The following is a 72,089-nucleotide window of genomic DNA, read 5'->3' on the forward strand; positions in this document are numbered from 1 at the left end:
CAAGTGCAAGTTCAAATCTTTGGCACTTCAAATGGGAATTGAAGCATTCAGCAGTACGTAGTAAATTTTAAATTTCATTCCTCATGTTTCTTTTCTTTTCTTTTTTGAAAAAAATTGGGAAATATGCCAAAAACAATAATCAAGATTCTATATGTTGACTTCTTTGTTCGTACAGAAGCACTTGGCAAATTTTTACATATCAGACAAAAATACGGGTACAAGATTTCTTGTGAGAGCTGGAGAAAGCACAAGAGTTACACCCTATGTTAAATCCAAAACAGTAGAAATTAACAAGGACGAAGGGCAGATATCTCCTGATTTTCTCAACTGGTTAGAGGAGAATAACCTCTCTAGCAACAGCCTGAAGTTACGCATTAAAGAAGGGTAGTTTATTTTTCTCTTTATTTGTCTCCATAAGCAAAATCATTCCACCATTACCAAAGTACGGATATATAGGAACAAAATAAATAATAAACTTGCAAATATCTGTCATTAAAGAATGATCTATTTACTCATCATTTTTAAGTGTTTTTGGTTTAGGTTTAAGTTATGAATATTTCCTTTTTTCCGCAAAAAAGAAAAAAAAATATATATTCATAACTTCAATCTAAACCTAAAACCAAATTTGTTGCTGTATTCTCCTTTTAAGTTGTGTTATTTTGTAATATCCAGGTTTATCAAAGAAGGGGATACTGCAAGTGTGATTGGTATTATAAAACAGCAGCATTCGTACAACATTATTGATCCCCCAGGAGGTGCCATAACTACAGGTTGCCAATGGAAAAGATGCATGTTCCCATTACTTGTTGAAGGTCTAGTCATAATAGGAAATGAGAGTAGCGATGACCTTGTCTATGTTGTTTAGTGTATGCCGTCACCATATATATATTTTTTTTACCTTTGGTTAATTACTGATGCCCACCTGAAATTCTAATTTTGCATATAATCCCGGAAACTCAAAAACTTACCAAAAATAATTGTGAATTGTTGTCCTCTGTGGAAAGAAGAGAAGTTTCAGGTTATAAGTTCAAAAGCAGAAAAAAGTTGAGGTGGCTCCCCAATTGTGCATGGCTATATTGTTATTGCATTTTCCTCATTAACTGTAACTGTAAATAGGTGGATTGTGTGGTGATGGTAATTCAGGAAGTGGGGGAATATTAATGCCTCACTTCTTTTCTATAATTGTGGAAGACAACTTTATGAAATGCACTGGTGTTTGTAATAATGTAAATTAAATATTTGATAAAGTGTGTTCTTTCTATGTTGGATGAAAACCTCTTGAAGCAATGGTTGGCATCATGTTTTTTTTTTTGAAATCCTAATAGAAGCTATTACGTGTTGGCATCATGTTTTTACTGATATAGACAGATTTGTTTGTCCCTTGCATTCTCTCTACCAGTCTTGTCGGTGCAATTATGGGGGGGAATGATGTCGAACGATTTCTCAGCAACAAAGTCAAAGACGAGTATGAATAGCTGGATAACGAATGGTACAATCAAGTTTCATACAAGCTAAATAAATAACAACTGGTACAATCAAGTTTCATACAAGCTATGTCAAGTGACGAACTCTACAGTATACACAGTGATAAGAAACGAAAATTTTCTTTTTAAGGATGAAATAGCATCTTCATTTGATAAATTAATTAAAAAAAATGAATAAATGAAATCTATGAGTATGACCATAACAAAAAAGCATGTCAGAAAATCCAATCCCTCGCAAACATAAGCTGCTTCATCAATTTCTTGTAGACGGAGAAAAACAGCCCAAAAGCTAGAAAGTTGGAAATGTACAAAATTTTATTAATACACCACGATACTGGAGGTTTCATCATTGTAATTACTTCTATTTTCATATATAATTGTTTGACATATTATTTTATTTTCCGGAAGATACAAAAAATTGTTGGAATTCAATTCACGAGACATCATTTACCAATTTGAATAGAAAGATTAAATCTGATACCATTTCAACATGAATGATAATATTAATATACCTAGCATGTATGAGTAGTATAGCAATAGTTGGTAACTTAGAGTGATTTACTTACCTTTGAAAAAAATGAAGTGTCATTGCGATACGTATCCCTTTGCGGGGTGCGTACCGGCTCGACAGGCATCTGCATTGGGGTGGCTTTTGCAGCATCCTTCTTTTTCTTAAGGTTTTCAAATTGCATGGTATAACCTCCTGCTGGTGTTGAGTTTACATCTTCCCATTCACCAAATTTGGGCACTGCATTAGGTCTTTTGTTGGGCTACACACAGAGAATCTCAACTTAGAATATTAATTTCGACTTCAATAGAGGGGAATTTTTGGACAATTGATTTAGAAAATTATTAAAAATTTCAAGAAAAATAAAAAGGTCAAGTTTAACTTTTTATTTTAGATGGATAAATTTGTAAATCTAGCATCAAGGGATATTCTCAAATTTCTATCAAGTCCAAAAGTACTCTGTTTTTCAAAATAGCAAGACACCAATTTCTTTTCAAATAATTACACAAGTGAATTCAATGTTAATCTACTACACTTACCCCTGGACTTTGGTGCGATCTTGCAGGGGAAGGCTCGTAGCTAGATCCTCCATAATTGTTATAATTCGGCTTCTGATAATTATAGTTTTGATGATGCTCGGGTTGTGGCTTAGGTTGGCTAGGTTTCGGTGCCACTGCTTGGGGAGGTGCTCTGTTCTGGGGAGGAGCTCTGTTTGATGGACCACCGAAATTCACATGTTGCATTTGTTGAGGGTCGTTAGGGTTTATGATTTTTTTCGGGCCGGCATTTTTATCATTGCGTACATTTTCGAAGTACATTGTGTACCCTACATTTTGGTTCTCCCATGTACCGAATTGCGGTACACTTGGCCGTTTCTGTCAAAGAAAATTCAATAATAAAACTCAGAACATTAGCAATTATACATAATGTGAAATGTAGTTTAAAAGGTTATCCCTTTATAATTATGCAAAACTGTCTAGTCTGCAACATATGCTGCAAAATTTTATACAGACATTTCCATTCAATAGGAACTGGTGGCATAAAAGCTGCTTACGTAGAAAAAAATAATACAAAATTAAACCAACAAAAAGCAGAGCAGTTGTAACCACACAAAAAGGGAAGAAACAAAGCAGAGCAGCTAGACCTAGGAAGTTTATTTTATTTTTTTGTATAGTCTCATTTCGTTTTCTGGTTTTTACTTGTCCTTCTTTTTCGCTTTCTATTTTGATAAGATGGAGAAACATTGTTTTCATTATTTAAAAGAACTCATGAATTGTCATTGTAATTGTCAACAACTAAATTTAATTACTATACATGCAAAAGGAAAAGGTTATACGTTAGAAAATAATGGTACACAAATAAATTACGATTTCTGGAAGGTATACCTGCAATTTTAAATGGTTGAGCGCATATGGATTGTTAAACCTGAAACAACTATTTTATCTAGTTTGAAAACTGGAAATCTCTACTCATAACCAACTAAGAGCTTATATATATATATATCTTAGTTAAATTATTGATTACTAAAGTAATTAGTGGAGCGCAACTACTCGTTTTAATTGGTGTACCTACTACCAGCTTTAATTTGGTTACCACAATTATTTTCTGGGAAATACGAGACATAAATTCTTAAAGTTATTGTACTAATATAGAAAATTGAGAATAATGGTTTTCCCCTCTTCGTACTTTTCAACACTTTCCCCTCATATTTTGGTTTGTAGAACAGAACCCGCGTGAAAATGAACTCGATCTAGCAAAATTAAGAAGAAAAAACAACTTGATTGGGCACAAATCAACTATTTCACTCCAATGCAATCCAAACTAATTCTTCAATTTAGAAGATTAAACCAGCAAGCATCAGATGCGAAGGACTAGGCTATATTTTACACATTTCTCAAGATACAAACAAATGTAGGTCTTTGAGCATATATAATTTCCCCTTAAGGAAAAGAGAATTTGCAATTTCGCAAGGAAGAAGAAGAAGAAGAAGCAGCAGCACGAGAGAGAAAGGGCTATTCAAAAACTAATATTGTTTAGGAACTAAATAGCTTCCCATTTAACGAAGCTCTTAAATTACATTCTGGCAACAAATTCCGCATTAGGAGAATTCAATGAATAAATTGTTCCGAGAGATTCTTCTCGTATGATTGAAGAAAGAACAACCAAAAACAGATAAAATAGTAATTAAATGTAATAAATTAGAAATGAGCTTACAGCCATGGCGCGCGTTGGAAGAAAAAAAAGAAGGAAGATTCTGATGAGATTTGGATCTCTTGCGACTTTCTACTAAAATTCCCTTTCCGATTGATTATACATGCACTGCAATTACATTAATAAAAGCAAAAGCAAGCGTATCTTTATATATATAACAGCTCAAAGCCTCAAACAAACAAACAAGCGAGCGCGTCAGTTAGACCGGTTCCTGCGGCGGCTTAAATTAATTACTTCTAGGGACCGCAATGTAATTGGGAAATTGTGGGGCCCACATGTCAGCGAGCGATTCATGTTAGGAGATTGAGAAGTGGTCGTTGTAAGATATACAGCTCGATTAGTGCATGAATGAGACCAAGTTGGCATGTTTTGTCGCTCAGTTTGACCAAGTCACAAATTCAACGTCTCCTCTCTCTCTCTCTCTCTCTCTCTCTCTCTCTCTCTCTCTCTAAAATACAACTCGGTCGATGCCGCTTATTCTTCCACATTTTTCAAACGGAAATGATTGGCATCTACCAAACAACCACCGAATCACTATCTCCTCATGTACCACGTCCACGTCAGATAATTCCAACGGACCAATTTTAATTGGGGCTAATATTAGATTCTTAATGTTTATAATTCACCAATTTTGAAGAATTTTTTCTCTTTATTTTTGATATATTTATTCTAATAAATTTTATGAATTATTAAATTAACATAGATTAGACATAAAATGATACAAAACTATCAACAAAAAAACAAATGATGATTAGACGTGCACGTAATCTGACTGTTTACCTCAAACACTAGCAACCTTTTGCAACAAAATATCATGTATGCAACACAAATTCAAATCATTATTAAAAATAAGTTGTTTGATCTACAGTTTCTTAACGGCTTTGATGAGTAACAAAGATTATAGTTTAACAAAGAATGTTGATTCTAGAATGTAACTATATAATAACAATATATTATATTTTGTTTAGAAATATGAAGTATTTATGTCTTGTAATTATTAACAATTCAACTACGGAGGAGTCAGACTTACCAATAATGACAATCAAATATGAATGAAGTCAATCATATAAAAAATTTATGCTGCGAAATATAATTTAATTTTACTGTATACATATAACATTTTACTCTAATCTATATAGAAAATTGTGTATAAGTACAATTTTTTCTTAAACCTTTTTTGAAGAAAATAAATAAGGATTAATTGACTCTCATTCTTTGAACTTCCATGATTCAGCTGCATCAGGTGCCATGCTTTAGTTATCTAATAATTTGTGTGCATTATTGAAGATAAGAAGCATATACATGTTAGGAATCAGTGTAACTCAATTTATTAGGTTAGCCTACATTCCTACAACGACAAGGTCGCCAAGTACGTGTTATTATTACATTGTAGTGAAATAAATAATAATTGACGCGCCAAACAACTATCACAACCTCGTCTTTAATTTGCTTGAATTATTCGGCTTCCCAGCTTAATTTTCTATTATGGACTTTGACCAATGCAATGATTGAAGTTTGTATATGAAGTTAATTAGAAAAAAAAAAATAGGTTATAGTCTATATATATTAATCTTCTATTAAATAAAAGTATAATTTACAATTAGGAATATATATATCGATCGAGTTTGCTTGTAAGGATAGTACAAAAAGAGTGCGAATTTGAATATATATATATATATATATAGTGAAAAAAAAAACATTTCGGACTATTCGAAATAATTAATGTAAATGTTCCTTCAATTATATATATATATATATATATATATATATAATTGAGATTACTCCTGCATGTCCTTAAAAAGAAGAGGCGGTGATTGGAGAATTCAGATCCAGTGAAGTAACTCAATCTTTGATCATCTTAATTTTAAGTTGGGTATGATCGAATCATTTGACTTTCGAATAATTAAATTAAATTCAACCAGATCATCTTCAGATCTGTTATTTGAATCTGGTTAAGTATATCATCTTGTCGCTTCTACTTTAATTAAGTGTAATATTAGTAATAATTACTACTACCTATATATATTATATATATATATATATATATAATTAATTCAATGCCCCCTAAAGTAGACCACAAATATATGCTCTTAATTACATCTTTTATTTAATAACAACGCAAATTAAGTTGGTTTGCTACTTACAAATATAAATATAAAGAGAAGGGTTTAATTATTACAGTTGGTAATTAAGACAGTTACCATTACAAACGAAATGATCGAAGAACATAATTATATTCTCATCTGACTCTTAAAACCAAAATTATATTATATTATACAAAACAAGATTTCAAAATCGTGTATATATAGCAGATGGATCAAATTGAGACACATGAATCAAATTCATAATAAAATTAAGCTGATCCCTCTATAAATCAGATCTAGAGTGCAGACAGTAGTCTAACGAACATTAGGCAGTGGGCCGGAATACAAAATAATTACGTAGAAATTAAGAACAAATTAATACAGACACCAACCAAATGTTTAAATATACAAATAACTTTACAACCACCACTTGCATGTTCAAATTCAAATGAAAAATTTATTGTGAATATTAAAACAGCTGAATGATCATTTGATCTTTAACTTTACTTTAAATATATATATATATACACACACACAAATAACTCAATTAGACTTCATTAACATCACTTGATATATCCACACTGTTTAAATAAATTCATTTAATAAACATTTTTCTCTACGAGGTTAAATGTACAATCAGCATTTTAACCCCAGCAGTTGAATATATACAATCTCTCCGTTTTCAAATTCAAAGTTTCAAACGTGAAGAGACTTAAATTGCGCCAATCATGCTTTGGATATATCTGTTCCCGGAAAATTTAGGGTCGTATTTTTTTTTTTTTATTTGAAACCATTGATTTAAAGTAAAACATACCCAAATTGACCCGCACATGTCGTAAGAGATAATTTTGATGTCAACTGATCCATTCGTTTTAGATCAAAAGTTCCAGTTTTTCAAAAAAAAAAAAAAATTACCTTTTGTTACGGAAATGATGTGTTGGAATTTAATTTCAAGTCATGCATGTGACTTAGGCGCAAAAGGACGTGTTTGTTTGTCACAGGATGGGATGAGATTTGATGGGGATGAGAACCCACAAGTATGGATACACTCGAGATTAATTATGGAAATGTACTGAAATTAGTATTCGGTTGTACTGTGAAATTAGTTGTGGAAAATCTTTAAAAAATTAAAAAAAGATATATGTATTTTTATTTAAATAAGAAAATATTATAACAAATATAATTAGTCTTTATCTTCTTCTTTTTTTTATCTATTTTTCACTTAATTTATACAAAAAATAATTCACAATTATAAGTTTTTTTTTATAAACTAGTTTACCTTTTTTATTTATTTGGAGCACATAAAATCCAAGATAAAAACAATTGGGGTCCAGTTTTGTGTGGCTCACATAGTCACATGCTGTCTACGGACTTTTGAATCAAAAAAAAAAAAGACACAGTTACATACTCACATGCAAAGACAGTGTTATTCGATCTATGAGCTAAACTTATTAGTCCCACAATCAAAACTCAATTTAAATCCGCATCTTTATATATACATAGTAATGATGTGTTAGAATATGAAGAGAAACAGAGGTACTAATTCAGACTTCCACATGAAGTGAGAGAAGATTTGGGAAAAAAAATATTGAGTCTGTAAAAAAAAATAGAAAATTGATCACATTTCCAATCTAAATCCCACAAAATTGTGGCATGCCGAACAAGCCTCATTGTAATTGGATGTCTTGGATTCTTTCTAGAAAGCCTAGACGGCGATTATCTCGTTTATTTTTCATGCTCAAAGGTAGGTAGGTAGTTGATAATACACATATGTATTATATTTATATTATGAATGAGGTTGCGGTAAAATTTAATGAATGATTATAACACGCACATGTATTATATTATATTATATTATATTATATTTATATTTATATTTATATTATGAGTGAGGTTACGGTACTATTACTATATATATGCGTGTGTAGCGTAGATGAGTATGTACTATAATTGATATATTTATTTTCAAAGTTTAAATAGTCATTCACAGTACGCTCTGCATATAAAACAGTGGAAAACAGATCTCGAATTGTAAGCCATACACACAAACTGTGGTCCATCAAAGCGCCACCAAGGTTTAAAGTCTTCGCGTGGTTAATGATCATGAATAGAATTTTGACTATAGACAACCTAATTAAGAAAGTTATGTATATAATTAACAGATGTGTTATGTGCAAAAGTGCTCTGGAAACTGTGAAACATTTGTTTGGAGAATGCCCGGCAGCAGTGACACTATACATGCGGGTCAGCTAACTACGTGTACTGGTTCAGCAAGAATGCTGGTACGGGGCAAATCCACAGCCAAGGAGAAATCAATATGGCTCATAACACAGTTCGTACTATAGCGTAAAAGATGTGTGATAATTTTTCGAGAGAAAGAATGCACAACGGAAGATCTAATAGATACCCTGAAGGAAGGGAAGTAACATATCAGTAAAGTCTCTTTCAAAAAAACATATCAGTAAAGCGGCACAGCACATAAATATATTATGCATACCGATACTGTTGGCGATTTTTGTTTTTTTTTTCTTGTTTTTAGCTTGTAGCACAGTACTGGCATTGACTGGTACTGTCCCTATTTACATCTTCTTTTAAAACTTTCAAACTGACTCAAGGCTATTTGAGTTAAATTGTTTTTCTAGCTTTCTGGCATTTAAATCACTCATGTAATTGCTACTGTTATTAATGAAAGGAGGGCTTGACCCTTGTTTCTTTTTAAAAAAAAAAAAAGTTTAAATAGTCGATTTGAACTGTTCGACATTTGATATTTTTGTTAGGTTATCAGATACGAATATGGGTAAAAGCTATTCCACACTCAGTATTTTATAGAATAATTTGATAAATATTAATTTATAGATGATATTTTTTTATTTATACATATATTTTTTAGTTATTTACTATAAATTTAATTTATTCAACATTTTATATTGTGTTCAATTATTTATTTATGACAAAAATGAATTAATACAACATTTTGCTATATTTGATTAATAATTTATAATTTTTAAATTAAAAGAATAAAAAATATATGTTATATTTATGATATTTTTAAATTTATTCAGTACTAACGCTTCCGCCTAAAGATGTCTGCACTTCAGAACTATAATATTTAAATTACTTTGTTATTTTATTTTAGATTTAGGGATTCTGAATTGCTTGTGTTTTTAAATTGCAAAACACGTCATGAATTATTAAGACTATCATTTGGTATCAGAGCCATCCTAAATTCATATAAGATGCAATAATTTTTTTTTTTACGAAATTGATTTTCAATAGTTCGTATAAAAGCTATACTTTATATATAAATATTTTTTTATAATTTTGGATGAAAATTTTAAAGGAGAATTTTTATTCCCTATTATGTATGCACATATATATGTTAATCAATTGATTCTTATTGGAGATGCAATATGTTGGAGACCTTTAACCAAGAGGCATCATGTCATGGATCACATGGGAGCTCCTTTTTTGATATGTTGAATCTAATACGCCTTAGTTTGTATGAAAATCTGGTCCAAACTAAATCATAACCAAGCGTTTTGGCAACATGAGCTTGATCACATGGTTAGTAAGTAGTAAGGACATAACTTCTATACAAACATTGTATTGAATCTTAAATAGTATATGTTATATGGATCACATGGAATTTCATGTGTACAAAAAACAATATGTATATATGTTACATAAATTATAATATGTTACTAAACCAAGACCACATAGTACCTGTTCGGCAGCTGGGATTAGGCCTCCTTTAGACTCCTTATGCTCTTAAAGCTGCCGAACAGGTGTTCCTTTATGGAGATTAGTGGCCTCCTTAACTAAGGCGACCTCCATGTCTCCTTAAGAACTTCATCTCCTTTGCATCTCCTTAACAGCTAAAATACGAACTTTTCAGACAATATTAGCCTCAAAAAGTGACCTCCTTGGATACTGTTCTTTTCTTTTCATTTTTTTATTGTGTTTCTTCTCTCTCAATAGCACGATTCCCTAGATGCGGCAAAGAAAGAAAACCATTATCTCCGACGAAGATTAACGACAATATAATAACCGGAACTCTTATCCAATAGCCCTACGACATTCGCACCGAAATGCTCTTTCCATAGACACCTGTCAAGATACTTCTCTTTCCTTGCTTCCTCTCTGAAATGGTCTCTCCTTTTGCATTTATTTATCGTTGTTCTTTGGCTACGAAATTATCATCTCTGTCTCAATCCCGCCCCAGAGCTTCACCTCTTCCTTTCTCTGTGCTTGCTTGAGTGATTTGAGTGGCTGATTTGCTGGTGACGAAGAGGGAGACAGAGACACACAAAGACACAGAGCTTCACTGCTTTTTGTTTGTGCACAGTGCCTTTTGGTCAAGGATTGATTTGTTCCATAAAAAAGCAATGGTTGAATGCTCTGCTGTATTATGGGTTGTTATTGGTTTATTACGCTCAATTCTATGTTTGCTTGCAATATGTAGGAGTAAAATATCTTTTGTTGTATGTAAAGAACGAGTTGAAGAAAAGATAAGAAGGATAAAAGCAGTATCAGATGTTGGATCGAATTGGAATGAATTATTGTTATATATATACTCATAAAATGAATTATACTTGTATTCATTCTCTTCATCAGATAAAAAATGAGTTTAGTTTGGTTAATGCAAAAGCATGTCAGAGCTATTATATCACTACTACACGTTTAAAATATATATATATTATTGAGGGTAGTTTGGTCTTTATGTTTAGTTTCATATTAAATAATATATTTTACTCATTTAATCCTACATTCTTAATCCATCTATATTGCCGAACATGAATTCCTTAGTGAAGCTTAATTTCTTAAGCCTCTGCCTCTTCATCCTAGCTGCCGAACACCCCCATAATGTGCTTGTAGGCCAATTGTTAGGCAAATATTATTATATTGGGCCGTGGTCATGTCATGGGCTGTATGCATGACCCAACAAACCGATCAACTTTTTTCGCTCGTTTAGCTAGACTAGAATAATGTTTTGGTTCATCCAAGAAGAATAAAGACTGATGCAACTAAAACCTTGATCAACATTCAACCAACATTTTCAATTTCACCATGGAATCAAAATGTATATCAATTAATCTGTATTATTATCATTAAAAAAAAAACCTTAGAAGATTCAGCAATTCCTTTCGATCGAGAGGAGCAGCCCATAATTTGTATTAATCACTAATGCTGCTTACAGAGTGAATGTAAGCTGGAAGAAAAGTGATCCCCAGGCCCCAGCAGTGCCGGGGACACATGGGTAACAGCAAATTATTTTGTCCCATGTTCAGTTTCCTCTGCATTAAATTAATTTCTAAGTGATTATTCCTTTTTAAGGAATTATTTTCCAAGTTTGACTTGATTTGATACAACAAGGCAAGAAAGGAAATTATTTAAGACTGGATCAGAGCTTTAATATGAAGAGATGTGTATAAGTACAGATTTGTACTCAAGTGCCTTAAGATACAACATTGCTAATTTAGGTGTCAAGGGGTTTGTTAACTGCACACACCGATCAGTAAAGGAAACTACTGGAAGATAAAGGATCACATTGGTTTACTAATTTTTTTAATTAGTATACTTAACAAGCATTTACTATTTAGTATTTTATAATGCATGGCCCTTCGTACAATAAAGAGAAAGAAGTATGAAGAGGGTACTTTCTCTTTTCTCCCATGTCGCCTAAACCAAAACGATAGTTTCTCTTATCCGGTGCAGATTGAGAAATTTTTTTAAAAGCAGAAAAATTGAAGATATTAGAACCCTCCTAAAAAATATTAGTTATGACAAGAAGAATGAATGTTGCTATTCATTGCGCCCGACAACACAGCATTTCTGCTGTAGATGTCTAAATTGAAACTTCAAACAGCTAAGAAGCAAGTTGAAGTTAATGATGCACACAGAGATGGAATCCAGAACAGACGAATGAGATAGATAGATTAGATTAGATTAGATTATAATTTTATGAATAGATGAGACTGACAGCTCAAAGCATGGAGTGCAGGGGTGGGGCAAGCTCACGGGCATTTCCTTATCTACATAAATAAGGCTCAATAATAACACTTATTATTTCACCCTTTTACTACAAGTCTAGTTTTAATTCTGAGCGTCTCTGCACGCAATTAGTTTTACTTGATCTCTTTCTGGCACAACCTTCAATACCTTAATGTTCGCCTACGGGCTTCAAATAAAAAAAAAAAAAGGTACCTTATTGCAAAATTTACAAAAACTAGTGTCTCGGACTCGGTTAAATAGACTAGTACATTGTTATTAAAAAGAGAGAAACTATCCGTTGTACAACAGTCAGATTAATTAGCTACATTAATTATCCTTTAAACACAAAAGACATTAACACCAACGCACACATTTAAGGACAACTTCTACCAGAACCAGTACTAACCATAGAAGGGAGCTAACAGATGAGATTGGAGTTCCAGTAGTATCACAAGCAGTCTAAGCCATTCAATCGGCCTCGAGATTCACACGGTGGATTTATATTATTAACCGTCCCATGAATCTAAACCGGACAGACAAATTTCAATGCTGATCGAATGATAAAATACAAAATACAGACCAAATTGCCCATCAAAACCGCTTTGCACTCTAAATTATGATGGCAATGTGAATGATAAAATACATGAGACCTATAGGCTGTACCAGTAATTTAACATTGGTATATCACACTGCAAACCAGTAGAAAAATTATTCACTTGTAATTATAATTGGTAGATACTCAAACATATTTCATACTAGATCACTAACAGTGACCAGTTGTGCAGACTAATCATTTTTCCCATTCATTCTTGTCATTACTTATGACCAAAATAGTCATACGAGGTAGCTTCCATAAATAGATGAACAGATTTGTTGTACATAAATAACAGCACAAATAAGTAGCATTGCTAATGCGAATAAAATTATCAAATTATTATAACAAAACAATATAATGGTCGGTTTACACTCTGCATAAACATTACTCAACCAGAAAACAACATAGTAGCATTACTTATCAAAACATTACCTGTACCACTTCCAGGAGTTCACATCTCTGCAGTATTGGACCATTACCTAAAGAGCCTTAAAACCCTAATTTGCATCAAGATTTGTGCTTCCATAAATCACATGGCACGTGAACACTGAGATCCATCAGGTAACACTCAAATACTGCAGGTGATCTGGAATGCTGCTTCCAGTCAATACAAGCTGCTATATATCAGTTACTAACCATAACTGCTCCATACAAAAATCCAACACTAATTTACTTGAATAAACTATAGACTAATACAGTAAAGCATTTAAATGCAGACTATAACAAACATATACTATGTCAGATGAATTATATTATCGGGCAGTATGCACAATGAGCAGAAAATGTTGAAAAATTGAACAAAATGGATCGTCAGAAGTTAGTAACACCAACTAAAGTTAAGGTTAGTGAACTATTGGTCAAAATTTCTACCAAATGAACCAGGCAGGTAAGTCATAGCCTGTGAAATGGTAGGTTTTTTAAAACACAATCTTTTTCAGAGCAGCTTATCAAAGATGCTACAATAAGACACCCTAAATTTTTTTACATCCAATTAAGAAAAGTTTTCTAGAATGCAAGTAATACATATGCCGAAAATGGGAACAATATATGTCCTGTACAAAGTTAGAATTGACAAAAAAACTTAAAAGGAGCTAATTACACAATGACCGACTCCCATCACTCAGTTTATTGCCCAACTTATTCCCATTTTAGTCCGTGCAACCCATCATTTTTTTCTCCCATCTAATGCCGTGAGAACATAAAACACTAAATTCAATTCCACCCAAGGAACCACGTGAAACTCAAGGAAGTATAAAATTGTAGTGCTTTCAGACCTTAGGGCATGAAACGGGGAGATAATAAAGAGGTCATTTAACTGGAAAATTTAAAAGTCGCATACAAAGGTAACAAAGAAGACGTCAATTAATAAAGAAGCATGCATACATGCATGCACCAAAACAAATATTACAGTTGCTCTCTTTGGCCATGCTAACGAACATTTACGCCATCGGCTAGTAGTTTTGAATAATCTGTGCATGCATGCACCAAACCATATCATATTACAGTTCCTCATTTGGCCACGGTAATGAGCGCTAACGGCTAGTAATTTTGAATAATTCCAAAATTATAAATGCTCCGTTACTCAATTTGTAATGGCTTACACCACATGCATGCATGCGGAAAAAGTTGGTAACTAACATGCTTGTGTTCGAACATAATAAATAAAAATCAATACCTGTAACTTTATACCACATGCACAATCAGGATATCTAACATCCAAAGGACTTGATATGAATAACCTATAAGCACGTTACACAATTTTGTGTACGTAACTAACATGAAATCCATCAAGATTTGCATGAGCCACTTAAAACACGTGATTTATTTCAATCTAAGATAGTAAACAATGTTAGTCTTAGACAAACAGCTGACTTCAAAACTATACAAATCCACTTGCATGAACTAAATCATGTGATGTATTTAGAAAAGGATATTGTATAACCAATCCATTATAGATATATCTAGCTAATAAGATTCAGCTCCTCTTGTGTAACCAATCACTTAGAATGTACTCAAATCGCATCATTCACTAACAATATAGATCACATAGACCCATCCAATCAGCAATATTGCAGAAAATTTTACTAAAAAATACTAGCTCTTTTACTCTTCCTTTTTATAACACCTATCATCAAATTAGATAGATGTTTATACAAGGGACAGAGAAGAAGACTCAGTTGCGATTCGCATCTTTCTCGTCAATTTAATCTCCTTCATCGTCCCATTTGCATTAACAACCAACCTCATATTTTTTTTACCAATAGCCTAATAATCAACAACACAGAGATAGAAGTAAAGAGAGAAGAAAAGGCAAGAAAAGAACCACATTTTTTGAAAATTTTCCATCAGAGCCTCAGAGCAGTAAGATCACCATTCTCCTCTTGTTCTTCTGGCAGCAAATTGAGATCAAATGATATGGGGACACTACGATAACCTGAATCAACCCCTCCTGATCCATCTTCAACAACAGAATCCGATGACCCGCAGTCACTCCTTCCATCATCCGGCCTCACAGTTGGCACCAGAGGAGAAGTCTTTACAGGGTTAAGGGGTTCCATTCGCCTCGGCCCACTGTAAGACTCAAGAGTAGAGCTCAGGCTACTGCATGCAGGCCGGCTCGGTATAGCATTAGCAAATGAACCAGGGCTGATGACAAGACCCGGATCCACCATAGCCGTGACCGGGAAGTTGGTGCGAGCCTTGGGACCCCGCAAGGCCCGTGCCGCAGCATCATAGGCACGAGCAGCCTCTTCCGCCGAGTCGAAGGTGCCGAGCCAGACACGAGCCTTCCGAGCTGGGTCCCTTATTTCAGCAGCATACCGGCCCCATGGTCTCTTGCGAACGCCACGGTATCGGGTCTCCATGGATGGTGCTTGGACGGCGGCCGCCGGTGTCTTCCCCTTCCTCATAACCAAATCGGGATCCGATAAAGACAAAAAAAAGAGGTCGGAGAGAACCGAATCGGATCGGATTGAGGTGGAATAGGTGGCGGCGGCACGGGGTATCTAAAGGGGGCAGCGATGGATCGGAGAGGTTGCTCCTTTGTTGAGGGAAATCACTTGAAGATTTGTTTTCATCCCTTTTGATGACAACTTTTTTTCTCTGATGCGTGAGACGATTTTCTCTCTGTTTTGGATTTCGTGAAGGCCTTGGAAATGGAATTGGGGAAGGGAAGGAAGCAAGCGTTGCGTTTCTGGCTTTCTGCCCCCCTTCCTTTCTTCCTTTCCTCGTTTGCCTACCTCTTTTCTTTTTTATTATTTTCTTTTCTTTTCTTTTCTTTTTATTTTATCAGCGGTAAGTCGGTAACTGTGTTTTCATTATTTATTTACATATATTTTTTAAATTTTAGAAAGGTCCGGTACAGCAATTAAAAGAGGTTGGCAAAACCAAATATCTCTACGATCAGAATGCAACCTCATATTTATTATTTATTCAAAATATATTGATGGGTAATAATTGTTCTTCACGAGATTTTTAAATATTTTTGCAGAGGGACACGAATCCATGCTGTCATAAACTTAAACTTAACTCTGCCCTCAATTTTCCTCAAGTTTCTAAGCAAGTCCCTCAAATTTGATCGGCAACAATACATCATCAACCCTCCCTTTTTTTAATATATATAAATATAATTTAAGATAAGCTTTGTTAGTTGTCAGTTGTCAGCTTGTTATTGTGTATTGAACTATTGATCTAGGAATGGGAATGCTTCATCAAGTGAAGAAAGAAACGTTCACATATCACATGTGAAAGAAAATACGCGTCATGTATTTATTGTGCAAGAAGAGCTGCATTATATATTATATATTTATTTATATGAGATGCAAATTTTGTCATTGGCCCACTATGTTTAGGTTATGCTTTAGGGAATTTTGGAGGTGACAGATAATGATGTGCTCCAAAAACAAATATATAACAAAAAGTGAACGGATTGCTTATTTTTAAAGGAATTTTAATAGAGCGAAAACAAAGAGAATCAAGAATACAAATGTAATGTTATTTCTTATTTGTGCGTCGTCTTCAATATGTTCCATATGTGGAACATGGTTCTTTTCTTCTCTTTTTATTATTAATAAACAAATTTTCAAAACGTCGGCATCTTATATCACACCAGCAACTATTTTTTATGAATTCCATAACAAAAAAAAATATATTCCATTAAAATAATTGAACATTTTGGGTGCATCAAATACAACAAATAATATTTTTTTGTACTTTCTCTCCATTTTCTTTTCTCTTAGCGTGTGAAAAAAAAATAGCAAACCTCTCCTTTTCCTGTGTGTTGGGTAAAAGAGAAGCTCTCTGCATCCATTCGCCCGGAAAGGATTAAGCATTTTTAACATTCCTTAAACTCTTAATTCACATTATTTTTTTCAAACAGTTGCTCCTTTTAATAATATTAAGACATCTTTTTTAAACATAATCTTAATCCAGGAACTTCTTCTATAGCATCTCCACTTCCTTAAGACCTCTTTAAGTATCAAAAGATTTATTTTCTTGAATAGTTACATTCCAACTGCTAATCTCCTTGAGTTCAATTCCAGTGAAGTAACTCAAAGATTGGGTTTTAAATCTGGACCATCCGATTCGAATTCGCATTAATCTATTCAAAGAAGAGTGCATGCATCCCGAGAAATGAGTTCAAATCGCAAAGCAATCTCGAGCGAAGGATTCGAATTGAACAGTCCCAATTCAAAACCCAAAGATTGAGTTACTTTAGGGGATCCTGACCCGATCTCCTTAAGGTCATTTGCATTTCTTTTTAATTTTCTATTATGTTTCCCATGACCATGAGTCCTTCTGGGGAGAGGGAACACATCCCCAGGCATGCAAAAGAAAAAAAAAATTACTCTCTTCAGCACAGATTAACAATTCTCCAACAAACAATGTCCGAATTTAACACCACACAGACATTCTTGTCGATATGTTTTTTCCATTTGCACACTTTTAATAAGTATATATGTTTATAGACTTATAATTGAGTCAAAAATTCAATTCCGTTCGACATGTCTTTGTATGAAAATACACTTGTAAATCAAATTTTATATTATTTTACAATTGCTTAACAATTTTTAAATTGATAGAAAATTATTTGATCTAGGAATTCTACCCATTTAAAAAATAGTACAAAATTCTAAAAATGTAAAATTTAGCTCGTATGTATATTTTTCATTCAGAGATCTCATATTGAATGGATCAGATCAACAGTTTGAACTTTCAAAACGAATATATAGATCTATAGTACAATACGGACCAATTCGCGTTATGCATAGTACAATAACCTCTCACTCTAAATGTAACATAATAGAGAAGAGAAGAGGAGACACTGGTTTGGGTGCGTTTGGATGAGGCAAAGAATAGTGCTAACCCGGGTTAGTTACTATTCTGAACTACTATTTTACATTTGGATGTGTTTGGTTTAGCAAAAAGAGACTATTCTTTGTTTGTTTTTTGTGGGTTAGCATGCTATTCTACTAACTCAACTAAAAGTTAAGTCAGCTCACTATCTCAAATTTGGGTTAGCTCACTATTCTCACTAATTCAAGCCTTCATAAGGAGAAGATAATATATTCGGTAAGTGTGCATCAATGTAACAGGCAGCTGTGCATGAGCGTATCAAACTAGTGTGCATTGACGTAGTAAACTAGTACATATTGATGATAACGTTAAATTATATAGCGAAAATCATTAATTTTAAGTACGAAAAATGACGAAAAAGTGTATGCAAAGTAAAAAAAATTTCGAATTATTTACCGCAAACGTGTTTTTATGCTATTTTGGCAGGTTTTGGAGAAAGTTGTGTATTTATGCCAAAAAGGGAGCAAAAATATCATATTCAGACTATTTCTGAAGGTAACGTCAAAATATGATATCACATGGAGCATGCAACCTCAAACTCAATTACGATATCCTGCGAATTAATCATAATTAGCGTCATCGATTCAAACTCAATTATAAATCTAAGAACCTAGACTAGTGGATATATTATCCTTGTGGATTGACACCCAATACTACTACACGATGGGATCACGCGCTTGTGATCCGAACGAAAATAGAACTAGAGTATAAAAGGTATATTATACTTAAAGTAGTGTTACTATTTTGGTGCATTAATTGTGTGGAATTCATGGCAACTGACAACTAATTTATTTACAATTAATCTTTTTAATCAAAATAACTTAATTTGCAGCTTGAAGAAATACAACAAAATATGCAAATGAAAATTTAAACTTTAAAACAGACATAATTTTTGATAGAAAACTCTGATCTCAGTATGGGACTCCAATTTAGAAAACTCATAAAGACATACAAAAGAAACGTTGATTCATGTTAAAAGAACATTATCGGATGCCTTAAAAGTGGAGTTGAATTATTTTTTTTGAATTACTAACAACACTAATATTATAACAATACATTTTTAAAACAAATGATATTATATTTATTAACAACACTAATACAAAACAGAAATAAAAATAAAAATAATTATTTTCACTCAAACTATTTATTTTAGGATTTCACTGAATCTATTTATTTGATGATTTCACTAAAAGTATTTCTGGTCTAGCTAGAGCCTAGACTAGAGGTGGACCGAACTAAATTTTCGTTCACTCTTAACCAGGACCAAAAATTTGATTCGGTCCTTGATATAATTGAAGAAAAGAAAAACAATAAAAAAAAAATTTCTGACAATTTAATTTTTATTTTCTAAAAATAAATAAATTTCTAATCGTACCAAGGAATTTGAAATAGTTTAGGCTAACAAGAGAATAAAGAATGGCTCGTATAGAAATATAGAATCGTAGCACAGTGTACATGGCTGGTGAATGTTCTGTTCCTCTTTTTCTTTGTTTTTCTTTCTCGATGTGTGAACACACAGAGAAAAGCTCCTCTGTTTTCTCGGGTGATGTGCAAGAAGTAAGAAGCAATGAAGCATCTCTCTCTCTCTCTGTTTCTCAAATCAAATCTCAATCACTTTATAAAGTTGGACTTACTATTGGATCGAAATTTAGACCAAGTTTTCAGTCAAAAAGAAAAGCCCAATCTCTTCATCCGATTGATTTTCCGAAGAGGATATATTTTTTCTGTTATGTTATTTTGTTTAAAAATAATATTATAAATTTCAAATCCTTCGATTCGACGGCAGGTCCACTGGACTTTGGTGCTTGAATTAACTTGTTTTTCATTGTTATTGAAAATATTGAATTGAATCTTCATCTTTTCTACAACAGTTGAAAAATCAAGGCATAATTAGCTTATAAAGCAAAATTCATTAATTATAGATTGAGGCAGGGATAAGCATAGTATATACCAACGAAACGATATCCAGACATTTTATCAGAATCAAAAATACTTAAAACTATACTTTTTCGACAGACAGACACGACTCGCTCGTCCCAACTAAATAACTCAGGTTTGTCTCCAACTTAAATTAATTTATTGAATTAAGTATTTTATACATATTTTCTTTATTTCATTTATTTCATTTATATAATTTTATATTATAAATTTATGTTAATTTTTTAATCCCTTTTGATAAATTATCGGAGAATATTCTAATATTTATCAGTCTTAATCAATTTATGGAGAAAAAAATCAAACAACAAAAAGTCTTAATTTCAACTCAGGTTTAAACTTTTAATAGATATTAAATTTTGAACATAACACTTCTTCTGATAACAATATTTTAATAATTAAGCTAGATGTAAATTCATAATTCGTAAGAAGAGATAAAAATAAAATATTTTCCTTTAGAATTTAAGATCATGGAAACCCAGAGAAGAGATTTGTGTTGTTTAAGGTATCAGCTTAAAACTCCATCAGAAATTAGTCAAAAAGTTGGTCTGAATTGGTCAGAGGTGAAAGATATACATTATTCAATATGTTGACCAGTCAAATGAAGGATGTTACTGGTAATTAAGGGTAAACTTTTTTTTTGTTTTTTGTTTTTTGAAAAAAGGCCGAAAGCCCGTTTCGTTACTTCTAGGCCCAATCTCCATTACTTCTAGGCTCAACCCAAATACAGCTTTTTTCTCTTCTTTTGTAAAGCCCGTTGGCAAGATAATCCTGGTCCCTGGCCTTCTCTAGTGGGATAATTTAAAATTTTCAATTTCAATTGGAATCATTCGTTATATTTTATAGCAGCTTCGGAATGTTTGAATGTCAGTCCTAATTGATTTGAATTTTAATCGGATAGTCAGATTTTAAATTCAAAATTGAGTAGAAGTAGGGTGTTCTTAAGCTCACCAAATCTTTTGATGAGCTTACCTCTAAATCTGTTGGATTGAATTTACATGACGAATTCAAACTTTTGAAATTGGTCAATTTATATATATATATGCTGTGTGCTTTTCTGATAGCGCAATTAAATTACGTATGAAGATTGATTATTAAGAGCTAGCTATATATCTATCTTTATTGGTAATTAGCAATTAATCAGCCAAATGCCACTCATGCACCATCATGCATGCCACGTGTCTGGCTGATCAGTGATCCCTACCATTTAGTCATTCCAGTTCAATTTTATTTTCTCTAATTTCCCTCTCTGCAGCTTTTCTTATAGCAAATTGCTATTGCTATCGATCGGCTATCGCTATTCATACGCCCATACCATATGCTGTTTCCAACAAATAGGTAGCGCCACAGATATCCAATTGTTTTTCCTCTCTTTTACTAGTTCTTGAGGAAAGTTTCTCTTTAATCAATGGAAATTAATGTGTCTCTTGATCTCTTTCTTTCATAATTAGCGACCTTTAGGCTTTAGGATATGGCATGGACTTGGTGTATGACCTTTGGTTAACAGTCTGAGCATGGGACTGGGATGCGAAGAATCGTAGATGAATGTCGCTTTAGCACAGTAATGGCCAAATTAAGTGCGCCTTATCATTAATTCCCTGTTTTGCCAACTGGATGCTTCATTCCTAAACAAAGCAAAAAATAATTGTAAAGCTGTTGCTTTTTGAACAAATAATTGTTTTGGAAATAGGTTTTATTACATAATAACAGTCTTGTGACATATATCAACAGTTCAACCTTCAAATTCAAAGTGCTATACTACTAATAGATAATTACGATCATTGATCACGAGTTAATTTACGAGTCACAAGTCAACTCTAGTAACTCGCGAGTTGAGTTCCAATCAGCAAGCCAGCTCTGCTCACTAACTCAATTCGAGTCAACTCGGCTCACTATCTTTCCAAGTTGAATATGAGTTACCCATAACTCAAACTAACTCGGCTCGTTAACCGCCCTAAATGTGAATAAATGTCAATCGCAAATAAAATTTTATGTTAAAAATAGATGGCAATTTTAAGTACTAATGATATTTTACTCTAAATTATATAAAAAATCACACATAAAATATTAAAAAAATGAAGGTCAATCAACTCCTCATTCATTATGCATGCCTCTACTTCTGTTATAATGTAATGGGTTATTACAGTGTAGATTTGAACGAAACAATTCCTAAAAGACCCTCGTTCCACACCCATCCACATTCCACACACACAAATGAGATTGGAAATTTGGAAACCGTAGTCAAAATGACTCGAACAAGACAGCAAAGGACAAGAGGCAGCTAACGATCGATCGGTACTTTTGAAGGACAACCATCAAGTAATTAAAATTTATTATTATTATACTATTGATATGTACTCTTAATTGCTGTTTTACGCAAAATGAAGAATCCACCATGCACACGCAGCCACGCAGGCGCAATGACAGCGTCTGGTCCTCTCTATATAACAATTTATACAGTATATTCTTTTACTGTTCCGATGATTCTGTGGCGTATCCAAGTACATGTGGAATCTTGTTGAAAAACAAACAAAACCAAGGAAGGGAATTAGAGACGAAGCTATCGATAGTACATGTACATGTGGCGAGTCGGGAGACAGCAAGAGCCCCTGTTGCCTGACAATGCGGGCTCCATGCCGGCGGCGGTGGAGCAGCGCCCCCCTCGGCCAAACGACGAAGATGAACTACAGTGGTTTAGGTCGTGCCTCCAGTGGATGTTCATGGACCAATCAGACCGTAGCCACGCAATGATCTCGTGGGTCCTCTTCATTCTGTTAGGGATCGTGGTGCCAGCTGTGTCCCATTTCGTGCTTTCATTCCGGCCTCAGCGCCGCCCCTACAATGCGGCTGTTCAGGTCTCTCTTTCGGCTGCCTCCGCTGCCTCCTTTCTTTGCCTCTCTACTGTTCTTCGCCGGTATGCATTGCGCGCTACATTTCTTGATTTCTTTTCTTTTTTTACAAGTAGAAGCCGTATCTATTGAGGAATCAAATAGTAAACTTCCACTTCCACTTTTGCATTGCATTATTTTTTCCTTTTTTAAACTGTTATCCAAACTGGGTAACAAATTCTGAAATTATATGCTATATATAGTAAATCAGAATCTTATTTTGTCTATTACCTCCCTCAGGTATGGCCTGCGTCGGTTCCTCTTCCTCGACAAGCTACGGCATGAGAGTGAGAGGGTGCGGTTGGGTTACACGCACCAGCTCACGCATTCCTTTCGCGTCCTCTCATTTTTCGTCTTCCCTTGCTTCTTTGCCGAGACTGCATACAAGATCTGGTGGTATTGTGCCAGTGCTGACAAGGTGCCCTGGCTTGGCAATCCCATTGTGAGCGACATTGTTGCATGCTTTGCCGAGCTTATGTCATGGCTTTATCGAACATCCATTTTCTTATTGACTTGTGTGCTGTTTCAGCTCATCTGCTATCTCCAGAACTTGCGGCTACAGGTTATTGGAATTTAATTTTTTGGACTCCATCCATTAGTTAAGTATGCTGAGGAATTGATTTGTATGTAAAATTGGAAATTAACAAACAGTAGTTAACTGGGAATCTGGGATTAAACTGAATCAATTCTGATTTGAGGTACACTGGTACTGCTATCCTTTGAATCCAATAAGTGCGCCAAATACTGTAAAGTGTTGAACCTGTTAGTTTCATAGCAGCATGTAATCTTCAATCTCCTTCCTAATTTGGTACCATACAACTTCAATCTTTTTTCATTACGAGTACCTAAGCTATGTAAATTTGAGCAGAGTACCTAAGCTTTGTACATTCAATTTGAAGCATATCAGTATAGAATTGACCAAGGTCGATAATTACCATGGCCAGGATTTTGTGGCAGTGTTTGATGAGCAGAATGTAGTCGAACTGATGTTGAAAGAGCACCTTGACATAAAGAAGCAACTTAAAATTATTAGTCACCGTTTCACGGGATTTATTGTGGCATGTGCCCTGATTGTTACAGCAAGTCAGTTCAGCTCTGTTCTTCTCACCACACGGAAGGACTCAGCCGACAGTTTGTTCAACACTGGTGAACTTGCTGTAAGACTCTCTCTCTGAAATTCAAATCTAGGACAACTCTCTCTCTCTCTCTCTGTGTGTTAAATACATGCGTCTTTGAATACATCTACATGAATGTTAAGCTTCCTGGTTACACCATTGAAAGAAAAGGATGTAATGGTCCCTGACATGCAGTAGTTTGTACTGTAACCGTGCCTAATTTGAAAACTGGAAAACAAGAGAGTGTTGGTGCAATACTTGTTTTTTTTTTTTTATATCACATAATGGAGCAGTTAAATTGGGACTATGTTTTGTCCCTTTTGTGCTCCTTTGCTGTTTAAATTAGGTGTCAGGGATCAAGGCATAATTGATGGCATGAGTAAGTTTCAGCGAAGGTCCTGAAAGAAAGGCCAGGTATTAGCAATATATCGGATGAATGACTAAATCTGATTGTTTTTCGGTCTCAATGACAGATGTGCTCAATTATGCTGGTGTCTGGGCTTTTAATAATCATTCGTGGTGCTGTGAAGATTACACACCAGGCTCTGGCACTAACCAGCCATGCTGCCAAGTGGCATGCTTGTGCTACGATGGAAGAAATTGACACGGTTGACTCATCTGGTGCAACAAAACCCAATTCAGTATACTCAATGAATTTCAGCGATGAGTCAAGTGAGGAAGATTTATCTGGAGATTCTGATGATGAAGTACTGGAGGACACCAAGTTTATCACCATCCATGCAAATACCGTTTCATTTCAGAAGAGACAAGCACTAGGTAAGGATTTCTACACTTATGAGATTGATCAGCCAAGTTTTAATTTTCAATCTTAATTGCACATTAAAGTGTAAAGTGCAAATTGAGGGTTTGATGCCTAGTTGGGGGAAATTGTTGGGTGTTAAACTCCACAAATTGATTCTTTCTCTAATTATAAAGTCATGCTGGTGTTGTCTTCATGATGTCAGGATTAGTATGTACCAGTTGGTATTTTGGAACGAGACTAATTAATTACTTATTTATTTACAGTGACTTATTTGGAGAATAATAGAGCAGGAATTACAGTATTTGGATTCATGCTTGAAAGATCTTATCTTCATACTGTCTTCATGCTTGAATGGACCTTGTTCCTTTGGCTACTTGGCAAAACCATTGGTTTTTAAATCCCAATGAATCCAATTTTTAACGGATTTAGTTGATGTATTATAGTTTTTTTTTTTTTTTTGCTTCCGGTTTGTATAATATGAGGGAAATGATGCGGTTATTGTTGGTCATCTTTCCCTTTTTCTTTCTCTGTGTGGCTGTCCGAGTTCTTGCAAAAATTAGCTCAATTTTTGCCGCTGCAATTTGAGCGCATGATGCATACTTTTTGCAATGACTCTCTATTATTCACATAGAATCTTCAGGTGAGAATTGTTTGTTAGATCTGGATTTTCTGAAAAAGGAAATATATTGATTATACTTTTTTATCGCTGGTATGATGGTATCTCATTTAAACAGAACAAAAACTATTTTTTCTTGGAATTTTGTTAGATAGCTACTGCATTTTACAAAAACAAGCTTCAATCTTTGTTAGGTACTCATTATAATACCTTTCAAATCTTTGTTGGGGAAAGGAAGGAACACACTATACAAAAACAAGCTTCAATTTTTGTTAGAGAAAGAAAGGAACACGCTATACAAACTTTTCAAATTCGTATCTCTCAAATTAAGGTATAGATTTCACTGTAGCGAGAGGAACCAATATTGTTGCCTTTCTTTCTCTTCTTTTATCTTCCTCTCCACGCTAGTGTTGTGGAACACAGCTTAAGAGTATGTTTCATAAGAAGGGTGAAGAGGAGGGGTGATTTGATTTGATTGAACTCTGTTTACTTATTTTATAATTAATATTTTGAAGAACAGTGAACTTTATAACGGCCTGTTTGGTTTTTACCCATTCCCAACATGTCCTAAACAAAATTTTGAAATTATGTAACCTTCGAATCAGAAAGCATAGAAAGTAAGATATTTATGTTATCTCTTCCCATCTCTTTTCCTCTTCATTTTGTGAAAGCACAACCTAGAGAAATTACCATCACCTCATTTACCTTTTATCTCTGCCCCACATTTAATCTCATGCGATTCGGAATTTGGAATCCGTTGTGAAATGGCTTGAACAAGAGAGCAAAGGTCAAGAGCCACGTAACGTAACGTAACGATCGGTGAGGTTTACTTTGAAATTAAGTTGCTGTTACCCTTGTCTCAAGTGCACAACGACATCACCAAGTGAAATATATTGGTTTTAATACTAATGGTAAGTAGGTACTCTTAAGTCTTAATTGTCATTTTACGCAATTAATATATCCATCCAGACCAGGTGCCGTGACACTGCATGTGATTCATGACCGAACACGTATAAGGGCTAAGGCTACAACCTGTATTATAATTTTGCAATTGCACAAGTGGACAATTCACAATTGGATATCTGGAATTAAAGACAAAAAAAATAAAAAATCTGTGCGCATGTCGACAAAATGTACGATACCAAACATCTCGAGTCTCGACACATCAACTTATCGATTTATTACTTTTCTCATTGGGAGCTAGGGCGATCTCCCGATGACTGACACAGTAATTCACAAGTAGAGTATACTAATTAAGACGTCGAGAAGGCGACTATTTATTAAAAATACATGACTTTGCTAAGCGGTAACACGATGTATATATAGAGTCCAACACCGGGCAAGTGTTGGAAAGTCGGAAGGAGAAGTGTTCTAAGCTTGGAATGGAACCTAATTACATATATACCCCTCATTATTTCTCTGTTACCTCAGGTATGGCCTACGTCGGTTCCTCTTCCTCGACAAGCTACGTCATGAGAGTGAGAGGGTGCGGTTGGGTTACACTCACCAGCTCATTTTTCGTCTTCCCTTGCTTCTTTGCTGAGACTGCATACAAGATATGGTGGTACTGCGCCAGTGCTGAAAGTTGACCTGGCTTGGCAATCCCATTGTGAGCGACATTGTTGTATGCTTTGCTGAGCTTGCATCATGGCTTTATAGAACATCCATTTTCCTTCTGACTTGTGTGCTGTTTCGGCTTATCTGCTATCTCCAGAACCTGCGGCTACAGGTTATTGGGCTTTAATTTTTTTGGACTACATTCATTATAATTCCTAAATTTTGCAAATTTACTATTGGTTGTTGGTGTTTATTCATTCACATACGTACAATTGGATAGTATGCCAACTTTCCAAGGAATTGATTTGTATGTAAAATTGGAAATCAACAAACACAAGTTACCGGGATTAAACTGAATCATTTCTGATTTGAGGTACACTGGCACTGCTATCCCTTGTTAAATCCAAGAAGTGCACTAAATAGTGTAAACTGCTATCCTGCTAGTTTCATAGCAGCATGTAATCTTGAACCCCCAAAAGCTATGTACATTTGACCAAGAGTACCTAAGCGATGTACATTCAATTTGAAGCATATCAGTATAGAACTGACCAAAGGTCAATAATTACCATGGCCAGGATTTTGTGGCAGTGTTTGACGAGCAGATTGTAGTTGAAGCAGTGTTGAAAGAGCACCTTGACATAAGGAAGCAGCTCAAAATTGTTAGTCACCGGTTCAGGGGGTTTATTGTGGCAACTGCCCTGATTGTCACAGCAAGTCAGTTCAGCTCTGTCCTTCTCATATTGCGGAAGGACTCAGCTGACAGTTTGTTCAACACTGGTGAACTCGCTGTAAGTCTCTCTCTCTCTCTCTCTCTCTGTTAAACGCATGCGTCTTTGCATACATCTACATGAATGTTAAGCTTCCTTCGTTACACCATTGAAAGAAAAGAATGTCATGGTCCCTGGCATGCAGTAGTTTGCACTGTACCCATACTTAATTTGAAAACTGGAAAACAAAAGAGTGTTGGTGCAATACCTTTTTTATTTTAATATCACATACTGGAGCAGTTAAATTGGGACTATTTTTTGCCTCTTTTGGGCTCCTTTGCTGTATAAATTAGTTTGAACAAAGGTCCTGAAAGAAAGGCCAGGTATTAGCAATATATCTATCAGATGAATGACTAAATCTGATTGTCTTTCGGTCTCAATGACAGATGTGCTCAATTATGCTGGTGTTTGGGCTTTTAATGATCATCCGTGGTGCTGTGAAGATCACACACCAGGCTCTGGCACTAACCAGCCATGCTGCCAAGCGGCATGCTTGTGCCACAATGGAAGAAACTGACATGACTGACTCATCTAAAGCTTCCCCCACAACAAACTCCGATTCTGTTTACCCGGTGAGTTTCAGCGATGAGTCAAGTGAGGCAGATTCAACTGGAGATTCTGATGATGAAGTACTGGAAGACACTAAGTTTATCACCATCCACGCAAATAACATTTCATTTCAGAAAAGACAAGCTCTAGGTAAGGATTTCATTTTCCTACACTAAGAAATAGATTCACAAATTGAGTCTTTCTGTAATTGTAATACCATGCTGGTGCTGTCTTCATGAGGTCAGTACCAGTATGTACCAGTTGGTATTTTGCGATGTAACTAATTAATTACTTGTGTTGTTGACCTTTTTGTATATTTATTTACAGTGACTTATTTGGAGAATAATAGAGCAGGAATTACGGTATTTGGATTCATGCTTGATCGATCTTATCTTCATACTGTCTTCATGCTTGAATGGACCTTGTTGACCTTGTACCATTTTTAAAGGGATTTATTTGATGTATTATAGTTTTTCTCTTCTTTCTTTTTCCTTTTTAGTTGCTATGGGGCTTTCATTTTTTGTTTCCGGTTTGTATAATATGAGGGAAATGATGCGGTGATTTTTTTGTCCTCTTTCCCTTTTTTTTTCCTTTTTTTTTTGTGTGTGGCTGACCTAGTTGTTACAGCAATTAGCTCAATTTTTGCCAATGCACTTTGAAGGCGTGATGCATACTTTTTGCAAGAACTCTCTATTTTTCACATAGCATTTTAGGTGAGAATTGTTTGTTAGATCTGAATTCTCTGAATATTTTATTCTTTATCGCTGAACAGGACAAAAGCTATTTTTCCTTGGATTTAATTAGATAGCTACTTTATTTTACAAAAACTAGCTTCAAGTTATAGTGGTATAATAATAAGTTGCATTCTGAAAAGCTAACTTTTCTTTTGGTCAAATAAATTTATTTATCCCAATGGGCATGTCAACTTTATTTTAAAATCATGGATACGACTGCAAACGGAATTTTATATTATCAGATCTCGCATGGACTTGTTTCTTAAGATTTAAGAGCAAAGACTTCCCACTCCCACGTCAGCTGCCAGTGCCACTACAAGCATTAATAAATGAAGAGGTTTTAAATGCTTTTATTTGTTGTGTCTCTATTATTTTTTTTTATTTTCAAAATATTAATAACTCAAAAATTTAAAATATAAATGTTAAAATAAAATTGTTAGATATGATCTATGATTTTCACTACGTGCGCATAAACAATTATTACATTTCAAATTTGCTTTATGTGAATTAATAAATTGAAAAATAAACATCTATAAATTATCTGCATCAATACATTTTTATAAGTTCTTGATAACAAACACAACAAAGTTGTAATATTATAATTTTTTTCACGTGCATAGATAAAATGATGTAGATATATCTAACGGTTTTATTTTGATTTTTTATGTTTTAAATTTTGAATAATTAATTTTTTTTTTAAAATAAAGATATAATTGAGGAAAAAAATAAAAATATTCGAACTCTTCCCTTGATAATATAAACCAGAAAATTAAATGGTTTTTTTTTCCAAGAAGATATTAATTACTAAAAACAGTCTATCCTTATCCGATTATTGTCAACTTGATTTATTGAAACTGACCACCACTTTATATGACAGCTCACAGCTAGCTATTCAATGTTTATGTTATGTTAATCAGTTAATGCTCCCCCCTAAAGCTTTCTAATTTATTTTTCAGCAAAGAACAATGCTGGTGATATTATACCAGCAGCATGTGTCAAATTTAAAATTTTCAAAGTATTTGGTCGGCATCAGGAGACAGGAATACATGCCATCTACGAGCAAGTGGTGTGGTGCCAGTGCCAGTGCCAGTGCCAGACCATTTTAGTTTCATACTGACAACAATCTCTCATTTTTTTTTTCTTTCACACCGACAACAAAATAGAGAGAGTATATTTTTTTTATTTCACATATAAGCTGTCAAATAAAGAGCAAAATAAGATAAATTTAAAATAATAGCATAACAAGTTAAAACTATTTCTATATACATATTAATTTATTCTATACTTATTTCGTCAGTAAGACTCACTTTATTTTCCAAATAATAACATAACAACTTTATTTATAACATGATTTACACCGTTTAATGGGATGCAAAATACGAAAAGTAGATGCAATGAGTAATTTTATCCTCTTAAATATAAGAAGCAACCAAATCAAATTTACAAGTTAAGTCTCCGTCACTCCAATTATGAAATGATCTTTGGCAAGTGGCAACACATCTCCGATGATGCATTAACCTCTCTAATTAAATACCAAAATTCTAAAATAAAATAATAAATATTAACTGCAAATTTCTACTAATTTAAAGTTGGAAATAATTCATGAATGAAAAAGACGAGTAGTTGGGGCCTTGGGGGTTCAAAGTGAGGTCAATTATTTACTATTTACATTTGAAATATTATAATATAATAAAGGGAAAATTTCTAGTATGCCCATGCAAATTTTCAAAATAAGTCAATTTCTCCATGAAAACACTATAATATCTAATATCTTCATCAAAACTTAACATTGATTCTTATATCCCATTTTCTTTATTTAACATATGATTTAGTTATTTTATAAATTATATTGATAATTATACCCTTTCTCTTCATTTTTTTTCCTTTGGCCATTCTAACAGGGGCGGACGCAGGATTTCTACCGGATGGGGGACAAAAATCAGATTCAAATAGCTTATCAAATTTAAACCCATTAGCTAATCAGATACAATATAAAAAACAATCAACATAATAATTTAGCTACCATAGATTTTGACAATGTAAATTCCAGAATTAATGTATTAAGTCGGGTAGCAATATTCATACAATATGTTCTTCTTAAATTAATTAGTTAGATAGAAAGTGAAGCTAATAATTCTGAAATTTTCCATATAATGAATGCTTTAACTTGGTATATACTTTGAAAAAAAAACTAATAATACTGATTCTCCATTGAAGGAAGGATATATAGTAAGAAGTAAAAGGATCTGGTTCTACTATGTCAGATATATAGTCCTTAGCAGCCCCTATTTCCTTAAAGGAACCATTATTAATTGAACTTGTTCGAGGAGTAGTCTTATGGACACTTTGGTTGGAAAGAAATAAATTGTGCTTTCAAAATTCTAATATTCCTTCTTTGCAGACAGTAGGATCGAAGATAATCTCTTTGACAAAATTTTGATGTTCAACTCTTAGTAATAATTTGTTACATTCTTTACATCTAATTTTGCCTATTGATACTACTTCTTTGCCTTGTCAGGTTTTGATTATTCATACAACAGATATGAATCCTCCTTTGGCAGAGGAAGAGGATGGGGAAGAGGTCGGGGTTATACCAACTTCCCTAGAACACAACGATGGAACCCTTATGCTTGGTACCGACATTCTTTTGGCTCTGACATGAATTGAATGCTAATATGTCTTGTTTTGTCATGTTTTGGTATCTTGTAGTTTGTGGTGGTTTAGTTTAGGGTTTCAAGCTATTATATGTTATAGTTTGAATTACTTCTTTCTTTTTGTTATGTGTTGTAATATGGATCTTGTATGCTATTGCATTCTCCAAATTTGGAGTTTGTTATGACCAACCTTTATTAGTTTCAATAGAAACTGGTGGGATTCCCCACTATTTAAAAAAAAACAAGTAAAAGAATCTGGTTTTCAATACTGTACAGTCAGAAGTAAAAGGATATATAGTCAGTGTCACAAGAGATAGAGATATGCTTTGAAAGCTAACAATACTGTATAGCTTTAAGTAAAAGGCCCGATCCATAACTCATTAGATAAAAAAGTTGTTTTCCAGCTGTCTTTCTTCCTCTTCCATTTCTTCCCCTGTAATGGCTCAAAGAAGGGCAAGATCATTTTCGGGGGGGGGGGGGGGGGCCGTTGCCCCCCTCTGAACCAACGTAGGTCCGCCCCTGCGTTCTAAAATACCAAGTACAATAAAACTAAACGAGGATTATACAAACCGAGTCACAAACCTTAATCTTTCATTCTGATCAAGTACTTTAGATCTCAATAGAGATGGGCTTTATAAGGCCAATGGAAGAAAGGGGATTTTAGGATTCAGAATATTTATTTTATACATTTGTATACTCTTTATATGGGCGACAATAAAAAAAAATGAATCTCTAGTAGATCACACTTTTAGTCTTAATACCATCATATTTTTGTTTACCAGATATTATGCTCCTTTTATCATAAATTTATAACTTAGAAATAACCTAGCTAGCCAAGCACCAGTTTTCAATTTGTCGTGTAAGAAAGAATATCACACTTGATGTTCTCCAGGAGAAATTCATCGATGTTTGTCCATTGGTGTGTATAAAATGACATATTCTCAGCACTCGAGCAGAGACAACGAATTTTATTAAATAAAGATTACAATTTAGATACGGAATGAGGATATGAAATTTTGGGTGATTGGACCAATTAGTTACTTGGAATAAATGGTAGTCGTTTCTTATAGGAAGCTCTGGGACCAAGCAACTTTATTTTGTCCATTTAGCATACAACCTTTGTGGAATGCTCTTAAATGTTATGGTGGCCTAAGGCGATAAGCTCGTGCTCCACAAAACCACCACGTAGAGGGAAGGAACGGAAGGGGAAGGAAGACATCGCCAGCCATTTACTCTGTCTACACCCTAATTCGGAGATGACAAAATTCAGAACTTTTCTATAGTGAGTTCATCCTTTCTTCCCTTCGCTTCTCTCTATTCCTCCTCTGATTTTCCTCTTCTGGAGCACGGTAATGGCCTCGGTCAGATTTGGTCACCTGGCCTTCCTTGATAAAAAATAACTTAATAATAAGTTGAATGAATAAAAGGGGATAAAGGAAAGGATTGAAAGTTTTTATGGGTAAATTGGATATTATGATATTTTTATGGTGAAATTGGCTATTTTGAAAGTTTGTATGGATACAGTGCAAATTTTCCCTGATAAAAAATATGGCATCTAATAAAAAAATCATTCACTGATTCACATCATAGGAATTTTTTTTGAATATTAGGCATAAGTCCTTCCATTGAGAAACATCATAGGAATTCAACCCGTACGTTAATAGATCTATCCGATTGAGATCCGCACTATTATTAAAAGATCTTGTGCATCACATGTGCAGGCCGGATTGACTCAGATTCTGATGATACGACTGAGATGCATTAAACTCAAAAACAGTTAAATTTAAGCCGAACTATAGGTGTAGGTCCGATGGGCATCAGACCTAGTTTGGTTCCGATAGGCAGCATCCACCGTATATTCAATCAAACTCTAATCTAACGGTTTGGTGATACTTTAAAACGGATTTGATATATTTTGACTCTTAAACCTGTTAACCCTACAAACTCTGACTCACCTCCTATCTCGCTCTTTCCCAGTTCCCACGCGGAAGGGTATCCTCTGCAGAGTCAATCGCTGCGGAGCTGTGTGGAGCTTTTAATCTGGTCCGTTCGTTTTGGATCGGACGGACCAGATCAGATCTTGCAAATTTTGAGAATTTTTTTTTCCAATTCGGGCAAGATCTAATCTGATTCGTCGGATCCAAAACAAACGGACCAGATTAAAAGCTGTGCGCAGCGATTGGCTCCGCAGATGATATGCTTCCGTTCAGACGCAGGCTGTCGCTACCTCTCTCTCCCGAAATTTTTAAAAATACCATTTTTTTAAAATTATTAAACCAAAACACCAATTTTGGCTGGAAATTATATTTTTCGCATGGCCGCTTCCCGGGGAAGCGGGCACTTGGAACCGGGCCGCTTCGGGGGGAAGCGGGCACTTATTTGGGCCGCTTTGGGGCCAGCGGCCACCTTGATTTTTTTTTTTTTTTTTTTTTTTTAGAAAACAGAAATTTTTTTTTGTATTAAAATATTAGAAATGTTGAATATATTTCTTTGAAAATAGATGAAATACAATATAATTTGATTTATTAGAAAGACTGCAACAAATAACCCGGATCAATATTTTTCAGGCCGGATTTTTCGCGGCTGTAAGAAAAATTAATATATTTCTTTATGTGTTATTGGAAAAAAATAAAAATAATTAGATTCTGAGTTATTGATCCCGGTTCAAAAGTCACTTCTAGGTAATCCAGAAAATATTGTAACTTTTAATAAATTAAATGTACTAGAAAGATCATAATATTTTCTAAATTACATAGAAGTGACTTTTGAACCGGGATCAATAACTCGGAATCTAGGCATTTTTATTTTTTTTCCAATAACACATAAAGAAATATATTAATTTTTCTTACAGCCGCGAAAAATCCGACCTGAAAAATATTGATCCGGGTTATTTGTTGCAGTCTTTCTAATAAATCAAATTATATTGTATTTCATCTATTTTCAAAGAAATATATCCAATATTTCTAATATTTCAATACAAAAAATAAAAAATAAATACAAATTTCTGTTTAAAAAAAAAAAAAAAAAGTTGGGCCCGTGGAATTTTTCCACGGGTGGGAATTAAAATTCCAACCCGTGAAAAAATTCCACGGGTCAAGTATTTTTAAAATTTTTGATAAACCTTGGTTATTATTATTAAAATAATTTTTTAATTGGGTAAAAATAAAAATGTCGGTTGATAATGTGTTTCTAAAATAATTTTAAAAAATAGAAAAATAATTATCGACTATTGCTGGGCATTGCTTGTGTATTATTTCATGCTATTTTAGTGTCATATGGCAAGTTTTAAGACATTTGATGAACAGTAAAACTTGCATCAAATTCTATCATTTTCATGTGCATCATATAAATATAGTATAGATCACATTTTAAAGGGTGTATTTTGATGTATTGTCAACTAATCCCCATCCTTTTTTATTATTAAAATATCGAGAAATACATTTTTAATTCAAGATGAAATTTGAACCTTAAGAATGAACTGCGCCTTTTTTTTTTTTTTTTAGAAAACAGAAATTTTGTTTTTGTATTAAAATATTAGAAATGTTGAATATATTTCTTTGAAAATAGATGAAATACAATATAATTTGATTTATTAGAAAGACTGCAGCAAATAACCCGGATCAATATTTTTCAGATCGGATTTTTCGCGGCTGTAAGAAAAATTAATATATTTCTTTATGTGTTATTGGAAAAAAATAAAAATAATTAGATTCTAAGTTATTGATCCCGGTTCAAAAGTCACTTCTAGGTAATCCAGAAAATATTGTGACCTTTCTAGTATATTTAATTTATAAAAAGTTGTATCTATTTTGATAATTCTTTTTGAAAAACAATAATTAAATAAAATAAAGATTTTGATTTTTTTTGAAAAATATTGATCCGAGTTATTTGTTGCAGTCTTTCTAATAAATCAAATTATATTGTATTTCATCTATTTTCAAAGAAATATATTCAACATTTATAATATTTTAATACAAAAAAAAATTTCTGTTTTAAAAAAAAAAAAAAAAAAAAAAAAATCAAGGTGGCCGCTGGCCCCCAAAGCGGCCCAAATAAATGCCCACTTCCCCCGAAGCGGCCCGGTTCCAAGTGCCCGCTTCCTCGGAAAGCGGCCATGCGAAAAATATAATTTCCAGCCAAAATTGGTGTTTTGGTTTAATAATTTAAAAAAAAATGGTATTTTTAAAAATTTCGGCTCTCTCTCTTTCCCACGCCACGTCTGCCTCCCCACCTCGTTCGAGAGTTTCAAGAAGGGTGGCAGCGACTGCGGGGCAGTCAGGCGAACAAGCCTACGACCATCTTTGTTCTTGCCGATTGTTCCATTTAATTCGCCTCTTTGTTCTCTTCATTTTTCCATCTCTATTGTAGGGTTCTTTTTTACCGATCTTTTTCAGCGAACAAGCAAGTTTCACAGCAGAAAGAGAAAGAAAGGGAGAGAGGATGCAAAGGTCTTCGAGCCTAGTGAGCATTTCTAGTGGGTCGAAGCTGGACGATCAGCTGGCGTGGGACCCACAGTCAGAGACATCGAAGTAGGAGGTTGTGCAAGACAGCTTCGCTGCGTCGCTTGTTCACCTCGTACCGGTTGCTATCATTATCTGCGCCATTTTTTTTTTCTGGTTCTCCTACTGATACGGTTTGTTAAAATCTTGATTTTGATTAATCCATACTAGGCTTAAACAATTTAGTAATTGAATTAGGTGTAGCTATGTTGATTGGAAGTTATCCGTCGAATGAAACAAATTCTCAACTGTGCTTTAGGGTTTATGCGACATATGTGTTCAGGCCGTCACACACCACACCCTACTCTCATCAGGAAATAACCTCCTGCCTCCATAAGTACCAAACAATTTCTTTATCGTTCTATTTTTTTTATTTGAAGCTAATAGGGCTTAATTGGGGGCGAAGACATATCCGATTGCTCTATGTTGTGGCTGAATTAATCTACATTTACTACAACTCGATCAATCTGATTGCCAGATTATATCTAGTTTATCTATTCACTGGTAAGTTGTCACAGATTTTGCAGATGGACGACACTTAGGAGGAGCTGAGGAGGTGAAGTGAATGCACGAAGGGGGCAAGCTTGGGAAGGCTTTGGGGAGTTGTGAATCATTGTCGGTTAAAAAAGGGGGCACCACCCAGGAGCTATGCAGCGGTTGCGGCCTGCGGGGTATGAAATTTGTGTCGTGCGAAACATGTTCGGGTAGTGTAAGGTGTTTGTTTCGAAGGATGGAGAAGAAGAGAATGGTGGTTTTGTGAGATGCAAAGATTGCAATGAAAATGGGTTAATCAGATGCCCCTTTGTTGCTCATTTTGTACAGTGATTGATATTTTCATTTGATCTATAGATTGGTTGATTTATCTTTTCTTTCTTACATTGTAAATAGAGGGATGATTGCATTTTTGATGTAATAAGAAGTTGATCATACTAAGAAAGCAATAGAGACAGAAGTAGTTTCTTTAGACATGTTTATGTTTTTGTTCACTATGTAATTAGATTATTCATTGCTCTAGTTGGTATAATGTCATTGTTGTACATATATTTCAGGTACAATATATTTTGACACACTATAAGAAATTTGTCTGTATTTATTATTTGAGTGCACTTTATATACTGGTAAACTAAATGTGAATTGAATCAATTAGGTCACACTATATTTTGATTGAATGAGTAATATTGCTAACACTTTCAAAGTAGTGATATATTAAGATTAAGAATATAATATAATTTGTCCATCCTCATGTTCAATTCAAATTAGAAAAAAGAAAGAAAAAAAAAGATGCAAACTCAAAATACCCAACCGTGACTTGCTCGTAACTTGTTGTCACATTTAAAGGAGAGATCACTCTCACTGTCACTGTTTCTTGTGCTATTATTTTGCCTTGGAAGATGGATACCGTTATTAAACTATCGAGGCATTAAAACATGAAAAGCATTAGGAGGACAAAAAAATAGAAGATTTCCTAACTGGAAACTCATGTCTAATGATATATTTGGGCAATAGTACAATGCAAGTAATTTTCCTTTTTTATTCCTGAACAATTATTCTCATATATATGCAAGTAATTTTCTTTTTTATTCCTGTGCAATATATTTATGCCTCATAGAATCATATGCATCTTAATTATAACAATAAAGCAATAAATATAAATGAATAATTATTATGATTCAAATCTGTTTACATGCTCTTAGAGCAATAAAAGATGCTCACAAATAAATCCACGACTTCTATATCTTAATAAAATGCATAACTTCTACAACTTAACACAACTTCAACACCACTGTAAAGATTACAACACACCAACATTTATACAAGTACCTATAATAGTATAAAATAATACAAGGCATCTATATCTAATTTGAGTTATGCCATGGTTGATAATAAATGGTCACAACCTTTAGAATTCGTGAGACACCAGTAATTAACTTGTATTTGCATTAGTACCTGTTGAGTAGGGACACTATATTGAAACTAATTTTATTACTCTCTCAACATATTCTTACAACTCTACTACTTAATAATCTAACCTCCAAGATTACACCATCTACTACTTATATTATCCTACACCTCCAAACTACTACAACACTCTACTACTTATATGATCCAAGATTGCTTTCTTACTTGGATGGTGAAAATGAGAACTAAAGGTCCCTATTTATACTCTTATTATGTCGATCAATGAAGCTTCTAAACTATTCCTATTATTTCTAAGTTTGATCACCGACATTGGTTTGGAGTATTCTGGACAATACGTCATACACACTTATGTAGAGGCTTCTAGCAATTTCATTTTATTTCTGATTCGATATGGGCTGGGCCTTGGTGCTGATTAGTTTCAACAGTACCTTCTGCATCAACAAAGATATTGATCCTTTTTTTTTTTTTTCCCATATCTCAAGTCCTGTCCAATCATAATGGGTCCAATAATTAGCAAGATTTTCAAATTTACCAGCAAAATATGGTCACCAGAAAATTGTTTAAGCCTAGTATTGAATAATCAAAATCAAGATTTTAACAAACCGTACCAGTAAAAGAAGAACTAGAGAAAGATGGCACAGAGAATGATAATGATCGATACGAGGTGAACAAGGGGCGTGGCGAACCTGTCCTGCATAACCTCCTAGTTCGATGTCTCTGACTGTGGGTCCCGTGTCAGCAGCTCGTCCATCCCATCTTGTTCGCCAAATTAAATGGAGCAATCGGCAAGAACAAAGATGTCTCTGACAAGAGGAGGTCGATGCGGCGTGGAAAATACGGAGAGGAGGCAATGGTCTGTGGGGGAACTGGGAAAGAGCGAGAAGACGAATCGGAGTTTGTAGGGTTAACGGGTTTAAGGGTCAGAATATATCAAATCCGTTTTAAATTATCACCAAACCGTTAGATCAGAATTTAATTGAATATATGGTGGATGCTGCCCATCGGAATCAAACTAGGTCCTGGGCTGCCGGGGATCCGAGAACCCGATGAGTCTCATCTGCTGCTGTTATTGGAATGCAGCGAACTAAAGATCCATTCTAACCGGTTCAAAATAAATCAAACGGTTAGAAAGACTATAAACTGTTCAATCATTTATTTGCATTTTTTATTGCGGCGAACGGGGAACAAGTACTGCACCGTACTTCGCGGAAAATACGGTACCGGACCGTATAAAATAAGATCTGAATCGTCTGTCTTATTATGGCACGCATCTCGATGCAAACTCATATCTCTATTCAAAATAGGCTCCTGACGGTACCGCAAAGTAAATGCTACTTGTGTTCCACTCTCTTTTCTTTTTGGTTTTGTTAAACCCTCCGCTTCTGTGCCGGCTGCCGCCTTAAAACCCTAGTCCCTTATACCGCCAAACGGGACTTCTCTACTCGTCTTTCTTCTCCGACTTCGTTCGACGGTAGCTTTTCTTCTTCCGCCTCCTCACCCTTAACACTATTTCTTCTTCATCCAATTTCACGCTAAAACCCTTGCGAAACTCGCGTCGCCAAATCGCACGTGGAAGGTAGGTATTATTAAAAAAAATCTCAACCCTTTGCTACTGAGAGCAACGCCTGAGCTAGAAAAGAAAATAATAAGAAAAATCGCCGCGCGAAGAAAAGAATCGCCTCCGCCTGCGCGAAAAAAAGAATCGCCGCGCCACGCCACCGCCTGTTACCGCTGATCGCTGTGCCGCCTGTTCCCACAATCCCACCTCCGCCTGTGCCTGCTAAGTTGCTAACCCTAGCCGCCCCCTACTACTGTTCGGTAAATCCCCTTCTCTGAATTCCTGTAGCTCGATTCTATTAAAATTGAGTACTGCTGCCTAGACTCTTTGAATTGCTGAAGCAATTTGAATTGTATATTGTTGGTCTTAGTCTCATTTCGTGTGGGATTTTTGTGAAAATTGGCTGTCAGTGACTGAGATATTGACTTAAATTTTGATGATTATGATTCAGTGAGGTTGCTTATAACTTGATATTGAAGAAAATGAATCTGTACAAATCTGATTTGCGTATTGGTCTTAGTTTCATTTCGTGTGAGATTTTTGTGAAAATTGGAGGTTAGTAGGTTACATTTTTGGTTGGAGAACATGAACAGTATTGAGATTTTGCTATGGTGAAAAAGGGTAGATATTTTTTTTTTTCTGAGGTTATTTGTCGAACCAAATCAATCTTTAATTTCAAGTATAAAAATGCTCACTTGTATATTTAATTTCATAATTTTTACAATTTATTTGCTATTTATTTCACTAATGTACATAATGTAAGGGGCAAATTTGGTCATTTTGACAACCTGCTTTGTTATTTTTGCACAGAACAATGTACCAACTCCAAGTTGAGTGTTTTTAGTGTCTGAAATTCATAGACTTAAAGATCTAGATGCTGGTGAAGTTTCATCATTTTTTGGATTTTCTAGGTGTGTCAAACAGTATGTTGAATGCAAGACAGATTAAAAGTGCTCATAGTGAACTGGTTTCATATGGACCAAGGCTCTAATTTTATTATAAACTTTTGACTTAGTTGAAACCTTTGCTGTTCATGTATATTATCTTGATTTCTTGTTTATTTTAATTGATGATGTAATTTTATATTATGTTAATTTTTTTTTTTGCAACTATTTATATAGTTATGTTTGCCTACCCCTAACAAAATTCCTAGCTTTGCCACTGACCCTAATTAGTAATTACTAATATGAGTGGCAAGTTTGGTAAATTAGAACAACAATTTGGATTCTTTTAATTTTATATATATAATATATATATAAATATAAATGAATTCTCATTTACATATGATTTTTCCAATCAATAAAATTCAATTCTGATTAACATATTTCATTTCTGCTCCAATGCATTAAATTTTATTTTTGTTGGTTTTTATTCTGGTCAGAGAGTTCTTCTCCTCCTCTTGGAATTGCCTAAAGATGGCTGGTGCACGAGCTGAAGAGGTTCTTCCTCTACTCCATTAACTTGATTTCAATATTATTGTTATTACTTTGATTTTGGGTCCTGCAGATGCTTGCGCACTGTAGATATTCCATTTACTGCCTCGTCTTGTTCTCCTTTTAGAAATTGTTCTCTATTTGCCTTTGAAACCAGTATATCGTGAGGATATCTGAATTAATTGTTGTTTGATTTTTAGGATAAGGCAGCATCAGATACTGTGGATTCAGTACACTTCACATTTTATCGGGCTGAGGAGGTGCGAAAGATTAGTGTAAAAAAGATTACAAAACCAGATATTTTTGATGTAAAGTATAATCCTGTACCAGATGGATTGTACGATGCGGCAATGGGCCCCATCAACGACACTGACTCGTGAGTTCACATAACCCATTCACCTTACAAACATATCAACTATCACTGCAGTAACTACACTATGTGTATGGGGTCACTGTATACCGGTGCATAGTTAAGCCTCTGCAGACTAGATTGTGGGTTTATGGCCAGTTGCCTCAACTTTTCCTATGAAGTCTAAAATTGCTGTATAACCAGCTCAAGTTTAATTTGGTTTTGATTTAATACAAGCGTAGACATTATATGTAAGTATTAGATGGTTTTGATTTTCCTTTGCCCTAATCTAGCTGTGTTTATCATGAAAATGATCGTTACCATTTTTATGTAAATTATCAGCTGTAATTTAGCTGAAATCGAGCTCATTTTGTTTATTGTTTGTTATTAAATCAAATGCAGATGCAGAACTTGTGGGCAGCTGTCGGCAAGGTGCCCAGGGCATTTTGGGCACATAGAGTTAGCACGAACAGTTCACAACCCATTGCTCTTTAGCAGCCTGCGAGCACTACTTCAAACCATCTGTTTACAATGCCATAAATTTCAAATCGGCTCTGAGTTGGTGAGTGTTCTCCCAACTTTCTATCTTTTGTTAGTCTGTTTATATTGTTCCGAAAGAATGAGCAGAGCATGTGAGATATGTTTAATACCTTTAAGAATGTATGAAATGTTTCGACGAAAGCACTTTTATTGCCCCTATATTTCCTACCTGATATTCTTTTTGAGGATTTTTCTTATGCCTTTTCTGTAAAGGTGCAGTTAAAACTCCCTTCTTGGTTCTATTAACCAAACGCCTCCATGTTCTCTCTCTCTCTCTCTCTCTCTCTCTCTCTCTCTCTCTCTCCTCTCTCTTGCTTTCAAAGGATGAGGGAAGGAGGGACATTTTGCATAATTTTTTAAATAAAAAACAGTGGAGTAGGGAATATTTACCACGCTTTGTAGGTCCTCCAGAAAGGTTTCAATTTTGGCAGCACTTCTAAATGAAATAGCATTTTGTAGGTAGGAAGGTATACATCTCAGCTGGAGCTTATAACTAAAGGTGACATAGTAGGAGCAAGGGATTTAGAAGCAGCGGCATCACATAAATCCTTCTTGCCAGAGGGTGAAGATGAAAGCACTTGTGATTTTTCTGATGAGTCTTCTCCGAATTTTGAAATCGCAAAAAGGAGCACCTGGACCTCCATCCAATACTCAGAGGCTCTCTCTATCATATCCCGACTTTTCAAAAAGAGAGAAAAGAGTTGCAGTCATTGTGGCTATCGAAACCCAAGAATTACTTCCCCCATATTTGGTTGGCTAAACAAGGTATTTGTCTAGTTCTGGTACTGGTGTGGTACTGTTGTGTATTGGAAACTGGTTTAGTATAATTGTTGTTAATATATTATCTTTGGTTTGATTTGGTTTTTTCTACCTGCATAGCAGCCTGACACATTTATGTACTGGAAGTTAAAATTTTCTTACTTCAGTTTTACTTTTCTTTTTCTATGCTAGCACTTACTTATTGGTATTAATTATGTTCAGGCTATGCAAAGTAGGGATGCAAGGTCAAATATCATTGGTAGTACTGATATTAGTGAAAAATCTGCACATAGCGAGGTTGATAATGAAGGTGATGGCAAGAAGAAATTTGCTGGTGTGCCAGATGAAAAGATAAAAGAAGAGCTAAGAGGCGGTCAACAACACTTGCTTCCTGCAGAGGTTTGAGCTGTGCATCTGTAAATTTTTTTTGTAATGCACAAATTAATTAGTTTCTTATATAACCATATCGAATTAGCCTTGATTCCACTCTTGAATAAGTCTGATGGGCCATCTTTGGAAAATGAACTCATCAGTCAGCGTGCTTCCATAAGTGGGTGGTGGGGGTATGCAATTAGGTATTTGTGGTTATAAAACTTTAATAAGTTTTGAGGGGGGTTTATAAGAAACTATCATTTTCGCAATTTTGAGGTATGTTCTGTGATATTTGAACAGGTGGAGGGGATTTTAAAAGACTTGTGGGATCATGAGCCCAGGTTTTGCCATCTAATCTGTGACCTTCAACAGAGCACTCTTAGCATGGCTGAGAGGGAAACAGGCTACGGAATGTTTTTTTTAAAGGTTGTTCCTGTTCCCCCAAATCGATTCCGTCCCTCTGCTGGAAGCCCAGATTCTGACCGTGGGGTGAGCTATTTTCTCTTTTGTCAATGCTATAATCTTAATATCTATCTGTCAAGAGCCAGACGTACAATTTTGACACTGAAGTTCGTGCAGAGGACTAGTTTCTCACGTTGACACACGCACACACACACACACACACACACGTGCTGACTGAGTAGTCACTTCAACATATCTCCAGTGTATTAGTTGTTATTGATGTTGGAGGCCTACTTGAGCTCAATAGTACCATAGTAATGCTTCCCTTTAATATTGTCTAGATATTGGAGCATCCACATAATGAATTGCTGGGACGGGTGGTGGAGGCAAACAACCTGTTGAGGAGCCAGCTAGCAGTCAATGCCAATTATTTGGAAATTGTGAAGAGCTGGATGAACCTTCAAAGACGTGTTACGCTCTTATTTGATTCCAGCAAAGCTATCGGTTATCCATATGGCCTTTTAACTTCAATTAATAAAAACTGGGGTCATCTTTTAGTCATCTTAATTTTTGTATGGCATTTTTTTGACATTTTCAGGGAGGGCTGATAAGGGAATAAATGGGATACGCCAGCTATTGGAGAAGAAATCTGGTATTGTTCGCCAAAAAATGATGGGCAAGAGGGTCAATTTTGCATGCCGATCAGTTATATCCCCTGATCCGTACTTGGCCGTCAATGAGATTGGCATCCCTCCTTATTTTGCTATGAAGCTTACTTATCCTGAGGTAGTCCTTTCCTATTTGTTTCCACCAGCAGTCTTGCTTTTGATAAAGAAGATAATGATCTTAAGCTGTAAGCCAACGAACCTGCTTATAGGTACATAACAAAGGCCATGCAATTATTAGTATGAAAGCAGGTTGGCAATGATGCCAACCAAGCATAGTGTTTTAAGCACCAATTAAGCCTTGGGTTATAACTGAAACCCTCATCATTTGTGTATGAGCAGAGAGTGACAGCATGGAATGTTAAGGAGCTGCAGCTGGCAGTTTTAAATGGCGCAGACATTCACGCTGGGGCAACCCATTACAGGGACAGCGATGGTATCTACAAGCTCCAGAGTGCCTTCCCCAAACGGTACTCAATTTACAAAAAGCTGCCTGCCTCTCGAGCCGATGCCAAGCTCGGAAAGGGTCCCGAAACTGATTACGAGACCAAGGTTGTCTACAGACATCTAAAGGACGGAGATATCGTGCTTGTCAATCGTCAGGTATAAGTGGGCCATAAATTACTACCACATACTTCAATTATTATAAATAAAGCTGTGCTCTAGTGGGTAAATATAAAGAAGATAGTATTGGGTGAGTTGGAGAATTTGTATATGGCTTTTCCAATAAAGGGGGCATCTTTTTTGGGCAAATATTGTTGTTGATGTTTTTCTTTCAATCTTTTTGGGCCATAATTTTGTGTTAATCATGACATGTGAAATTTGATTTGTTTTGTTACATTAGCCAACCCTCCACAAGTCGAGCATGATGGCTCATGTTGTTCGAGTTCTTAAAGGAGAGAAGACCATACGTATGCACTATGCCAACTGCAGGTTTGTTACTCCGTACATTGTTTCATACCCTTGAAACGAACAAGTGATGTGGTTGGTATATATATGTAGGTAAAAGCTGCACTCTTTTGCTTTTGTAGTACTTACAATGCTGATTTTGATGGGGATGAAATGAATGTACATGTGCCGCAAGATGAGATATCTCGTGCTGAAGCCATGAACATTGTCAATGCAAACAAGCAATACAATGTCTCCACCAGTGGCGACCCTATCAGAGGCTTAATCCAGGCAAGATATACAGTTTGAAGAGCCTTTCAACTTAAACAGCTCATACTACTAGCATCAAATACTGCAATAATAAAGATAATAATAGCAACTTAACTTGTTTTGGGCTTTAGGACCACATTGTGAGTGCTGTGCTTCTGACAAACCTGGACACTTTTTTGACCCGTGAAGAGTACACCCAGCTCCTCCAAGGATGTATTTTACCAAATTATTCACGGAATACTCTGTTAGGTAAGCCGAGGCGCCGTAAGATCTCTGTGATTGATTCTTCTGACAAGATTCAACCACTCGCTCCTGCAATATACAAGCCCCAGCCACTTTGGACGGGCAAGCAGGTGAATAATTTTCTGTTTTCCATGTTTTGTTAATTTTAGGTTATAAGATTGAATCTTACCTTTTCAGTATCAGATGTCTCTGACTTGTTGAACGGGGTGTACTGGGGTAGTATTAGATCATGTTAGTACTATCATCAAGAGAAATAGTAATTCTACTTATTGGGTTAAGTTTTGGGTGACTTTTTTGTTCATATGGTTTTCTAGTCACAAGGATTCACCCTTGGGTCAGGTTCATTTATATCTTCCATTTTGTACTTTGTACTGTGTTTACGTCTGATTGTGTTTTTTGGGCTGTGTGAGCTCTTTGCTAGCTATAGTGGTATTATAATCCTTGTATGGTGCATTGCACCTTTTGGACTGGGGCAAGTTGCTATTGAGCAGTACCTTGGCGGGAACTGATTTCAGAAAAGCTATTGAACCTCTCTTTCATATAGGTTATCACGACAATTTTAAATTACATCACTAGAGGTCGGCCTCCATTCACTATCGAGCGAAAGGGGAGAATCCCAAAAGAATATATTCAAGATAACAAGGGAAAAAAGTCATCGAAAAAGAATACTTCCCGAGAAGAGCCTCCTGAGGTGACAATGTATATCCATGACAACGAGCTTGTGAAGGGAATGATAGACAAGGCACAATTTGGCAAGTTCGGGATTGTTCACACGGTGCATGAGCTCTATGGTGCTGATGCGGCAGGTGATCTTCTCTCTGTGTTCAGCCGGCTGTTTACAATGTTTCTTCAGGTGATTCATTTTGTTCTAAGGTTTCATTTGCTTATTTGTTTAAATATTCTTAATATATCCAAGTGATGAAACTTTCCTCTCATCATGAAATACTTGCCAAACCTCAAGGGCTGCATCCACACAAAATGTGGCAAGTACCTTGTCATTTAAGAATTCGTCCAAAAGCTGTTAGAATTTTCTTTTCAAAAGGTGATTTAACTTCCCTCTTTCTCTGGTTTCTCTAGATGAATGTCGGTGCAAGCAGGGTTGTTGTGTAATGTTTAATTGAATTTGAACTTCAGGTTTATTTGACATTTCTTTGTTAGAAATGGCCAAGCATGGTACTTTTCAATGTAGGTTGTCACAAGCATGTGTCAAACTTGAGTTTTTTATGGGCAAGCGTGAAAAATAAGGGCTTTTTTGGCTTCGTTTTGATTACTTAACGTGTTGTTAGCTTATAGCTCAAATATCAAGATATGGCCAATGATATGTGTTTCTTTTTGGTTTTGTTTTTGTTTTTTTTCCCATCAGATGCATGGGTTTACTTGTGGAGTAGATGACCTTCTAATTGATCAACACTCTGATGGCAAGAGGAATAAAATATTAAAGAAATGTGAAGAGCGTAGTGAGGATGTACATGCTCGCTTTACTGGAATCAAGGAAAAAAACATAGGTTCGAATATTTTTGCCCCTATATGTCGGTAATTTTTTGGTGGATTTTCACATGTACCGAACTAATTTCTGACTAGAAAAAATGGCAAAAATAATATCTCGAAGGCACCATATTCCCCAACAAAAGGATAATAATTTTAAATATTTGTCGTCAACGTAAAATTTGTTATATTGTCGAATTGTGTAGATCCTCTAGTGTTGCAAGGAGAGGTAGAGAAGGTTGTTAGAAGAAACAGGGACTCGGCAACGGTAACACTGGATAGGATGATGTGCAATGCACTGAATGGCCTTACTTCTGAGGTCAACAAGATGTTATTCCCGAACGGGTTACAGAAACCCTACCCAAATAACTGCCTCTCTCTTATGACCACTACTGGTGCTAAAGGAAGTCTGGTGGGTTTCTTGTTACTTGTTAGTATTATTGAGCTGATTATTTATTTTTGCAGCTTAGTGGTATGCTTAAAGGTGTTTAATGGGAGAAATTAATCAGAAATCATCCATTTAACATGGATGGCTGCAAATGTATATGCATTCAATACTATTGAGTTTCTATATGATTTATTAAACTTTTTAATAACTATTTCTACAGGTGAACATGACTCAAATCTCATCCTTACTAGGCCAACAGGAGTTAGAAGGAAAGCGTGTGCCCCGCATGGCCTCTGGCAAAACCCTACCTTGCTTCCCTTCTTGGGACACGTCCTCTAGGTCTGGGGGTTTTATTAGTGACCGATTTTTGACTGGCCTACGCCCCCAAGAGTATTATTTTCATTGCATGGCTGGTCGTGACGGGTATAACCTTCTTTTATGCTGTATTTCGTAATAATGGGAAACTAAAAAGAGTTCTTTTATGCAGAATGTATACCCTTCAGATTCTCCACTTGCCTGTTCTTTATGAGCCAGGGGACAGTTTGGGCCTCCTTTTAAATAAAAGTTGGAAAGGGAGACTGGTAGAGAGATAGTCACACTCTTTATATAAGTTAGGATAATATGCATGTTTTTCAGAAGACACCATATTTCTCTTTAGCAAGGAGAGAAATTATATCTCTTTATATATGCTGAGTATCTTGTTATATTTTTAGTCTGGTGGACACAGCAGTAAAGACGTCCCGAAGCGGGTACCTACAGAGATGTCTGATAAAGAACCTAGAGAGCTTGAAGGTATCATATGATTTTACAGTGCGAGATGTTGATGGCTCGGTCATCCAGTTCCAGTATGGCGAGGATGGAGTTGACGTTCACAAGACCAGCTTCCTTTCAGAATTCAGAGTTCTTAGTGATGTACGGACTTTTAGCTGACTTAGAAATAACAATATAATTTAGGTTCCATGTATTAGATGCAATTTGGTGTTCAATGATGTCATGACTAACTTTTGGCGACTCAATTTGAGTCTGGTAACATTGCTCACAGAAGTACATGGCGACTCGATGCATGCATAAATACAATCTTAATAGAAAAGTATAAGAGAGTAAGATATTAAAGAAAAATTGAAAACAAATATAAAATGCATAGGTGCTAACACAACTGAAACTCAACATTTCAGAACCGCAAAGCTGTACTGGACAAATTTGGGGACCATGCTAGTAGCTTGGAGCTGTCACAATCAAACGACTACATAAAGGACCTGCCTTGTGCTCTGTCTGACCAAGTTGACAAATTTGCCAAGCTCCCAAAGGAGCAGCAAAAGTGCCGGTTGAAGATCAAACGCAAGGAGCTCATTAATCTGATGAAAGTGAAGTACCTGACCAGCTTGGCTGACCCTGGTGAAGCTGTTGGTGTTTTAGCAGCTCAATCCATTGGTGAACCAGCTACACAGATGACGTATTCATTGTCTTCTTGCACATCTTTTATTGCATAATTTTCTTGTAGTTTCTCCAATTTTTTTTTCTGGTCTGTTGAAAAAATGTTTCTACGTTTTGGTTCCTACTGTTTTCTTAAGTCAGAGGCAACCCTTTCCATGTCACCACCAACTAATTTTTCTTGATAGTTCTTTCCCAAGGATGGTGTGGACTAAAATACAGCGGAACTTTAAATGCTGGGCCCCAAAATGTGAGCTATAACCTGAAACGGGTGATGCTTGTGTTACTTGATATTAATCTCCTGGTTGGTTAAGGAATACCAGAAGCTCACAGGGCAATGGACATAAAGTGTCAATAGTCCATAATTTTTATTAAAAAGACATACCATGCAGTCTGATGTTTAAAGTGTCCTTCCAGATAGTTTCTTCATGTTTCTTTTGCATATTCATTTTTAAAAGTTAATTCAGCAGTTGCGATGTTATTGGTCAGTCATGTGTTGTATTTAATTTTAAATAGTTTGTATTTAATGTTATTGTAATATTTCCTACGCTATTGGATTTTTTCCATTTTGTTGCTGTAGTTCACGATTCCTTCTTGCTCTTGGTTTTTAGGTTTTTTTTTATTTTTTTTATTTCTATGCTTTGATTATTGTGAGCCTAACAGATTGCTTTGTCATCTAATACTTGCTAGGTTGAACACATTTCATCTTGCGGGAAGGGGTGACATGAATGTGACACTTGGGATACCCCGGTTACAAGAGATCCTAATGACTGCTTCAAAGGAAATTAGAACTCCTGTAATGAAATGCCCTTTGCTTCCTGACATCTCGAGGTGAGTCCTTGTAAATTATAATTGTCTTAATCTATTTATTGTGGTATTTACCTTTGCTGATCTGTTGTTGCAACTCTTGCAGGGAGGAGGCCGAACGAGTGGCTGGCAAGCTAAGGCGAATATGTGTAGCAGATGTGGTTGAGAGAATGGAAGTATGCACAATCCCATTCTTTGTCAAGGATAAACGAGTTTTCACGATATACAAATTGAAAATGCGGCTCTTCTCGCCAGATTTGTATCCTCCTCACTGTGATCTGACTCCTGATGATTGTTTGGAAATTATATCGGATATTTTTGTCGAGGCCATGGATGAGGCCATCCGTAAACATCTAGCCTTGCTAAACAGGATAAGAAACATCAATATGGCTGAGGGAGGGAAGGAGATGGAGGATGGTGGTATGGATATCGATGCTGATGAAGAAGATGGGGTCAATGGGAAGAGTGGAGAGGAGGGGGAAATGGATGGTGGGGATGTGAGCGATGGTGAGGGGGCCGATGCTCAGAGAAGAAGAAGGCAGGAAAATGATGAGATGGAATATGAGGATGATTTAGAGACAAAGGATTCTAATAAGAAAGAAAAAAATGACGAAGAAGATGAGGTTGGAACTGACGATGATGTGGAAGAGAAGGAAGAAGATTACATGATGGAAGGGGTGGAAACCGAGGCTGAAGAGGAGGAGGTGGCTGACAACGAACAGGAGGAGACAAATAAGGTGAAAAAAAATGATGAGAGAGATAAGAAAAAGGACAAAAAGGTGGTGAAGGAGAAGAAGAAATCGAAGAAAAAGAAGAGAAACGTTCATAAAGAGGGTAATGGTTTGGATTTCGAGGTACACTTTAGGTTTGAACAAGACGACCCTCATGTTTTGCTGTCTGAGGTAAATCAGTTCTCCTTTGGCTGCATTAAATTTTTATTGTGCCTTTCCCCTTGTTGCTTGAATTGTAGTAATAGCTTATAGTTCTGTGGGCAATTTCCTATGTAATCCTCGCCAAAGTTCGATATGTCTTACCCCTTCCAGACAGGAAATGTTACACACACCAAAATGTGTGATTATTACTGTTTACATAGCAGATAGTGGTGCTATTGTGGACTCTGTTTCATAGCACATGATTGTTTTATATATCATCTTGTATGTTGTAGAGTCGAAATATTCTACAAAAGATGACCAAATAAAATAATAGTTATTAACAATTGTTCTACATCGAAATCCTAAAACTAAAGCAAACACTTCACAGACATACTTTGGATTAAGTAAGAATATATTACTTCAACAGTCTAGAAACAGTAATGTCAGTAAAATATATTTGGCAGTTTAAACAAACAAGCACCCAGAGCACTTCTCAGAACAAAACCATAATTTTAGATGAAAAGAATCCTTTGTTTCTCTTCAATTAAAAAACATCATATTTTTCTGAAATATGGGCCAGGGAAATAGTTGTTTTCAATAGATAAGTCTGCTCATTTTATAAACTGTACTACGGGAGCAAAGCATAATTGGTGTTAAGAATAAAAACCCATAGCACTTGCAGAATTCGCTAATACCTGCTATAGACCGATGTAGCCCTATCTTCTATGGTACAAAGTGATATTTAAGTAATGTTAGGTAGATTAGTTGCCTTTTAAAGAGAATTGGGACAACGTGAGATTCTGTTAGATTGGTTATCTTTTTAGCATGGATTTTGATCTTCTTATGCTGAGTGTATATGATGCTCAAAAGTTTGATTGTGGCTTGTACAAAATGATTAGAAATTATCAACTTTGGTTCTGAATGGTAACTGTCTAAAAGCAAGTTCTAAAAACCTTCTGTTTTTCTTCTGTCAAAATAAATGATATGCAAGTGATGAAGGTATATTGGAATTATTTTAAAGAGTTGATGCTAATTTATAGTCCGGTAGATTGGTTAGTAAAGACAGTTAGCTTGAGTGATATTCAGCTCGATTGCAGAGGGATTCTTGACCTTCTCTTGCAGGGTGTATATGATGCTGTGATTTTCTTGGGGCTTACACAAAATGATTACAAATGACCAACTTTGCTTTTGAATGGTAAACCTAAAACAGGAAGCTGAGTAAAAAAAAAAATTGTTAGGGGTTTTAAATGGAAGGATACTCAAGAGCAGTAATCATATCATATGTCATGGATTACATCTGACCAAAACATTGTCTTTTCCCTTTCAGATTGCCCAGAGAACGGCAAAGTCGGTCTACATAAGAAGCTGCAAAAACATAGAGCTGTGCTCGGTGGCCGAGCCTGAAAAGAAGGACGACATGCCCACTCTCCAAACTGCTGGTGTGAACTTTGATGCCTTCTGGGAACTTGAAGAGTGTCTTGACATAAACAAATTAACCACCAACAACATCCACAATATGCTAAACACCTATGGTGTTGAGGCTGCTCGAGCAACCATCCTCCAGGAGGTCAGTGCAGTTTTCAATGCATACGGTATTGGGGTCAATAAACGGCATCTGAATCTGATTGCCGATTTTATGACCTTTGATGGGGGATACCGGCCATTGAATAGGATTGGCATGGGTGAGTACAGTACGTCACCATTTGGCAAGATGACCTTTGAGACGGCAACTAAATTTGTTGTGGGGTCTGCTTTCCATGGAGAGGTTGACAGGATTGAGTCTCCTTCAGCCAGTGTCTGTCTCGGCCAGCCAATTAAGATGGGAACTGGTGTTTTTGATCTTTATCAAAAACTTACAGTTGGTGCAAATTGATTGGTGGTGGTGTTTTATTGAGAGTAATTTATGTGAGGTCGGTAAGGAGGATCCTTGCTCTCATCAGCTATATAAGTTTTGTTCAAGACATCATGATTCTTGTATGCTTCATACTATAAGCTTTTATTGTTGTTAGTTAAAAAAGTACGTCTGAGATATGTAACAAATTTTGAAGGTGTCCTTGCAATTTTGGGCCTGTCCACCATGTTTTGCTGATAAATTACTGTATTTTCAAACTTGAAGATTTACGTTTCTTTTTTATAAAATTAGAGATCACTTGACAAATCTTTGTTGGGAATAATTCTAACATGGGTGGCGGCGACTGTTGCTAAATACTTTTTCTTATGAATATGCAACGAGACTGGATCTCAGATGGAGGAGAAATCGATTGCAATCGATTTCTAACAGAAAGAACAAGTAATTTGAGGAAAAATAGAAAAAAGTAATTTGAGGAAAAAGAGAAAGATAAGAACAGCGAAATGGAAATGGATTCTCCAACCGAGAAATTACTTTTCATAATATTCAAAAGCATAAAAATGGTTCCATAGCTTTGATCCCTTTTTATAGGCGATCGTTTTACAACAAACAGAAAGCAAATTGGTAAAGTAAATTCTCCTAATTAATCTCGGACTGACATGTCAGAGAGCGTGCGCTAACACTTGTCATGTTATTTTACAACAAACAGACTAACGAACCTGGGGAGGTCACGCGAAAACGATTTGTGCTATCTCCTCCAGTTATTCACTACTACCTATCTCCATTACTGATACTCTAGGACCCACTTGTCATGTTAATTGATCCTCACGGCGAGATAACCCTTCCAGTCACCTGGTCCTGCTTGTCAGTCTCAATTGCTTTCTTCTCCGTTAGCGATTCATGCCGTTTCTCTTCCTCTCCTCTTTCAAACATCCCAACGGTAACTCCCAAATTTCCCAAATCAACGAGACCTCGTTGCACTCCACCCTCCTTAGCAAAATTCGTGTCCTCACGAATGAATTCAGGATATTGGCGATTGATATCATCAAAATTCTCCCATGTAGCATCCTCTTCAGATTGTCCCCTCCATTGGACTAAGACCTGCACCAATGATTCATTGCGTTTTTTGATCATCCTTCGTGCCAGGACCAGCATTGGGATGGGTTTATCATTAGCTTTAGGTTCTATAATTGGCAAGGTTGGAGAAGGGGTCTGTGCATCTCCCAACTTCTTCTTAAGTTGCGACACATGAAACACTGGGTGGACGAGTGGATCAGGAGGCAAATTGAGCTTGTAGGCTACCTTCCCAATTCTTTGAATCACTTCAAATGGCCCATAATAACGAGAACTTAATTTCTGATTCTTCCTTCCTGCTACTGATATTTGCCTGTATGGTTGTAGTTTCAGGTACACCCAATCCCCTTCCTCAAATTTCCTCTTACTTTGGTTTTTGTCAGCATTCTTTTTCATGCGTTCTTGAGCCTTTCTGAGATTGGATTTCAACTGGATGAGTGTTGATTGTCGATCCCTTAAAAAGAGATTCACAGATTTTACTTGACTTTTAGGAGCACTAGCCAAGGCTAGCTGGGGAGGAGCATAACCATACAAGGCTTCAAAAGGAGTTAATTTAATTGCACTGTGCCAAGTTGAATTGTACCACCATTCAGCAAGTATCAGGTAATTCATCCAACAATTCTGCCTCTCAAACACCATACTCCTCAAATAATGCTCAAGGCACTGGTTGACCTTTTTTGTTTGACTATTAGACTGTGGGTGATAGGAGGTACTCATGTTGAGTTTGACTTCCAGCTTTTTCATCAATTCCTACTAGAATCTATTTGTAAATATGGGATCCCTATCAGATACTATGTTCAGGGGTAGGCCATGTAATTTATACACAGTGTCCATAAAGGCTTGAGCTACTGTGGTGGCACTGTATGGATGGGTCAGAGGGGTAAAATGGGCATATTTTGTAAGTCTATCTACTACAACCATAATTACCTCATATCCCTTTGATTTTGGCAACCCAGTTATAAAATCCATTCCCACACTTGACCAAGCTTCTTCTGGTACTGGTAAGGGCTGTAACAGTCCAGGGCTGGCTGTATGTTCCACCTTGTTGAGCTGGCAATTTTCACAATTTTGCACAAACAGATGCACTTCTTCCTTCAACCTTGGCCAATAAAAATTTTGCTTTACTCTTTGATAAGTTGCAGTGATCCCTGAATGGCCTCCCAAGCTTGAACCATGCAACTCTTTCAAAATCTTTTGCCTCCAATCACCTTGATTGCCTACACATACCCTTCCCTTGTACCTGATTATTCCTTGGTACTCAGAAAGGTGTTGTTGTTGCTCTTGCTCAGTATTTGCCTTTAGCTTCTCTTTCAGTCCTTCCACCCACACATCTCCTTCATAGCTGGTTATGACATCTAACATCCACCGTGGTTGCAATTCACTAACAGCACAGATCACCCCTTCTTTAATCTCTAACTCAGCCCCACCTTCATCCCTCCTTAATAGAGCACCAGCTACCTTGTTCTCTACCCTTTTTTTTTATATTCAATTTTGTAATTCAATCCCAACATCTTGCTCAACCCCTTGTGTTGCATGGGTGTGTTGATCTTCTGCTCTAACAAGTACTTTAGGCTAATCTGATCAGTTTTGATGATGAATTCACCACTCAAAAGGTAGTGTCTCCACTTAGTTACTGCAGTGTACAAAGCTAGCAGCTCATTCTCATAAGTGGATAATGCTTGATTCTTCAATCCCAACTTTTTACCCATGAAAGCAATGGGTCTTTTACACTGCATCAGTACATCTCCAATACCAGTCTGACTGGCATCAGTCTCAATCACAAAGGGAAGTGGGAAATCTGGCAACTTGAGTACTGGTGCTCTCACCATGGCTTGCTTCAGTTCTTCAAAAGCCTGTTGTGCTGTTAAGGACCAACTGAAAGCATTTTTCTTTAACAGGTCAGTCAAAGGTTTAGAAATAAGACTATAGCCCTTTATGAATTTTCTATAATAATCAGTTAAGCCTAAAAACCCCGTCAAACCTTTGACAAACTTTGGCACTGGCCATTTGAGCATGCCATCTATTTTTGTGGAATCTGTGGCTACCCCCTCTTTTGAGATGACATGACCTAAATATTCTATTTTTGTTACCCCAAATGAACATTTTGACCTTTTCACATACAATTGGTTCTATTTTAGAATTTCAAGCACTATTTTGAGGTGTTTCAAATGTGAAACAAGATCTGAGCTGTACACCAAAATATCATCAAAAAACACAAACAAATTTTCTCAAGTGTGCCTTGAATATGGTGTTCATCAAAGCTTGGAATGAGGCAGGGGCATTAGTCAACCCAAATGGCATCACCAAAAATTCATATAGCCCTTCATGAGTCTGGAAAGCAGTTTTATGGATATCTCCTTCATCCATTCTGATCTGATGGTAGCCAGACCTCAAGTCTAGCTTTGTAAAATACTGTGCCCCATGTAGCTCATCCAACAAATCATCAATTATGGGTATAGGGAACTTATTTTTCACAGTTTCAGCATTCAACCTCCTGTAATCAATACACATCCTCCAACTATTGTCCTTCTTCTTCACCAATAGCATTGGAGATGAGTATGGGCTGGTGCTAGGCCTTATGAACCCTTGATCCGTCATATCATGTACAATTTTCTCAATTTCAGTCTTCTGGGAGTATGAGAACCTATAAGGTCTTAGGTTGAAAGGTTGAGAGTCAGGTTTCAGAGGGATTTTGTGGTCTATGAATCTGTTTGGAGGTAAGGTTTTGGGTTCTTCAAAGAGAATTGAGAAGTTTTGAAGCACTTCCTCAATTTCAGGATCATTCTGGCATGATTGAATGTCCTTCACTTCTTCCAACCTGTAAATTTGAGCATAAAAGATTTGATTGCCACTTCTGTACTCTTTCTCCAAATCTACCTCTCCTTCCAAAACTACTGGTTTCCCTTCACATTCTACTCTCATTTCTCCTTTACTCAATCACCCCACATCTCCCATACTGGCAATCCAATCATAACCTAACACTAGGTCATACCCCTGTACCCCCAGTACCATTAGGTTGTTTGTTGAAAAGGGGTGGTTGTGGATTTTGAATTTAACCTCCTTGCACAGGTTTTTAGCCATTTCTTTTGTACCCCATGCTCCTCTAACAGGAAGTTTTGGTGAGGGTGTGGTGGGAATGTTCAAATTTTTTACTAAAGTTGGGCTTATGAATGAATGGGTAGTGCCAGTGTCTACTAGTATGCAAATTGGTTCTTGGTTGAGTTGACCATGGTACATCAGGGTTCTGTTGCAACCATTGCCACTAAAAGCACTCAAGGTTACAATCTGGTGCTCCTTTCTCTTCCCTTCTTCTTGCTCCTCAAACTCCTCATACTGTACTTCATCTGTAATCATTTCTATCTCCCCTTCCTCTTCTTCTTCTTCTTCTTCTTCTTCTTCTCCCTCCAACAAATTTACCCTTCTTGGACATTTATGCCCCTGGCTCCATTTATCATTGCACCTGAAACATAAGCCCATTGCCCTTTTTTGATCCAAGGTTAAATTGTTTGGTGGTTTGTTGAAAGGTTTGTGAGCTGGTGTGGATTCAATCATCTGAGGTTTATTTGGAGGTTTGATGTAAGTTTTATTTGGAGGAGTCAAGGTTCTAAAATTTTGAGTAGGCATGGTTCTCACAAAACTGGGCCTTCTGTCATTGGGTCCCACAACTACCTCTAAATCTAAAGTCAAATTGAAAGCATCATTAAGTGTTTGTGGTTTGAAGAGATGTATGGAGTTCTGGATTTCACCCTTTAACCCACTGATAAAGCTCCACACAAAGAAAAATTCATGTTTAATCCTAGTTTCAGCTAGTAACCTTGCTTTGGCTCTCTGGAATTCTCTTATATACTCATCTACAGTATCCACTTGTTGGGTTCTTCTAAATTGTACCACTGGGTTTACACAGTTTCTCTTTTTAAATCTCTCAAAAACTGCATCCACTAAGATAGGCCAAGGTGGATTTGGGTTTTCAACTCGGTAACAACTGTACCATTCATCAGCATCACCCACAAAATTCACTGTTGCCATTCTGGTTTTATAGATTTTAGCAGTTTGATTCACCTCAAAGTACAGGTTGCAGCGATCTAACCATTTAGTGGCATTATCCCCTTCAAATAAATCAACTCTAGGCATGAGTATTTTCTGATTATTGTAATCTTGGTACCGGTTACTCCTACCATTTCCAGATTCACCATTCCCCTCCCTATCAGGTGATGTGTCTCTTCTATCCTCCCTTCTATCTTTGGATACACGATCCGATATCGGAATAGAACTACTACTAGGGCCTGTACCTGGGTTTTGGATTGAGAGAAAGGATTTCAGCATGTTTGCTAGTCCATCAACTGACACCTTCAACTCCCTGATTCGATCGGAGTGCTCTCTGAATTGAACTTGAGTCTGCATATCCATCATCTGGATTTGAGACTGGAATTGAGCTTGGAGCTGGTTCCCTTGAGCTTGCAGAGTGGATTGCGACTCTCTTGGCAACGATTCGATCCTCTCATGGATCGATGACAGATCAGCTGATATCTCTTCAGGTATTTTGTTACTTCGCAGCTTTGGCGACATTTCGGTAGCTCGAACTCACACTTCCCAGATATGAACCTGGCTCTGATACCACAACTGCAACGAGACTGGATCTCAGATGCAGGAGAAATTGATTGCAATCGATTTCTAACAGAAAGAACAAGTAATTTGAGGAAAAAGAGAAAAAGATAAGAACAGCGAAATGGATTCTCCAACCGAGAAATCACTTTTCATAATATTCAAAAGCATAAAAATGGTTCCATAGCTTTGATCCATTTTTATAGGCGATTGTTTTACAACAAACAGAAAGCAAATTGGTAAAGTAAATTCTCCTAATTAACCTCGGACTGACATGTCAGAGAGCGTGCGCTGACATGGCCTAACAGACTAACGAACCTGGGGAGGTCACGCGAAAAGGATTTGCGCTATCTCCTCCAGTTATTCACTACTACATATCTCCATTACTGATACTCTAGGACCCACTTGTCATGTTAATTGATCCTCACGGCGAGATAACCCATCCAGTCACCTGGTCCTGCTTGTCAGTCTCAATTGCTTTCTTCTCCGTTAGCGATTCACGTCGTTTCTCTTCCTCTCCTCTTTCAAACATCCCAACGGTAACTCCCAAATTTCCCAAATCAACGAGACCTCGTTGCAGAATATATTTGTTGGCGTTAATTGTCGACAACCTTAAAAAAATGTTGTTTCCAGAGGGAAAATCGCTTACAATAGATCTCTAAGGGAAATTAGTCTTTTTAACGACAAGCTCACATTGAGCTACTTTTCGGAAAAAGAGGGATGATGCATGGATGAATAGGGGATTGAAAAAGAAGGATGATTATATCAAGTTATGGTTCAAGTATTTATATCTTTGAAAGTTAACACGGGAACAGTATTAATATCTTATGGTTCAAGTATTTATATCTTTGAAAGTTAACACGGGAACGATTGAGGGACTGAGGATCATATCATTAGTACGGATCATGGTATATTATTTATTAAAGGAAAGTTGATGCGGGGATAATGTGGCCGATATTTTTATTTTTATCCAATTAACAAAATATTTTAATAATAATAATTATGGTTTAGGAATATTTTTAAAAATACTTGGAAAATTTTCACATTTCCAAACTTTTTTTTTTAAAAAAAAGAAATTTTTTAACTTTTTTTATTTTTTGTATTGAAATATTAGAAATGTTGAATATATTTCTTTGAAAATAAATGAAATACAATATAATTTGATTTATTAGAAAGACTGTAACAAATAACTTGGATCAACATTTTTCAGGTCGGATTTTTCGCGGCTGTAAAAAAAATTAATATATTTCATTATGTGTTATTGTAAAAAAATAAAAATGCTTGGATTCTGAGTTATTGATACCGGTTCAAAAGTCACTTCTAGGTAATATAAAAAATATTGTCATCCTTCTAGTACATTTAATTTCTAAAAAATTGTATCTATTTTGAGAATTCTTTTTGAATAACAATCATTAAATAACTTAAAGTTTTTATTTTTTTTTCAAAAATAGATACAACTTTTTAGAAATTAAATGTACTAGAAGGATGACAATATTTTATGTATTACCTAGAAATGACTTTTGAACCGGATTTAATAACTCAGAATCGAAGCATTTTTTTTTTTTAAATAACACAAAGAAATATATTATTTTTTCTTACATCCGCGAAAAATCCGGCCTGAAAAATGTTAATCCGAGTTATTTATTACAGTCTTTCTAATAAATCAAATTATATTATATTTCATATATTTTTAAAGAAATATATTCAACATTTCTAATATTTTAATACAAAAAAACCATTGAAACCAGTTTTGGCTTTTTTTTTACAAAACAGAATTTTTTATTTTTTGTATTGAAATATTAGAAATGTTGAATATATTTCTTTGAAAATAGATGGAATACAATATAATTTGATTTATTAGAAAGACTGTAACAAATTACCCGGATCAATATTTTTCAAGCCGGATTTTTCGCGGCTGTAAGAAAAATTAATATATTTCTTTATGTGTTATTGTAAAAAAATAAAAATACTTGAATTCTGAGTTATTGATCCCGGTTCAAAAGTCACTTCTAGGTAATACAAAAAATATGGTCATCTTTCTAGTACATTTAATTTCTAAAAAACTGTATCTATTTTTGAAAAAATAATAAAAACTTTAAGTTATTTAATAATTGTTATTAAAAAAAAATTCTCAAAATAGATACATCTTTGTAATTAAATGTCTTACACCACAAGACCTGTTGTAATAAAGGTACTCACAGTCAGGAAAGGAATCAAACATCCCGATACAGTAATGGGAAATGCAGATTTGGAGACACTAATCATTTCCTAATACCAGATTCAGAATATTTCTGTTTCTGTGCACCCATAACTTCAGATTTAGAAAAAGATCGTTTCAGAAAAAAAAAAAAATGTGGCAACTGGTACAACCCTGCAGCCACCTGTTTCATTCCAAGTATAGCGCGCAGTTTAAAACCTCTGATTCCAACCAAACACGCAAACAACACTTGTATACAACAATATAAAGCTCTAATTCTGTCAAATAGTTTCTCCACATTGAACTACATCTCATAAAATTCACAAAAAGGGGAAGAAAATTCATATATCATTCTTTCTCCACACTGAACAACATCTCATAAAATTCACAAAAAGGGGAAGAAAATTCATACATCATTCTTTCAGTATCAACATGGGTTCCATTCGCATCATGCTGATTTCTACCTTGCTCGTGTGTATGATTTTGCTGGAATCTGATTCACATACATCAAAAGTAGAGGCCATTACTACTTTTGATGCTTCTCATGCTAAACCTCACATTAAATGTGCACCAACCAACAAGACATGTCGACCTGGTGATCCTCAAGCACCAGAGAATACAGAAGAGGAGGCAAAAGACGTGAACGTGCCATCATCTGCTTCTCCTCCTCCTTCTTCAAGCAGCGATGCGTATGGGGAAGAGGAAGAGGAGTTGCCTAATTATGGCAGTGAAATGGTTGTTCTTGGACATTAGAAGAGCACATTATGTGAAAATTAACTTTAAGGGTTTTCAAGTTTATGCTGTAAATGTACATGAGCTATGTTAGCCATTAATTCAATTTCAATGTTGGTCATTAATTATGAAAATCGCTTGATCTAATGATTTTAGACCATTCAAATGTAGTGATTTTGTACCTATTTAGAAAAATAGTGAAAATATTCTAAAAGAAATGTAATAAAAATAACTCGTTATTTATTTGTTCTTGTTTTGTTGATTTTTTCTGGACTTGATTAACTTGACATATCAAACCAATGAGACTTGAAATTTAGATGCAGATAATATTCTTCTGTTTCTAAATCCAAGAAGCCATTGCAATATATACACACACACACACTAGTATTGTACCCGTGCGTTGCGACGGGACATTTTATAAGACAACAAAAACATATTTCTCATACAAAATGACATATTTTCATAAAGAAATAGATCAATAAAAAAAATTATTCAATAATGAAATTAAATTAGCTCAATTCATGCACCTTGTTTCATTGGACTTTTAATTTCGTGTTTCCTAACTTGCAAAAATCAAATAAATAATTAAATAGAACTTTCTATAATATAAACAAAGCCAACAGGTCATACAAATTCTCTACATCTTGAATGATATAAACCTAACAATATGATTTTAAAAAAGAAACCACACTTACTCCTGTTGTAAGGCTTGCATCTCCAAGTGTTTAAACAATTTCTCATGTACATACATTGGAAAGTTTTAGCACTGCGTTTTTTTAAAATAAAAAAAAATGATAAAAATTCCTGCAAACAATAAAAAATTATCTATGCCCATCAATATTTAATTTGATAGTGCCCAAACTGCCCTTAATGTTTCATCTTCATAAAAGTGTATCAAGAGATAAGAAATAAATCACCTCAGTGTTGAGTCTTGTATCAGCTGCTGGGATATTTAACTTCTCCTTCCAATTTTTAGAACTGAAATAAAACATAAAAAATGTTAAAGTGATAGGAACTTTAAGATCTGATTGTAACAAGAAGCTTTCAACAATTATGCATTACATTAAGGCTATTAAGTACTGGTATTATGCATTATATTATGCTGGTAGTGGACATATTCACTAAATCTGCTCTCATCGATTTCACTATCTACTGTTTTCTCATACAAAAATGACATGACATGATAATGTAAAGTGCCAAAATTGCTTCCAAAAAATTGACATAAATTGTCAAACCCGCAACATTACATCATACTATATAATTTTATTAATGCAAACTTTTTTTTTTAAAATGCAGTTGAACTGCTAAACCAATTTTTAAGCATCCCAAATTGCCTTTTCATTATTGCTTTAGTGAAATGCATTTGACCCATGGTAATCCAGTACACCTTGATTAAATCATTAAATCAAGTTGAACACTTGAATGCAACCAAAATTAATTAATTAGAACTCATAAAGCAATAAATCCATATCAACTATCCATTAATAAAAATGAATTTATTAACACCAATCAAACAGCTTTTACTTACTGAGTTAAACACAATAGAGTAATAAATCTCAATTTTAGGCACATAATTCAAATAAATACAAAATAGAAAGACTATCTTGAAATACCCTACACAGGTACCATCAACCAAAATAACTTATTAAGTTCGTCAAGCAAAAGTATCTTTTGACTCTAAATCTCAATTTTAGGCACATAATCCAAATAAATATAAATACTATTTTGAAATACCCTACACAGGTATCGTCAACCAAAATAACTTATTGAGTTCGTCAAGCAATAAAAGTACCTTACTGAGTCAAATGCAAGTACCGTCAATAATCTTTAGGTTTCGTCAAGCAAATAACTTACTGAGTCAAATGCAGGTACCGTAAATAACTTATTGAGTTCGTCAAGCAAAAATACCTGGCGATCAATTCCAGAAAACAATAATGCTCCTATAAATTATACAGATGGAGCCATAAAATTAGAGAAAGAGAAATAGGGAAAGAAATAAATAAGGAAACAGTACATTACAATTCATATTAAATTTGGCAATATAATTTTTTGTGTGACGGTACGTGTGACGAGTATGTTTTTAGTTAAATTTAGACTTCTACACATTATTCAAATGCTTTAATCAAAAGAAAGCAGATTATGTGATTGGAGGGCTGAGATTCAATCCGAAATTTGAACTTTCAATCGTAGCCGTTGGCGGATCGGACACCCAACGTACTTAATAATAGAATGGAGATACACACACACACACACATAGACATACACACATACACACATACAGACAGACACATACACACACAGACACATACACACACAGACACATACATACACATACACACACACAGACACACACACACAGACACACATACACAGACATACACACAGACACACAGACACACAGAAACACAGACACACAGACACACATACAGACATACATACACACACACACACACACACACACACACATCGTGCTATGGGTTGCATAGAGGCCTCCCGTGCTACGGCTCAATATTCGAGTTTTCAAAATCCTAACGGTCGATCCGAACCGTTCATCTTGTTCTCCATATTAATATGTGTTTGGAGACCAAATTTTACATGTTTTAGAAATTTTTTACTATTTATTTAGATTTATTGAAAATCGTTATTTTTCAGACAAATCTGGACCATAAAAAACAGCAATATTCAATAAATCTAAAAAAATAGTAAAAAATTTCCAAAAAATGTAAAATTTGGTCTCCAAACACATATTAATATGGAGAACAAGATGAACGGTTCAGATCGACCGTTAAGATTCTGAAAACTCGAATATTGAGCCGTAGCACGGGAGGCCTCTATGCAACCCATAGCATATTAGCCAAATCTTATATATATATATATACAGATTCAGGTTGGATTTAAGCACATTACAAATTTAGGGAAAAACCCACAATTTTATCATCATTTTGTGTAAAACACCCTTAAAAATCTACAATTCCTGCAATACCACCCATAAAGTAATAAGAGGGCTAAGTATTGGAAATAATAAGTAATAATCACCACAGACCATTGGTAAAATGATATTCTGCTCCAAATCAACTTGATCTTTTAAGCCATACTTTATGGTTATTCTTCGTATTAGTTCTCTAAAGACTCGTTATCTACTATTGACAGGATGAATTCAAATTTAAATGTTAACTATGTTAACATGCATAATCGCTGATATTACTTTAGATGTTACTTTTTATGTCCGCGTTTATTTAGTAGGCGTAAGAATCTAACTTTAATGCAGTGCGCAAACATAATATTTGAGAATATTTCAATCAACTTAATCATTTTATTGTGAGATTTTTTACCTAATAAGATACAAACGATTATGAATTATCGTTCAAAGAGATAGAAATATCATGAACTGATAATTATTTATATTTTCTTTTCAGTGTTGCAACGACAACTACAATTATGGACTGACGCACTCTGTTGTATTTTCAGATTCCAGCAAAAATAAGTAAATTTGATGATAAAAGGTTAAATATTTATGCTATATTTAATTTTTACTGAATATTTATCATTTTGTACAACAATTACATCACTACTGGTACGGGCTAAAACACATTCCAGTTCAACACAAGGTTTATGTTATGTAGGAATAACGTGTATTTTTCGATACTGCAACTCAGCAGGTTTGGGATTATTAAAATTGGGTTAAAGTTTGTAATTTTTATACTGATTAAAGTTCTCACATCTTTGTAATTGTCATATTAACGAAGGTTTTACACCACATGACCTATATATTGTAATAAGCGTACTCACAGTCAGGAACAGGAATCGAACATCCCGATACAGTAATGGTAAATGCAGATTTGGAGACATTAATTATTTCCTAATACCAGATTCAGAAAATTAATTCCTATTTCAGTACACCCATTACTTCAAATTTAGAAAAAGACTGTTTCAAAAAGAAAACTGTGGCAACTGGTACAACCCTGCAGCCACCTGTTTCATTCCAAATATAGCAGTTTATTTATAAACCTCTGCTTCCAACATAACACGCAGACAACACTTCTATGCAACAATATAAAGCCCTAATTCTGTCAAATAGTTTCTCCACACTGAGCTACATCTCATAAAATTCACAAAAAAGGGAAGAAAATTCATACATCGTTCTTTCAGTATCAACATGGGTTCCATTCGAATCTTGCTGATTTCTACCTTACTCGTGTGTATGATTTTGCTGGAATCTGATTCACATACATCAAAAGTAGAGGCCAGTACTACTCTTGATGCTTCTCATGCTAAACCTCACATTAAATGTGCACCAACCAACAAGACATGTCGACCTGGTGATCCGCAAGCACCAGAGAATACAGAAGAGGAGGCAAAAGACGTGAACGTGCCATCATCTGCTTCTCCTCCTCCTTCTTCAAGCAGCGATGCGTATGGGGAAGAGGAAGAGGAGTTGCCTAATTATGGCAGTGAAATGGTTGTTCTTGGACATTAGAAGAGCACATTATGTGAAAATTAACTTTAAGGGTTTTCAAGTTTATGCTGTAAATGTACATGAGCTATGTTAGCCATTAATTCAATTTCAATGTTGGTCATTAATTATGAAAATCGCTTGATCTAATGATTTTAGACCATTCAAATGTAGTGATTTTGTACCTATTTAGAAAAATAGTGAAAATATTCTAAAAGAAATGTAATAAAAATAACTCGTTATTTATTTGTTCTTGTTTTGTTGATTTTTTCTGGACTTGATTAACTTGACATATCAAACCAATGAGACTTGAAATTTAGATGCAGATAATATTCTTCTGTTTCTAAATCCAAGAAGCCATTGCAATATATACACACACACACACTAGTATTGTACCCGTGCGTTGCGACGGGACATTTTATAAGACAACAAAAACATATTTCTCATACAAAATGACATATTTTCATAAAGAAATAGATCAATAAAAAAAATTATTCAATAATGAAATTAAATTAGCTCAATTCATGCACCTTGTTTCATTGGACTTTTAATTTCGTGTTTCCTAACTTGCAAAAATCAAATAAATAATTAAATAGAACTTTCTATAATATAAACAAAGCCAACAGGTCATACAAATTCTCTACATCTTGAATGATATAAACCTAACAATATGATTTTAAAAAAGAAACCACACTTACTCCTGTTGTAAGGCTTGCATCTCCAAGTGTTTAAACAATTTCTCATGTACATACATTGGAAAGTTTTAGCACTGCGTTTTTTTAAAATAAAAAAAAATGATAAAAATTCCTGCAAACAATAAAAAATTATCTATGCCCATCAATATTTAATTTGATAGTGCCCAAACTGCCCTTAATGTTTCATCTTCATAAAAGTGTATCAAGAGATAAGAAATAAATCACCTCAGTGTTGAGTCTTGTATCAGCTGCTGGGATATTTAACTTCTCCTTCCAATTTTTAGAACTGAAATAAAACATAAAAAATGTTAAAGTGATAGGAACTTTAAGATCTGATTGTAACAAGAAGCTTTCAACAATTATGCATTACATTAAGGCTATTAAGTACTGGTATTATGCATTATATTATGCTGGTAGTGGACATATTCACTAAATCTGCTCTCATCGATTTCACTATCTACTGTTTTCTCATACAAAAATGACATGACATGATAATGTAAAGTGCCAAAATTGCTTCCAAAAAATTGACATAAATTGTCAAACCCGCAACATTACATCATACTATATAATTTTATTAATGCAAACTTTTTTTTTTAAAATGCAGTTGAACTGCTAAACCAATTTTTAAGCATCCCAAATTGCCTTTTCATTATTGCTTTAGTGAAATGCATTTGACCCATGGTAATCCAGTACACCTTGATTAAATCATTAAATCAAGTTGAACACTTGAATGCAACCAAAATTAATTAATTAGAACTCATAAAGCAATAAATCCATATCAACTATCCATTAATAAAAATGAATTTATTAACACCAATCAAACAGCTTTTACTTACTGAGTTAAACACAATAGAGTAATAAATCTCAATTTTAGGCACATAATTCAAATAAATACAAAATAGAAAGACTATCTTGAAATACCCTACACAGGTACCATCAACCAAAATAACTTATTAAGTTCGTCAAGCAAAAGTATCTTTTGACTCTAAATCTCAATTTTAGGCACATAATCCAAATAAATATAAATACTATTTTGAAATACCCTACACAGGTATCGTCAACCAAAATAACTTATTGAGTTCGTCAAGCAATAAAAGTACCTTACTGAGTCAAATGCAAGTACCGTCAATAATCTTTAGGTTTCGTCAAGCAAATAACTTACTGAGTCAAATGCAGGTACCGTAAATAACTTATTGAGTTCGTCAAGCAAAAATACCTGGCGATCAATTCCAGAAAACAATAATGCTCCTATAAATTATACAGATGGAGCCATAAAATTAGAGAAAGAGAAATAGGGAAAGAAATAAATAAGGAAACAGTACATTACAATTCATATTAAATTTGGCAATATAATTTTTTGTGTGACGGTACGTGTGACGAGTATGTTTTTAGTTAAATTTAGACTTCTACACATTATTCAAATGCTTTAATCAAAAGAAAGCAGATTATGTGATTGGAGGGCTGAGATTCAATCCGAAATTTGAACTTTCAATCGTAGCCGTTGGCGGATCGGACACCCAACGTACTTAATAATAGAATGGAGATACACACACACACACACATAGACATACACACATACACACATACAGACAGACACATACACACACAGACACATACACACACAGACACATACATACACATACACACACACAGACACACACACACAGACACACATACACAGACATACACACAGACACACAGACACACAGAAACACAGACACACAGACACACATACAGACATACATACACACACACACACACACACACACACACATCGTGCTATGGGTTGCATAGAGGCCTCCCGTGCTACGGCTCAATATTCGAGTTTTCAAAATCCTAACGGTCGATCCGAACCGTTCATCTTGTTCTCCATATTAATATGTGTTTGGAGACCAAATTTTACATGTTTTAGAAATTTTTTACTATTTATTTAGATTTATTGAAAATCGTTATTTTTCAGACAAATCTGGACCATAAAAAACAGCAATATTCAATAAATCTAAAAAAATAGTAAAAAATTTCCAAAAAATGTAAAATTTGGTCTCCAAACACATATTAATATGGAGAACAAGATGAACGGTTCAGATCGACCGTTAAGATTCTGAAAACTCGAATATTGAGCCGTAGCACGGGAGGCCTCTATGCAACCCATAGCATATTAGCCAAATCTTATATATATATATATACAGATTCAGGTTGGATTTAAGCACATTACAAATTTAGGGAAAAACCCACAATTTTATCATCATTTTGTGTAAAACACCCTTAAAAATCTACAATTCCTGCAATACCACCCATAAAGTAATAAGAGGGCTAAGTATTGGAAATAATAAGTAATAATCACCACAGACCATTGGTAAAATGATATTCTGCTCCAAATCAACTTGATCTTTTAAGCCATACTTTATGGTTATTCTTCGTATTAGTTCTCTAAAGACTCGTTATCTACTATTGACAGGATGAATTCAAATTTAAATGTTAACTATGTTAACATGCATAATCGCTGATATTACTTTAGATGTTACTTTTTATGTCCGCGTTTATTTAGTAGGCGTAAGAATCTAACTTTAATGCAGTGCGCAAACATAATATTTGAGAATATTTCAATCAACTTAATCATTTTATTGTGAGATTTTTTACCTAATAAGATACAAACGATTATGAATTATCGTTCAAAGAGATAGAAATATCATGAACTGATAATTATTTATATTTTCTTTTCAGTGTTGCAACGACAACTACAATTATGGACTGACGCACTCTGTTGTATTTTCAGATTCCAGCAAAAATAAGTAAATTTGATGATAAAAGGTTAAATATTTATGCTATATTTAATTTTTACTGAATATTTATCATTTTGTACAACAATTACATCACTACTGGTACGGGCTAAAACACATTCCAGTTCAACACAAGGTTTATGTTATGTAGGAATAACGTGTATTTTTCGATACTGCAACTCAGCAGGTTTGGGATTATTAAAATTGGGTTAAAGTTTGTAATTTTTATACTGATTAAAGTTCTCACATCTTTGTAATTGTCATATTAACGAAGGTTTTACACCACATGACCTATATATTGTAATAAGCGTACTCACAGTCAGGAACAGGAATCGAACATCCCGATACAGTAATGGTAAATGCAGATTTGGAGACATTAATTATTTCCTAATACCAGATTCAGAAAATTAATTCCTATTTCAGTACACCCATTACTTCAAATTTAGAAAAAGACTGTTTCAAAAAGAAAACTGTGGCAACTGGTACAACCCTGCAGCCACCTGTTTCATTCCAAATATAGCAGTTTATTTATAAACCTCTGCTTCCAACATAACACGCAGACAACACTTCTATGCAACAATATAAAGCCCTAATTCTGTCAAATAGTTTCTCCACACTGAGCTACATCTCATAAAATTCACAAAAAAGGGAAGAAAATTCATACATCGTTCTTTCAGTATCAACATGGGTTCCATTCGAATCTTGCTGATTTCTACCTTACTCGTGTGTATGATTTTGCTGGAATCTGATTCACATACATCAAAAGTAGAGGCCAGTACTACTCTTGATGCTTCTCATGCTAAACCTCACATTAAATGTGCACCAACCAACAAGACATGTCGACCTGGTGATCCGCAAGCACCAGAGAATACAGAAGAGGAGGCAAAAGACGTGAACGTGCCATCATCTGCTTCTCCTCCTCCTTCTTCAAGCAGCGATGCGTATGGGGAAGAGGAAGAGGAGTTGCCTAATTATGGCAGTGAAATGATTGTTCTTGGACATTAGAAGAGCACATTATGTGAAAATTAACTTTAAGGGTTTTCAAGTTTATGTTGTGCATGTTCATGAGCTATGTCAGTCGTTAATTCTATTTCAATGTTGGTCATTAATTATGTGAAAATTATGATTCTAGACCATTTGAAAGTAGTGATTTTGTACCTATTTAAAAAAAATTGTAAATATATTTCTAAAAAAAATGTAAAATTTGGTCTGCAAGTACATTTTAATATGGAAATCATGATGGTCAGACCAATGAGACTTGACCATCATGTATAAAGAGCAAAACTGTCACTAAGTTCCTTTTGTGAAATCAATTCTAAAATCTATCGGATTGGTTTTAAACTACGAATTCAAACCATTGAAATCCATCTACCTTAGAAATGATGCGTCTACATGCGAGAACTTTAAAATTTTAAATTAATTTTATATAGAGTCAAATAGTCCAAATGCGTTCTAAAATTTAATTTATAATTAAACCCTCTAATTTTGACCACTTGACTTTATACTAAATTAATTTGAAAATTTTAAATTTTCACATGTAGATGCATTACTCGTAAGGTAGAAGGATTTCAAAGGTTTAGATTCTTCATTTTTTGTTTTTGTTTTGAGTAAATGGATTCGTCATTTGAAACTAATATAATAGATTTTAGATTTGAGTTCACAAAAAAACTTGATGAACTTAGAAACACCCTAGTTCTAGGATCCGACTTTGTTCAGGATCCTACTTTTCCTATCCCAACTATTCAAAAATTTTCATTCATGTATCTCTATAAAGGAACATTTTCATACACAAATCTCAACAAATTTGAATAGTTGGGATCGAAAAAGCAGGACCCTGCTTTTAAAAGGAGCAGAGTCGGTTTCCTAATTCTACTCTTGAGAAAATCCTTTATAAAAAAACACTGAAATTTGAAAGTAAAGATCCCGGTCTTTTTTTTTTTTGAAAAAAAATGCTCAAAATGGCATTTAATAAGAAACTGAGAGTACAGGTGTGCGAGGGCTCCATCAAATTATGTCCATACAATTAGAGAAAGTACGAATAACAAATTCATAATCTAAATTACCAAAAACACCTCATAATCTGATTCAATTGACACATGACATGGCAGAGCCCGGATTCTTATCTCCCAATTCATCCTTTTCAGGGAGTAATACAAGACGGTCAGTGAACTGTTTTTTTTATTTTTGATAAAAGGCTAACATATCATGCATCCGTTTCATTAAAGAAACAAGATCCATTACAAAACATAGAACAGAACGGAAAGTACTCAAAAGTAAATCTAGACATGGAGAAGTTGAACCAATTAAACTGTCTATCAGACCAAAAGCCTAAACATATATATAGTACTAAATGGAAAGCCAAAACATACATAGTACCAATCATGGTTAATAAAATAGCTAGGAACTTGACTCCTGTTTCATATATAACAAAAAAATATTCTCAGGTGCCTAAAATCACTGAAGTACCCACAAAGCCATGACAAAGCAGCACCAATCGTACCAGTCAAAATAGTACTAGTCTACTGACATGGACCAGAAAAGAAAATAATAAACAATAAAAAAGGCATAATATAATAGAGTAAGTTTATTTATCAATTTTTCTTACTGTTTGTCACTTAAAAGAACATATCCGCTTCAAAAGTTTGGGATAAGAAAATCTTTTACCTTTTAAGGTTCTGGTTGTACCAAAAATTTACAACGTGCAGTCTCAGAAATAATTCTTGTGCCATCGTAGATTGTGAAAGAAACTGTCCTTCAGTTATATTAGTTTAACAAACATAAACTATAATCACATGTGCGATGTGCTACTGTGCTAGTGAGAGAAAAAGGGCTTCATGTCCTCTGCATGGATACTTCCCTACAATTAACAAAAAAATTGGCCCCTTCATTTCTTTATGCCATAATCTTACATGCATCTACTGTATTATTTATTCTGTCATTTCGGATGACAAAAGAAAGCATATAGTTGCCAGTAGAAACTATATATATATAGTTTATCAATTGGAAACAGGGTTCTTCCT

At 34.9% G+C, this 72,089-nt stretch overlaps 5 protein-coding genes, 1 long non-coding RNA gene and 1 pseudogene across 8 annotated transcripts in view; 4 read left to right on the forward strand and 3 right to left on the reverse strand.

The window, feature by feature from the left end:
* LOC144575912 (putative membrane protein At1g16860) overlaps positions 1-1,007 on the forward strand; it is a 2,812-nt gene extending 1,805 nt beyond the window's left edge. The window contains exons 3-5 of the mRNA XM_078326168.1: positions 1-53; positions 176-384; positions 673-1,007. The exon at positions 1-53 is cut by the window's left edge and continues 103 nt beyond it. Coding sequence (XP_078182294.1) covers positions 1-53; positions 176-384; positions 673-865 — 455 coding nt within the window. The 3' untranslated portion in view covers positions 866-1,007. The remainder of the gene's footprint in view (positions 54-175; positions 385-672) is intronic.
* A 473-nt stretch (positions 1,008-1,480) lies between these two features.
* LOC144575841 (RPM1-interacting protein 4-like) lies at positions 1,481-4,313 on the reverse strand. The gene is made up of 4 exons (XM_078326085.1): positions 4,207-4,313; positions 2,532-2,867; positions 2,051-2,254; positions 1,481-1,773 (listed from the first exon to the last, which is right to left on the reverse strand). The coding sequence occupies exons 1-4, from the start codon at positions 4,210-4,212 to the stop codon at positions 1,738-1,740; spliced, it is 582 nt and encodes a 193-aa protein (XP_078182211.1). The 5' UTR covers positions 4,213-4,313; the 3' UTR covers positions 1,481-1,737.
* A 10,639-nt stretch (positions 4,314-14,952) lies between these two features.
* Positions 14,953-16,148, reverse strand: LOC144575640 (ethylene-responsive transcription factor 3-like). Its single transcript, XM_078325847.1, has one exon. It carries the CDS (start codon positions 15,780-15,782, stop codon positions 15,219-15,221), a length of 564 nt encoding a protein of 187 aa, XP_078181973.1. The 5' UTR covers positions 15,783-16,148; the 3' UTR covers positions 14,953-15,218.
* Positions 16,149-22,611: 6,463 nt separating this feature from the next.
* On the forward strand, positions 22,612-29,098 carry LOC144575678 (uncharacterized). Of its 2 annotated transcripts, XM_078325898.1 has the most exons (6): positions 22,722-23,077; positions 23,292-23,613; positions 23,996-24,208; positions 24,640-24,943; positions 25,193-25,371; positions 28,889-29,098. In XM_078325898.1, the coding sequence occupies exons 1-5, from the start codon at positions 22,737-22,739 to the stop codon at positions 25,324-25,326; spliced, it is 1,314 nt and encodes a 437-aa protein (XP_078182024.1). In that variant the 5' UTR covers positions 22,722-22,736; the 3' UTR covers positions 25,327-25,371; positions 28,889-29,098. The 2 variants fall into 2 exon arrangements, with proteins under 2 accessions (XP_078182023.1, XP_078182024.1); XM_078325897.1 differs by lacking the exon at positions 28,889-29,098 and having other exon boundaries at positions 22,612-23,077; positions 25,193-25,539.
* Positions 26,939-29,098, forward strand: LOC144575465 (uncharacterized; annotated as a pseudogene). The gene is made up of 4 exons (XR_013518447.1): positions 26,939-27,274; positions 27,678-27,890; positions 28,256-28,568; positions 28,746-29,098. The product of XR_013518447.1 is annotated as an uncharacterized LOC144575465 (transcript).
* An 8,872-nt stretch (positions 29,099-37,970) lies between these two features.
* LOC144575911 (uncharacterized) lies at positions 37,971-38,969 on the reverse strand. The gene is made up of 3 exons (XR_013518555.1): positions 38,834-38,969; positions 38,654-38,709; positions 37,971-38,252 (listed from the first exon to the last, which is right to left on the reverse strand). It is a non-coding gene; the product is annotated as an uncharacterized LOC144575911 (long non-coding RNA).
* A 954-nt stretch (positions 38,970-39,923) lies between these two features.
* On the forward strand, positions 39,924-52,797 carry NRPA1 (nuclear RNA polymerase A1). The gene is made up of 22 exons (XM_078325482.1): positions 39,924-40,043; positions 41,165-41,222; positions 41,417-41,592; positions 41,968-42,127; positions 42,565-42,870; positions 43,087-43,263; positions 43,537-43,725; positions 43,980-44,142; positions 44,237-44,424; positions 44,646-44,906; positions 45,148-45,236; positions 45,335-45,482; positions 45,593-45,814; positions 46,249-46,557; positions 47,068-47,209; positions 47,396-47,601; positions 47,798-48,000; positions 48,291-48,489; positions 48,753-49,030; positions 49,699-49,839; positions 49,922-50,717; positions 52,015-52,797. Exons 2-22 carry the CDS (start codon positions 41,199-41,201, stop codon positions 52,558-52,560), a joined length of 4,923 nt encoding a protein of 1,640 aa, XP_078181608.1. The 5' UTR covers positions 39,924-40,043; positions 41,165-41,198; the 3' UTR covers positions 52,561-52,797.
* The last annotated feature ends 19,292 nt before the right edge of the window (positions 52,798-72,089 follow it).

This window comes from Carex rostrata, chromosome 24, assembly GCF_964058835.1.
Source record: "Carex rostrata chromosome 24, lpCarRost1.2, whole genome shotgun sequence".
NCBI lineage: Eukaryota > Viridiplantae > Streptophyta > Magnoliopsida > Poales > Cyperaceae > Carex > Carex rostrata.

Bases quoted from the DNA above. Each gene is read 5' to 3' on its own strand.
- LOC144575841 (XM_078326085.1), bottom strand. The intron at 2,255-2,531 runs GTAAGTGTAGTA...CTCTGTGTGTAG, and splicing joins GATCGCACCAAAGTCCAGGG to CCCAACAAAAGACCTAATGC. The intron at 1,774-2,050 runs GTAAGTAAATCA...CCAACTTTCTAG, and splicing joins ACACTTCATTTTTTTCAAAG to CTTTTGGGCTGTTTTTCTCC.
- LOC144575640 (XM_078325847.1), bottom strand. From the start codon at position 15,782: ATGAGGAAGGGGAAGACACCGGCGGCCGCCGTCCAAGCACCATCCATG.
- LOC144575678 (XM_078325897.1), top strand. From the start codon at position 22,737: ATGTACATGTGGCGAGTCGGGAGACAGCAAGAGCCCCTGTTGCCTGAC. The intron at 23,078-23,291 runs GTATGCATTGCG...TACCTCCCTCAG, and splicing joins CTCTCTACTGTTCTTCGCCG to GTATGGCCTGCGTCGGTTCC. The intron at 24,944-25,192 runs GTAAGGATTTCT...ATTTATTTACAG, and splicing joins TCAGAAGAGACAAGCACTAG to TGACTTATTTGGAGAATAAT.
- NRPA1 (XM_078325482.1), top strand. From the start codon at position 41,199: ATGGCTGGTGCACGAGCTGAAGAG. The intron at 44,907-45,147 runs GTATAAGTGGGC...TTGTTACATTAG, and splicing joins TCGTGCTTGTCAATCGTCAG to CCAACCCTCCACAAGTCGAG. The intron at 48,490-48,752 runs GTACGGACTTTT...TCAACATTTCAG, and splicing joins AATTCAGAGTTCTTAGTGAT to AACCGCAAAGCTGTACTGGA.